This window comes from Muscardinus avellanarius (genome assembly GCF_963383645.1).
Source record: "Muscardinus avellanarius genome assembly, chromosome: 8".
NCBI classification, from domain to species: Eukaryota; Metazoa; Chordata; class Mammalia; order Rodentia; family Gliridae; genus Muscardinus; species Muscardinus avellanarius.
Window position 1 is genome coordinate 857,802 of NC_137794.1, and position 69,717 is coordinate 927,518.

The following is a 69,717-nucleotide window of genomic DNA, read 5'->3' on the forward strand; positions in this document are numbered from 1 at the left end:
TGGCATGGATGAGCGGACAGGTGACACTGTATGAACAAGACTGGTGGGAGGGGAGGGCCGCCTTGAATGGCACCCGCACCGACATCTCCCCTCTGGGAGGCAGCTCAGCTCCCTCCCCCCCTCCGCTCCCCGAGCGGCACCCCAGGACACTGGATGTGCCTGTGGTCTAGGACTTATGTCCAGCTGGGTTCTGGTGCACATGGGAGCCAGGATGCAGAGAGAGACAAGCCAGAGTTAGAGAGGGCATCTCGCGGAGATAACTGGGCCCAGGGATCTGGAGAGGACCCGTGTGCAGAGGCCTAGCTGGGCCCCAGGGTGGGCTTGCCCTGACAGGACCTCTGAGGTCCTTCCCTCATCAGTGACAGGATGCCTTTTGTCCTGGGAGCCCTGGATAGAGGAGCAGGAGGAGTGGCCAGCCCTGGGCTGCAGGACATAAAGGGACAGAGCTCAGGGGAAGCTGTAGGCCGTGTCCCCCGGACCACGTCAGTAAAGACGACCCCTCTGCATGAGCTGGAGGAGGACTTGGCTTCCTGGAAACGGACAGCCTGAAGCAGTGGCTTGTGAGGTGAGGGTGGTTTCCCTCTGGCCCGGAGCCCCGGCCTCTGGCTGGAATGGGTGGAGAAGTCTTGGGTGTTGGAATTCCTTCTTCGCTTTTCCTCCCCAGCTGTTGCCCAAAGAGTTGCCACCACTCCCATCATTCAGACAAGGCCAAGTCCTGGTTTGATGTGTCCCTACACATCTCGCCAAGGCCCCTCATCCCTCGCGCACGCGTGTGCACACAATGGCATCTGGCTCCTCACACCCCTCCGAGACATCTCTGGCATCCATCCCTCCCCTCCGTTCTGGACAGCTCTGGGCCTCGCTCACTTCCCTCGGATGCACAGAGCTGCTGTGTAACTCCTCCTCTGTTCTGCTCCACTCTCCTCTAAGCCACCCCACATACTGCCACCAGAGGTGTCCAGCCAGATCTCAGGTCAGACTGCCAGCCTCCTCTTCTGTGAGTCGGAGAATGATCTGTTCTCAAAACAAAGGCCCACCTTCTTGGCTTCCTCTCCTTAGCCCAGCAGCCAAGGCCTCCTTCATCTGGCCTCTGTCTTGCGTCCAACTGCCCATCTTTGAGCCTGGCCTGGGAGGAAGGACTTCCCTTAGGCCCTGCTTCACCGTGGGCTTCTATTGATGACGGGAATTTGTTCTGGCACACCCTATAAAAATACCTTCTTGGACCCCACTGGCCCGTGCCAATGTCTCCTCTTCCTCTGAGCCCCGCTTCCTCCAGTGAATGGTCCAGATCACCCCAGGGAGAAGTCACTCCTCCATCCCTGCATCCAGGGCTGTTGGTGGATTGCTTCCTTAAAGACTAGGTGAAGGTTGGGTCCCATGTTTGCTTCATCGAAACCACCCAGTGCACCGCTCTGGGCAGGCCTGCCAGTGGCCGGCTGGGTGACGGACGGACAGTGGATGGATGTTTGCCCACGGCCTTGAAAGCCAGCATCTCCTCCTTCCCACCCTGGTGAGACAACCAATTGGAAAATCCACAACTCCTACTCCACCCCAGAGTCAGGGCGGCCCTGGGGGAGACTTGCAGCACCACCCAGCCCTGCAGAGTGCCCGCTGCCTCCCTCTTCTCAGCCTCAGGGGCCCTGCTCTGCACCCCTCACCCCACCCTGGCCAGCACCGAGGGGACTCCGGGGCCGACAGCCTTTACTTTGGCTTCCCTTGCCTTTCCCAGAGCACAGGGGCAAACCATAATTTAAGCAGCTACTAAAAATAGCTCCCCCAGTCCTGGAAAGAGAGCTTGCTTATTTCTGAGTGTCCCCGCCCCCTCTCAGCCCCTCCGAGGCCTCAGAGAGCTGAGCCTTGGGCTGGGCTTCCCTGAGCACGTGGCCCAGGGCTCCCTGGAGCTGGACACAGAGGCGGGGTGGGCCGGCAGGTCTTCACTCTGTCCAGAGCGGAGACCCACACCCTCCGAGCAGCTCCTTTGACAGAGAATGTAGAGCATGGATGGCGCAGCTGGTGTGGTTGTGAGCTCCGGGTTGAGTCCTGAGCTCACGCCGAGCCTCTTTCTGAGCCTCGGAATCCCTCGGTGTCCAAAGAAAGGGCGGCTGGAAGTTCTAGCGGAGCCTTGGGTGTGGCAGGCGCGCAGTCAGTGACAGCTAACTTTCCTCTGGTCGGAGTCACTAACCAGGCTTAGACGGCAGCGGGCCCAGCTCGGCAGTCACACAGCCGAGTGGGGAGCCAGGGTGGCGGATCAGGTTGGCGGAGGTGAAAGAGAATCAGATCCGTGAGTCACATGCAGTCAAGCTAATGACACAGAGACCAGCAGAGGGTTTCTGGGATGGGCTAGGTAGGAAGTAGTTGGGGCTTTGGGAACCATGTGTTCTCTGTTGCATGAAAACAACCACGATCAGTACTTAAATCAAGGGGCATGGTGGGCTCTGCTGAAACTGTGTTTGCAGGCCGGGCGTGGTGGCGCACGCTTGTCATCCCCGCACTTAGGAGGCGGAGAAAGGAGGATCACGCAGGTTCGAAGCCAGCCGCGCTGGCGTAAGAGACCCTGTTTCAAAAATATAAAATAGGTCTGGGAGTGTAGCCTGGAGGTAGAAGGGCTTCCAGGAACCCCAGTACCACCAAAAAAAAAACCCTGTATTTGCAAAGAGGGGGTACAGGGTCAGCTCTGGGCCCTATAATATTTGCCAAGTTCTGTAATGCTACATAACACTAATTCCTGTAAAACTTTCTGAAATACACGTCGGCATTTCAGAACCTTCATAATTCTACCAGTGCTTATTTTTGTACGTGTTATTGTAGGGACTTTGCAAATATTAACCAATTCAATCTTCATGAAAACCCAGTGCAGTAAAGACTAGTATTATTTCTCCCATTTTACAAATAGGGGAGCTGAGGCTCAGAGAGGCTAAGCAACTTGCCTGGAGTCACACAGCGTAGGTTGATGGTAATGGAACAGGACCTACGCGAGCTTGTGGGGGCCAGGGGAATGTGGGTAATCAGTAGGCTGCTTTGGGAAAAGGCAGTGTAGACAGGGTTATAGGTCCAGTTTCTGCTCCCAGAGCACATGGAGATGGTCTTTGGATTGGAGCAGGCAAGAAGCAGGTGAGCAGAGGGTCCAGCAGGGTACCCTGGAATGGAAAATCACAGACTCTTGCTTGGGGAGCCAGGCCCTGGGTAGGCCAGGTCTGGGCATTTCCCGGGTGGCCCCCACGGGCCCCATGGGCGGCCTGCAGGGAGCGTCTGTGCTGCGGAGCAGGAAATTGTTTACATTCCTGATGTCCCCTGTAGCAGCTCAGAGAAGCTGTGGCCACATTCCCAGGCCCGCCCGGGGGACCCAGGCGAGCCAATGCCCAGCTCCGCCTTAAACCTGGCTACTCTAAGCCCTGGACTTCATTTGCCTACTGACTTAGACACACAAGGACAAAGCTGCCAGCCAGGATCCTGGCCCAGCTGGTCCTCCCCCACGCCTCTGCCAGTCCCCCTCCCTCGATACCTCCTCTCATCCCTACACCCTTCCTAGCCCTCCCCTCTGTCCTCAGAAAGGCTCAGCATCACCTCCTGGAAGCCTGCCCTGACTTCCCTTCACCGCCCCCAGGCTGACAGGGTCCCCTCTAACCTCACTGCTGTTGCTGCCTCTGCTCCCCTGACTCCCCCTCTGGAAGGGGGCTCCCGGAGGACAGGAGCCATGCCTGTTTGCTCCTGTGGCCTCTCTCCCAGGTCAGCGCACGGGCTAGGAGCTGGTTAAAAGCACCAGTGCTAGCCAGACGTGGTGGTGCATGCTTATAATCCAGTATTCAGGAGGCTGAGACCGGAAGATCACGTTCACGGACAGCCTCAGCTACTTATTGAGGCCCTCTACAACTTAGTGAGACCCTGTTTCAAAATAAAGAATAAAAAATATGGCTGGGGGTGTAGCTTGGAGGTTGAATGCTCCTGGGTTCCGTCCCCAGACCCGCAAAAAAAAAAAAAAAAAAAGCACCGGTGCTTGCAGGCGATACTGCTGTTTTATACCCAACCCCTCTGCCTGGAGGACTTGGTCCTCCTCGGGTTGGTTGCTGGGCTTTGGGGGTCTTGATGTAATCATTAAGAACTGTGGTATTGTCGAAGAACTGGGGGCGCTTACTAAGATGATGCAGAAAATGATCTTCACTGTGCCCGGCTGACTAGAGGAAGCACCGTGGATGGCAGAGGGAGGGCAGTGTCCTTTCCCTGGGACCCCATGTGTGGGAGTGGGCAAGTGGCTAGTAGAAGGCATTGGAATGCCCCAAAGTCACAGCAAAACCCAAAGAACTGAGGCAGAGCCATCATGGCTTAGTCTGGAACGTCCTCAAAGGCTCATGTGCTAACAGCACGGCCCCAGCGCAGCGAGGCGAAGCTGGGCCTTTAGGAATGGTGGCTTCACAAGGGTTCTGACCTCAGCATGAATCGTTCCATCTGGTGGATGAATTTACTAATAGCTGGCTTTGACCATTGGGAGGTGGGGTGCAGCTTGAGGAAGCAGGTCACCGGGGCGCACCCTGGGAGGTTTATCTTCTCCCCGGCCCTTTCTCTCCACTCTCTCTGCTTCCTGGCTGCTGTCCGCCAAGCAACTGTCTTCTGTCCATCTTCTGCTGTGACGCTTCTCCCTTGGAGCAGCCAACCAAGCACCGAGACCTCTGCAACCGAGAGCCAAAATACACCTTTCCTCTAAGCTGTTCTCGTAAGGAATTTGGGTCACAGCAATGGAAAGTTGACTAATGTAGGGCTGATGAGCCAGCTTTGCTCTGTGACAGGATACTGAACTTGGAATGAGCAGTTACTTCTGAGTCCTATTCTGTCTCCGAGTAGCTGAGTGTTGTTGACTGACAGCCATATGATTGCTCCCAAGGACTCAGCACCATCAACTGTAAGGGCACTATAAGCATATAATCATATGTTCATATCAGGTGGTTATAATTATAACCACCAAAGTCCATCATGAGCCTAAAGGAGAGAGCAGGGCTGTTGAACACCTGGCCCCTCTCCGGGCAATGCGGAATCAGAGTTGCTGAGAAAACTCTGAGCAGCTCTCAACACAGGTACTGGACACAGCGCTGATGGCTTACAGCTCTGGAGTCAGCCAGTCCTGGGTTTGAGGCCTTGCTAAGCCGTCAACTCTCAGTGACGGCTTATGCCAGTTACTTAACCTTTCTGAATCAGAAATTTAAAAAGTATTTTATTTTTTGTTGTTATTCTTATATTACTTTCCTTTCTTCCCTCCGTCCTTCCTTCCCTCTGTCCTTCCCTCCTTCCTTCTACCTGTTGTTTTTGTACAGAGATGATTCCACCTCTGAGTTATTGCCTCCACTCCATTTTATATATATTTTTGAAACAGGGTCTCTCTCACTAAGCTGCTGAGGCTGGTTTTGAACCTGGGGTCCTTCTGTCTCAGCCTCCTTAGTGCTGAGATTACGGTGATACACCACTATGCCCAGGCACATTTACTATTTTTGAGTTTACTTTGCTAACTAGAGAGAGCTAAGAGCCCAGGGGCATCCTGGATGAGAAGCATGGGCCCCGAGAAGCCAAGGGACCTGCTCAGGGTCACCAGCCATTGAGGGAGAGCCAGGAATCAGTGCCCAGTCTGTCTGCCTTCAAGGCCTCTGCACCAGGAAGCTGGAGCCAAGGGTGTTGGAAGGGCGGTGAGGAAGGAGCTTCAGAAGGCAGGAGCCACTCCTAAAGACTGGGTAGTCGGGGGGCTTTGGGATGGATCTCCATCAGCCTTTCCCTGTCCAGGGAGCCTCTGGGACTAAAGGCGTTATTCAGCTAAGTTATAGAGATCGATCTTTTCTAGCAGACAAAGTTACCGGGGAGCTAGGGACAAGGCAAGAAAGAACATCCATTTACATGAGAAGACAAGCTCTTGGTGGGGCTGGGCAGGGCTGGGCAGGACTGGCCCCAGTGGGACTGGCTCCCGGAGTCCTGGGTTTCACTCCCAACTGTGGCTGGGGTAGGTGTTTCCTCCCTGAGCCCCAGTTCTCTGATCTCTACCTGAAGCTTCGTGCTTTCTCAAGTCCCTTCCGGCTGAGCACCTGTAGTTTCAGCCTTGGGTTTTAGATGGGGCCTTCTCTTAAGGGACACAGGTGAGAAAAGGCTGGAGAAGGGTGGCCAGGTAGGTAAGGGTCATCCTCAGGAACATAAACACACCTGGGGGCTGTCAGATAGGCAGCCCCCAAACGACAAATAGGTGTGCACCCCAAGCGTACCAGGCCTTTCTCTTGTGGAGTGGGGCTTCCTGGCTGGGGCGGGGGCTGTGTCTATCTCTCCCTTCCACTCCCGAAGTCAGGAATATGTTAAAATACTTGATAGCAGGTATGGCCTGGGTCCCCACCAATCAGGAGCCATGGGTATGAGCACCTGGTGGAAGGCTGGACCAGGTCGTCTACCTGGAGCTTGAAGAAAGGCAAGGGGTAGCTGGGGAAAAATAATCGAGGGAGTGGGGCAGGAAGATGGGATTTCAGGTCCTTGCCCTTGAACCCCATGATGCTGCCTCACAGTGGTCCCTGGGAGCATCCTTTCCAAGCTTTCTGCCCTAAACAAAGAAACCATGCTCACCAGCGACAGCTGCATCTCAGAGGCTCGTGAAACAAAAGAGGCCGGGTCTGTGTTCTGCATAATCACCCCAATCTTAGCAATGTGTAGGGAGAGGGCCTGTCTGCCTGCAGACCTGGTGCCTGACAGTGGGGCCAGGGTTCACTCACATGCTCTTGGGAATTGGCTACCAAGAACCATGGAAAACTCCAAAGTCCCATTTCTTGTGTTTCCCTCAACTGCCAGCCTAGTCCAGGCTTAACACCCAGGACTGTGGTGTCAACCTGCAGGCCACTTCCCCCTTTCAGCTTCTGGGGCTGTTTCCTTCTTCCCTTTAAAGGTTTCCTGATTGTGAACCAACCCAAAGTAGGCAGAGATGCCAATCAGTATTCCTGGCTGGTTAGTAAGGATCTCTTGTCTCCGTTTCCACGAGCATGGGCTATTGTTCCTGTTAGCATTCTTGCAGCTATAAGCTAAAGGATTGACCATGTAACTTAGAGAAGATTTACTTTCTTGCAGTTTGGGGGTTCAGTCTTTGTGAGGCCAGGGCCGTGGATCCCAGGCCATGGCAGCGGGAGGTAGACAGAGGGAGAACGGAATGCGTGGGCTGTGCTCCTCACATCTTGGGGGGCAGAAGCAAGGGAGAGCAGGGGGAGGAGGAACCATTTCTACCATCTCCAAGGCCACCTCCAACAGCACCTCGCTAGCCTGCGTCACCACCTAGAGAAACCCATTATAATGGATTTATGGACTGCTAGGATCACAACCCTCACAACGCAATTTCACTAGCTTCAGACAGTAATGACTGAGCTCTCTAGGGGACATTTTATATCAAATTATAACAATTATTTTCCACTTGACCGAGAGCTGTGTATGGAGCCCTCAGAAGCACAAGTATTGAATTAGCTACCGAAGGGGAATGAGAGTCTGAGAAACAGGAGACAGAGCCCTGCCCTCAGGGAGCCTTTGCCAGCTCTGTGAGAGCCAGTATGTGAACAGAGAAATGATAACCAAGAACACGAGGTACCTTAGACATGTTTTTCAAGGGTGTCTGGGTCTACAAACTTAAGGCCTGTCACAATTTTATAAAGGAAGAAAGAACTGGAGCCCATCAAAAGTTCTAAAATGATAATTAAAATGGATCGTGACATGAGAAGCCAGATAAGATTACAGAGTTATTAGCTGGACTGTTAAGGGGTTAGGGAGGAAGGCAATGTTCTCTAGACGTTACCTGGAGTTCACCAGTGGAACAAGTTATCCCACATTTATCTCACTTTCCTTTTTGATAAGATTCTAGAGCTTGGTTCAAAGAATGCCTTAAATTAGTTTAGCTGAGCCGGGTAGGGTGGTCCATGCCTGTACTTGGGAGGCTGAGACAGGAGGGTTGCGGGCTCAAGGCCAGCCTCAGCATCTTTGTGAGACCTTGTTTCTGAACAAAAAATAAGAAGGGCTAGGGGTAAAATGTCCCTGGATTCAATCCCCGGTATGCAAATAAATAAATAGTTTTAGTATAGCTTGATTCCATTGGAGCTTTAGGAAAAATCTTTTATGTTGTCTTTATAGAAACAAAAGTCTAGATTAAACATAATCGCATGGATTTAGAACTGCTTGAAGGTTGGTTGGTTTCCTAACAGCAGTGTGTGTGTGTGTGTGTGTGTGTGTGTGTGTGCCTGTGTGTGTGTGTTTAAACAATACTGGTTGAACCCAGGAGAATTCTACCTACCCCTGAGATACACCTCTAGCCCTTTTTATATATTTATTTTTATTTTGTAAAAAGAATCTTGCTAAGTTGCTGAGGCCGGATGAGAATCTGTGATCCTCCTGTCTCAGCCTCCCAAGTGCTGGGATTACAGGTGTGCACCACCGTGCCCAGCTTCCTGAAGGTCTGAATAGTTTTCTGGCCTCTGAGACAAGGTTGTTGGGTTCTGGGGTCACCTCTTTCAGGTGTGATGTGGGTGATGGCCACAGAGGTATTCTAAGCTTTTGGGGATCTGAATTTAGAACTAAGATTTGAGACTCAAAAATATCTTGACTCTCCAAACCAACAGTATTTGACAAGATAAAAACAGAATCCTACATTTAGACTAAAAAATTTAAGTTCTGTAAGTATGGAATGGGGGGAGTCTGGCCGGGCAGAAATTGGGGCGTAGCCCTCTGGTCCCACTGCTGAGCCCATCCAGGTGGTCTGAACCAGTGGTCAAAGATGGTTCTGCTGCCCAGGACACCTGTCTCAAGGCACATGGCACCCACGATGGGGGCAGAGTCCTCTGCTGGTCATCACCGAGCTAGGCCAAGAGCCAGCCACCACCCACATGCTGGATATCCCTCAGTTCCAGCCTCTGGCCAGAGCAATGTCCTCTGTTCTTGGTTGGTAGGAAAAGCAGATCCGACCAGATTCCCTCTCATGTGTAGACCACGTCAGCCCAGGGCCCTCCCAGGGTTCATGCTCATGCCTCCCCCTGGTGGCCTCTGAGGGCACCTGCCTCCTCTAGACCACTGCCTGGTAGGTCACATCTGTCCAAACATGCCTGTCTAGGTCGACATTTCCACGCCATAACCTAAGACTGACCGTGTAGCTTAGAGGAAGGCTTATTTGCTCACGGTTTTCCTTCGAGATTTTAGGGTCCAGCCCACGTGAGGCCCAAGGCTGTGGAGCTCATCACATGGCGGTAGGAACTGGAAGGAGAGGATGTGTTCCTCACATTTTGGAGACCAGGCAAGAGACAGGGAGAGGAGGAGGAGCCATAAATAATCCCCAAGGCCGCAGCCCCAGGGGCCCACCCTCCAGCCTCACCCGACCAGCCCAGACCACCACCCAGATAAGACCAATACAATGGATCTATCCACTCCTGGGATTATAGCTCTGAAGACTTAAGTCCATCAACCCTGAATATTAAGAAATGAGCTGTTTAGGGGACACTCTACATCTAACAACGCCCGAGTCTAATGCACTAGACAAACCCCTGAGCATCCGTGCTCCCCTGGACAGCCCACTCCAGGAGCAGAGCTGCGCAGTTGGCCCGGTCTACTCCCCACACCCTGGACCAAGCCTTTAGAGCAGTCCTCCCCACACCCTGGGATGCATCCACTGAGTGAGCCCTGCGGGACACTGCTCTGCAGAGGACAGGGCTCGGGTCCCGTCCGTACAGTCACAGAGAGAGGTAGAGGAGGGCCAGTCTGACTGTCTAGAGTCTCGTCCTGTGGCCGCAGCCCTCCTCTCTCCTCCAGGGACAGGAGACTAGTATCAAAGTGAGTGTGGACAGCAGGACACATGACTGTCTCCCAGGGCGGGAGGTGGAGGAAGCAGAGACACCAGGGAGAAGGGCAGGGCTCCCAACAACCCGGGGAGGTGGAGGGGCCTCTGTGCGCCCTGCTGGCGGGCATGCCTGACCATGCTCTGGGCTTCCTCCTAGATCGCGATGAGGACTTAGGGTGTCTGCCTGCCGAGCGCCCCACCTGCCGTGACCATGGCCCCCCGCAAGAGGAGCCGCCACGGCCTGGCCTTCCTGTGCTGCTTTGGGGGCAGTGACCTCCCCGAGATCAACCTCCGGGACAACCACCCTCTGCAGTACATGGAGTTCTCCTGCCCCATCCCCAACGCGGAGGAGCTCAACGTGCGCTTTGCGGAGCTGGTGGTCAGTGCGTGTATGGGGGTGGGGGGCAACGGAAGGAGGGCGGAGGGACAGGCAGGGGGCCAAGGGCAGGAACCTGGGTGCCGGCTGCTCTCCAGACTTCTCTGGGGGCTGAGGCATGTCCACAAAACACCTCAAATGTTTGAAGGAAACAGTCTTTCTCCGGTGCAGACACCGTCCAGACCCACCTCCTATTCTCACTGGATTCTGGACCACGTGGGGCAGCTATTTGGCTTCTCCAGTAGGGAACAGAGCCAGGCTTTGGTGGAAGAAGGCAGTGAGGTGTCTCGACACCAGAACTCTTGCTAGTTTTCTCCTGCTTTGGGGAGTTTCCTGGGTCCTTTAATCTCAGGCAGGAAGAAGGGGCTCAGTGAGATTCTATAGGCAGACGGCATCTCAGCTCAGAGGTGGTCCACGCCTGGGACCCGGGTCCGGTCTGGGACAGCTGCATCCCATGTCTAGCCAGCCCTTCCCAGCTCTTTTCAAAGCCTATTCAGACCGTCACCTCTATCTGCCTTTGTGAGCAGCCCCTGTGTAGGTGTGAAGCTTCATACTCGGATGATAAAGAGACAGAACAGGGAGGACGCACGGCTCCTCTTTGGCGGGCTGACGGGGAGACTAGGCCTGCACACCAAGAGGGTCCCAGCCCTGAATGCTGGCGTGGAGCCATGCCACGTCACTCTACCCCGAGCCCTGGGTTGTACTTTCTCACGGTGGGCCAGGTTTCGGGCCAGCAGAAAAGCAGAGTGCGAGGTTTGGAATGCGGTTTTGCACTGTGTCTGCTAATAGAGGCATCTGGGTAAGGCAGTCCAGCCTTTCAAACAGCAGGTGAGTGAGACCACGCAGATTCTGTGGGAGAGCTGTCCGGCGTCCTCTCACAGGAAGTTCAGGAGGGTCTATTGTTTCCTGGCTTATTCGTGCCACTAGATTGGGGCCAGGGGACAGAGTGTACTAGTGTAGAATAGCATCGGAGCCCACTGGCGTTAGGCAGGGATGCTCTCTTGAACAGAGTATACGCGTGAGTTTTGAAAGAAGGATGTAATGGGAGGTGTTCCCTCCATTTTTATGGCTCCCTCGTTCAAAAGATATTACGGAGCATCTTTGGTAGGTAGAACCCTCGCAGGACACTTTAGCAAAAGCAAGGGTGAGTCAGACAAATCCTGTCTGCAAGACAGAAACTTGTTTGGTACTAAATCTGCTGGAGTCTTTAGTTCCAAAGGCAGGTGAACTGATGGGCATTATTTCAAATAATTGTTATATATACTGTCCGAATGATAGCTGCTGGCCATATGTGGCTGCTGGCTAGTCTGAGCTGAGATGAGCCACGTGTGAAGTATACACCAGAGTTTGAAGATGAGTTTGAAAAACAGTAAAATGTCTTACTGATTTTTAATATTGATTACACATAGAAATGATCATGTTGAAGATGTACTGGTTGAAACAAAATGTATTAAAATTAACTTCCTGCACTTCTCCTTACTTTTTTTTAATGAGACTAGAACATCTTTCAAATACATGCTGCTCACACCTGACAGTTCTAATCTGGGCAAAAGTCTTAAATGTTCTCCCTTGAATTAAAGTATTGCGAAAGGAATATAGATGTTAAGATTCAAGACCCTTAAACATCATTAGATACTATCATACTCGAAAATATAAAGCCTAGTCATAGTCTAGCTCATTTTCTTAATGTGAGTTTTGCTATCGATTTTTTTCAACTTTGTGTGCGTTGTAGTCACACATCTTAGCGGAGCACACGATGGTAGAGGCGCGCACGCACACATCACTCATTTAGCCCTCAAAAAGCCCGCAGCGAGTTGAGAAGCGCACTGTGTTCCCCATGGCCCGTTAACTATTTCTTTGACAAGCCCTGGAATTGCTCATGGGCTACAGGATTAGAAGCTTCAAAAAAAAAGTACAATAAACAAATAAATAAATAAATAAATAAATAAATAAAGGAGAGATTTAGGGCCCGTCCAGCACAGCCAAACTGAAAAGGTCACCCCAAACTGCTTATAGAGTGACCTCGAAATAGAATGACCTCAGAAGGTGCCCAGTTCTGCCCCTTAGAAGCATGCTGCAGCCGAGGGAGCCTGAGACTTGGGCGTGTACAGCCTCATCTCTGGGGTCCTGTGGGCGGACGGGCAGCTCTGCCTCCCTGGGAAGCACCTCAATGCCTCCCTTGGCCGGGATGCTTTCCTCCTCCGCTCAGCCCCGGGTCCTCGCCAGCTCTTCCCAGCCCATGCTGGAGGCCGCGCTGAGGTCGGGGGAGCCAGAGGATTTCTAGGCAAGAGACTCCAAGGGTAGGTAGGCTTGAAGGACGGAGCAAGGATCCTAGAGAGAGGCGGGACCTGTTCTGTGGATCACTCCTTTCTTTCTAAGCTGGGAAGCTTAGGAAGGACAACTGCAGGAAGACAAGAAATCTTAGGCAAGAAGACCAGGGAGCAGCAAAGCCATGCAGAACCAGGGTGACCTGGAAGAGAGACTTGCCGAGACAGGGGGGACAAGAAGCGAGGCTTGCTGGGGGAGAGGGGATGAGCTGCGTTTCCAGTGGATGAAGATGCCCCGCACGTCTCTGGTGCGCTCCGGGAGAAGGACAGCGGGCCGAGGGAGAGGTCTGGGATGCTGCGCTTTCCTGCAGGCTGGACGTTCTAGTCTCAGCCTCCCTGGCCTCAGCTCTCTTGCTTCTTGTCTTTGCAGGATGAACTGGATCTCACCGACAAAAACCGGGAGGCCGTGTTCGCACTGCCCCCGGAGAAAAAATGGCAGATCTACTGCAGCAAGAAGAAGGTGTGGCGCGCCTCAATGGCCCTCCTTCCCCACGTCCCGCCTCCACAGAAGCCAGCTGTAATATCCTCACCTCTTACTCGCCCAACAGATTGGTCAAGCCTCCGTTAGGCTTGAAACATCAGGAAAGGCGGAAACAGGAAAAAAATATCTCTGTCCCCGTGGGCTTACATGCGGGGCAAGGGTTCTGTTTCCATGCCCGGGTTCTCTTTCAAAAACCCTGTAAGCAGACAAGTAAGCCTGGGCTTCTTCTGGTGCCTGCTGCCAGGCAGGGAGGGTGTGCAGCCCAGCATCCAGGGAGAGCTGTGCTGGGTGTTGGAAGTCAGTTTGCAGGGGTGGAGGCGGGTGCCCTCTTTGTGTCTGTGGCCTCTGGCCTGGCCCAGCCAGGGGCCTCACATCTGCCCTCACCCTTCTGGCTCCCTCCCTCTTTCCTTGTTCATTTAAAGATGCTGTGGTCTCCTGCCCGTGGCCCTTCCTACGCAGGGCAGGCGGCCTCCAGGCTGGCTTAACCGGACTGGCCGTCTCTGCTCCCGCCAGCCCTGCATCCTCTTGCTCGTCTCCTTCTCCTGTCTCTCTCCTGCTCCCCTTTAGTTCAGTCTTTCTGTTTGTTCACTCCCATTCCTCTTGCCCCCCTCACAGCACAGGTGTTTGGGGATTGGTCTGCTCCTTCCCGCACCTTCCTGGAGGACTGGCAGGCCTGGCAGGAGCCGAGCTGTCCCTCCTGCTTGGTCCCTGGGCCCCTTCAGAGCTCTGCCCACTCTGCCTGGTCAGGACATTGTCCAGTCTGCACAGAGCCAGGCCAACCTTACAAAATGCAAGGATTAGAATCACACAGCCATCTGGAGTAGAAGAAACCCAGGAGCAGACTCCTTGAGTCCTCACTCTGCACACAAGCCTGCAAAGGCCCAGAGAGGCAGTGGGCCAACCCAGCCACCAGCCAGGGGTGCAGGCTTGTAATCCCAGCATTCAGGAGGCTGAGACCGGAGGATTGTGGTTCGTGGACAGCCTCAGCTACTCAGCGAGGCCCTTTGCAACTGGCCTCAGCTGGGCATGGTGGCACAAGCTTGTAATCCCCGCGCTTGGGAGGTGGAGACAGGAGGATCACGCAGGTTCGAAGCCAGCTGCACTGGCTTAAGAGACCCTATTTCCAAATTTAAAAAGTATAAAATAGGTCTGGGAGTATAGCCCAGAAGTAGAAGGGTGTCCAGGAACCCCAGTGCCATGAAAGAAAGAGAGAGAGGAGAGAGGAGAGAGGAGAGAGGAGAGAATATAAAAAATAAATGGGGCCGGGGGTATAGCTCGGAGGTCAAATACCCCTGGGTTCTATTCCTAGACCCACAAAAAGATAGGGCTGGGGGTGTAGTTCAGAGGTAGAAGGCCCCTGGATTTCATCCCTAGTACCACAGAAATAGTCTGCAGAATAAGAGGTTCTGTGCCCATGAATTTCATTGTAAGAAAAACTGACCTAAAAAAGCTCCAGTCCTGGGGAAAAGGAAAAGGGGAAGGAGAAAGCAAATTTTAGGAGTAATTAATCATATCTCATGATATTTTACTTTCCAAGTTGATTACCATGGAACTCTCTTAAGTTGGTCTCTTCTACAGTTAAAAGATTTATTAAAACATAATATCGTCTCTCACTATTTTCCAAACCAAACTGTGCATGACTCCCCTGTGCACGCTCGGACCTCTGCCTCCCCACATGGGCGCTCCTGTGTCTGGAATACCCTCCTCCCCTGTCTCAGCCTTAAGAGTCTACGGAGTCAGCCCAGTGCCCTCAGCCACCCACGGCCTTCCGAGCGAGATGCCTCCCCCAGGCTCAGCCGGACAGCTACACAGAGCAGCCTCGCCCTTCCTCTGAGGCAGAACGCCTTTTTCCTTAGTACATTCAGGCCTCAGTACTGATTGGCATCCTGCAGGTGTGAATTAAATGCACACAGGATGGATAATGAGGCGCCAGCAAAGGCAGGAAAGGAATGTCTGCCGATGCCATGGTCTTTGCTGCTGTGCGTCCCCTCCCCAGGGCAGAAGACAGACCATCTGCCCTTCAACCATGAAGATTTCATACATAAAGCCACGTGAAGTCACAAGACCTGAGCGAGGCAGCTCCCCACGGGTCTAAAACTTGGGTTTTATGAAAGGAGACAGTGGTACTGGGGTGGACAGGGCGGAGGAGTGCAGGGCTGCCTGCAGAGGGGCTCACGGGAGCATTTGGAGAAGGGAGTCCTTCTCCGACGTGGAGGCAGGAGATTAGCTGAAACAAAGCAGAGGCAGTGACGGCCGGGAGCAAGGGGGACGCGTGTCACGCGGAGCCTTGGCTGGGGAAAGCTGGCTTTCACCGTGCCAGTGGCGTGAGTATGTCCTGGGCTCCACATTCTCGCCCCCAGGAGGGCGGACTTGAGCCTTTCTCTTGGGGCCTGAGGGCCAGGCCCAGCTGCACACTCCCTCATATGGGAAACTTTGACAGGGAGTCAATAAATCAAGGCCTAGGAGGGGCTCCTGAGCCCTGTAGAACCCAGGGCCTTGGGCCTCTGTCTCTCTTCCCGTCTCTTTAATGTAGCCACCTGGCACTGAACCAAATGCTGTATACTCATGTTCTCAAACTGTCTGAGATAAAGGCCGAGTTTTTAAATCCCCAAAACCCTTGCGAACCAGTACTTCTGTATAATGTAAGAGCAAAGAAGAACAGTGAACGATGTCCAGATGATGAGCACACTTTCTTATGAGACACCATCGTCATATATATATATATATATATATATATATATATATATATTGTGTGTGTGTGTGTGTGTGTGTGTGTGTGTGTGTGTGTGTGGTACTGGGGGTGGAACCCAAGAACCCAAGGGCTTTTCTATCTCTCGGCTATACTCCCAGACCTATTTTTTAAATACTTTATTTGGAAACAGGGTCTCACTAATGTCCTGAGGCTGGTTTGAACCTGTGTGATCTTCCTGTCTCAGCCTCCCAAGTGCTGGGATTACAAGCATGCGGCACCATGCCCAGCCCTCGTCATAAAATTAGACTTTATCAAATCTAGGATGAACAGTTAGGACAGAGAAAAAATATTGTAAAAATCTTGCTTGTTGTCGGTGGGAAGTACACACCTACGATGTCCATTGGAAGTATACACCTGCAGAGTTTCTGCCCCATCACTCTCTGGTCCAGAGAGTCAATATCTGCCATCTTCATTTTACCAGGGGAAAAGATGGAGGTCTAGTCAGATTTTGCATCTTCCTCTGAGTTCCACCCTGTGGGAACTGAATCACTCCAAAAACTTCTAACAGAGCTCAGGATCTCAGACCTGGGCTGACTTGCAGGCTGGGCCACAACATCCTTCTTCTCGTTCCAGGAACAGGAGGACCCCAACAAACTGGCGACCAGCTGGCCTGACTACTACATTGACCGCATCAACTCCATGGCCGCGGTGCGTGGCTCTGTTCCCACCTGGACCGGCTGCAGGGAGAGGAACCCCGCACCCAAGCCCCGCTTCCCATCCGCACAGCACCCACCCACTGAGCCTCTAGATCTTTTCCTAACCCCTCCCTCCTCTGGGGGACGTCAGAGTCCCCAACCATTTCAACACTTATTAACCCATCTAGACGTCACGCAGGCTTGGGAGTAGCCTGGGCCAATAGCTCTCCCCATTTGGCAAATAAGGGAAGTAGAGTCCTGGATGAGGACCTGGCTCCTCTGTCTGAGGACACCCTTCCCTGAAGTGAGGCTGGCCTGGGCTGCCTACTGGGCTGGGAAGACAGATGGCCTGGTGTGACCTCTGCCCCCTGGACCTGTCGACCCCTCAGATGCAGAGCCTGTATGCATTTGATGAGGAGGAGATGGAGACAAGGAACCAAGTCGTGGAAGACCTGAAGACGGCTCTGCGGACCCAGCCCATGAGGTGACCCGGCCTGCTTCCCTTCCTCGCGCCACCCTGCCCTCGCCCAGTGGGTCCCTGACTCTGAAGCCCTGGGCAGCATCCTGCTACCTCACCCGACCCTGGCTGTCTCCAGGCATCCATCTCACCACTTCTAATCCTCCCCTCCTGGGCTGGTGGGAGCCTGCCGGGGTGGCAGGAGGGAGATGAACACAGGACACTAAATAAGCTTAGGTCTTGAGGCGCTCTCTAGACAGGGATCGGGAGCAGGCAGTGGGTGTTTGGGAGGAGAGTAGAACAAACAGAAAAGTGGCCAGATGTCAAGGTGTGTAGAATGGGCTTTCTGAGAGCCAGGCGCAGGGGAGGCCCAGCCTGGAAGGAGATGAGCTGGGGGAAACTCCAAGCGCCAGGGGGATGGGTTGAGTCAACGGGTGAGGTTCAGCCACCTCTGAGCAGGAGCCACGCAGGCAAAGAGCAGCAGATAGGTGTCCAAGGGCCACAGGAGGACTCCCACCTCCCCAGATCAAGGGTGCAGGGCCCAGCGAGGACCAAGGGCCACGAAGCACCCTTTGCCTCCACCCTGCACACCGGTGTGCTGGAACTAGCTGGACTAGCTGGCAAGAGGCGGCCATTACATCCACAGCAGTTTTGCAAACCAGCTGTTAAACATAGCTTCGAGGAAAATTTCAACCATATAGCCCTAGGATTGCATGAACTAGATCGAAAGCAATACTTGAAGCACATCACTTTCTAATTACCTACTTCTTTTTCTCGCATTTTACTCTCACGTAGGTCCCTTACAGTCGGGTATGCTCTTGAGTTTACTCCCATTGTGTGTGCGTGGTGGAAATACCGTGTCACGGGGTACCTCTTCCCAACACCGTGTCCAATGATAACATGTTGGTAGCCTGAAATCAGCTATGCCAGGAGTATTTATATCATCAAACAGAAATGGTACAATCGGCCTCTCCAGTTTTGTTCTTCCCCTAGAGGGCCAGTACTTAACATTTATCAGCCATCCTCCAGGGGTACGTGTGTACTGTCTTCCCTGAGGTCACTACCTCAGGAGCCTAGAATCAGAGCCGCCCAAAGGATAGACACATCCCAATTCCCGGTGTCCCCCTGACAGGATGGGGTAGTTTGGGAAGGAGATTCAGGACAAGGTGATCATGACTCAGAGGTTGAGGGGAGGTTGCCAGGTTCATCCCACCGCAATTCGCTTTAATTTTTACACACACATTCATCATGGAAGTTTGTGGAATACAAAAAAAGCCTATAACAAGTAACAAATGACCTACTGCTAATTTAATGAGAGTATGTGTTTCTATTATTCTAAGCATTTTGCTTAATATAAGATATATAAGTACATGCACATGTTAATTATATGTAGTGTTCCCTGAGCTCAATTTATGACATCACAGATTGTTAATTACTATACCACTAAGTCGAGAATTCTAAACCTTCCAAACCTTCTTTTTATGCATTGCTATGGAGTCTAGCACCCAGATGAAACCTGTCGACTGCTTCTCAGAAATGATGTTTTAAAAAATAAATAGAGGCCGGGCGTGGTGGCGCGCGCTTGTAATCCCCACGCTTGGGAGGCAGAGACAGGAGGATCATGCAGGTTCAAAGTCAGCTGCACGCGCTGGCTTAGGAGACCCTGTTTCCAAATTAAAAAAAAAAAAAGTAAAAATAGGTCTGGGAGTGTAGCCCGGAGGTAGAAGGGCTTCCAGGAACCCCAGTACCACCAAAAAAAAAAAAAAAATAGATAAATCGAAGGGGTTAAAATAAGCCAATTCAATTAAAATACAGCTGCCAAATACCGAAAATGCATGTGGTAGCAGTAAGTGTGCTTCTTCATGCCTTCAACAGCGAGAATAGCCGCAAGTCTTGTAACCGCCATGCTGCTGAAGGACCGACAAGTACAAATGGTATTTTGCCATCCCTGCGACGACTATAATTGGATGTAAAAAAAGCGGTGATTTCTTTGGGTGACAAAGCCACAGATTCTGCTAATCACACTGTCAGTTAGAGGCTGCATTCATTGTTGGAGGAAATGCGAAATCTCAGCTAGAGGTTATTAAAAATAAAAATGTAATTTTCTCTTCCGAGTCCGTAGACCCTTTAAGGGAACACGCAGTCCAGGTTAGGAAGCCCTGAACTAAGAGGGATTTAATGTTCTCTGCTGACAGCCAAGATAACTCGGCTGTTTCCTGAAGGACCTGCTGAGATGTAGCTTCCCAGCCTCGTCCCTTGATTCAGCCAGTCTGCTGGCCTTGTCATCTGACAATAAATTCTCTTCGTTTCCCATTCTCATTGGAGATGAGCCTTCAGGTTTACTGGCCATAATAATTATGATCATCTCCTCTCTTACATCCCATCTCAGTTATACGACCCGCAGTGAGTGGTATTCAAATGCACAGTACTTAAAATGCAAATAAAAGGTGAGTTTTCTGCGAGGATGGTAGGGTTTCAGTGCTGTGAGTAAACTTTATAGATGGAACGCTCTAGGTGAGACAGTGCACACTGGTAACATGGTCGCCGCGCGGCTATTTGCGAAATGCAGACGGAATGATATCCATACGCCCAATGCCTATTTTGCTTACGGCTCTGCCGGGTAGGTTTGTGACCCGCTTCATCGAGCTGGAGGGCTTGACCTGTCTGCTGAACTTCCTCCGGAGCATGGACCATGCCACCTGTGAGAGCCGCATCCACACCTCCCTCATCGGGTGCATCAAGGCGCTGATGAACAACTCCCAGGGCCGGGCGCACGTGCTGGCCCAGCCCGAGGCCATCAGCACCATCGCACAGAGCCTGCGCACAGAGAACAGCAAGACCAAGGTGGCGGTGCTGGAGATCCTGGGCGCCGTGTGCCTCGTGCCCGGGGGGCACAAGAAGGTGCTGCAGGCCATGCTCCACTACCAGGTTTACGCGGCCGAGCGGACGCGCTTCCAGGTGAGGAGTGTGGCTAGCTGGGGGAGAGGGACGGGACAGAAAATGGACGAGGTGCTCCTACTCAGGAAGGAGGGAGGACTGGGGACCAGAGGGCTCATTTAAAAGATGGGAGGGCTCTTGAGTCGTGGGTGTGGCTGGGAAGATGAGCTCTGGGAGGCTGGGATATGGGTGTGCATTGTTTTTGTGGCTCTGCGTCTAAGCCCAGCACCTAGCTAGTGATAAGGACTCAGTCAAGAACTGAATGGAGTGCAGCTACTGGGGTCAAGACTTCAGCTCAGTGCATGCTATCCTCTTTTTTTTTTTTTTCTTTTCCTGATCTACCCAGAATAGTTCAAATGAAATAGGTGATGGGTAGAAAGCCCTCCCTTGGGAGTTTCCTACAGCGGTAGCATGGTCCTTTATCTGTGTCACGGATGCATCCCCAGCTGGGCTGGCTGGTGATGGCTCAGACCATGGGGCACAGTACTCGACACGAGTAGATCTCAATAGATTTGAACTGATGACCCAAACTCTAGAGTTCATGGGCCGAAGAGGCCACTTGCTCCTTCTGGCACCACACATTTTCGAGCACCTGCTCTGTGCAGGCAGCAGCCCTGGACCCTGCATACAAGGCATCAAAGGGATAGCTCAAGACTGAGTCGGGCGGTGCTGGGTCCGGGGTGCAGAGGCAGAGGAGGCCTCTTGGTCAAGGTGAGGTCGAGAGTGGCCTGAGACAAGCTGGACACACACGACTGGCCGGGAGGATGGAAGGACCCCGAGGAACTTCAGGAGCACAGGGCAGAGGTCGTCCGTGTAGGGTCCCAAGCCCCCGCCTCCTGCCCTCCGCCTTGCCGTCCCATGCAGACCCTGCTGAACGAGCTGGACCGAAGCCTGGGCCGCTACCGGGATGAAGTGAACCTGAAGACAGCCATCATGTCCTTCATCAATGCTGTCCTCAACGCTGGAGCCGGAGAGGTGAGCCCCACTCCTCCCCGGCCACTCCTCACCTCTTGGACCTGGGGCCGAGGGCCGAGCAGGTCGCGGGGAGGCGGCAGAGAGGAGGGCCCGGCCATTTGGCAGGTTGGCTGCCCCCATTGTCATCTTCACGTCATCTGCATAGCTTCTCATTTCTTCTCTGTGTCCGAGAGAGAGCGGCCTCTCAAACCTCGCTGTCACTAGGGCCACACCGTGTGGGGCCTGGACACGGCCTGGCCTCTCTGTCGCTCTCTCTAAGCAAGGTTTGGCTTCCCGACGATGTTCTTTTTTATTGTATTTATTTTTTGGTGGTACTGGGTGTGAACCCAGGAGCTCCGTTCCCCGATCCTTTTTATTTTGAGGCAGGGTTTCATTAAGTTGCCCAGGCTGGCCTGCACTTCCTCAGCCTCCGGAGTAGCTGGGATTACAGGTGTGCACCGCTGTGTGCAGCTCTTTTTAGCTGAACCTGGGAGTTTCCTGTAGAGGTAGCCTCGTTAAGTGTGCCATGGTTACATCCCTAGCAAGTAAGGGGCTAGAAAGAATCACGGAAGGAAAGCCAGCAGGTCAAAGGCTGCCCCTCCCGGCCTTCCCAGATCTCTAGGGTCGGGAGCAGCTCCAGGCGAGTTTGCTTCAGGTGAGGCAGGACCATGGCTGGGTGGTGCTGAGGGCTCACGGGGACTCTTGTGGCCCTGAGACCAGCTAATGAGTCTGGTCTCCCCTCCTCCCGGTGACCCCCAGGACAATCTGGAGTTCCGCCTCCATCTGCGGTATGAGTTCCTGATGCTGGGAATACAGCCCGTGATTGACAAACTCCGGCGACACGAGAACGCCATCCTGGACAAGTGAGGCCCAGCCGCCGCCCCCGCCGACGTGTGGGGATGGGACTCAGCGCGGGCGGTCAGGACCTTTGGAAGGCTGTTCTGCCCACTGGGGGCCGCCTGCCATGCCCCGCACAGACACTGCTGTGCTGTCCTGTCTGCTGACCTAGGTCACCGCCAGGTGAACCCAGTATTCTCAACTCTGCCAGCACCGCCCCCCGGTGGGCATTTGGGAACATGTCGGGTGCTCTTTGGTTTTCAAACTGGTTGTTGGGGGCCAAGAATGCTCAACACCCCAGTACAACCCTGCTAGACAGAGAGAGGCCCCAACTCGACCCCCACACAGCCACAGAGCCCCTGTTGATCGAAGGATGGCTTCAGTCTAATGTTGGTTCTGTCCCCTTAGTCCGGGATCTTTTGTGCATGTGGTTTTAAGGACGAGACAATGGATTTTTTCGAGATGGAGCTAGTTGGTGTTGATGGGGATAGAAATTAAGAGAGAAATGCTTTGAGAGCTGAGTCAGGGACCGTATGGGGACATGGAGGGCAGTAGCCCTTGGCTGAGGGCAATGTGTCCCCCAGGAGACACGCAGCAATGCGTCTTATTGGCTGAGCTGCTATTGGGCGCTGCTGAGCATTCTGCAGCACACAGGTCCCACAGCCAAGCCCAACAAGTCCACGAGGTCAGCAAATGAAGAAACGCTGATCACAGGTGGCAGGACCCTGAGCTGACTTCCCCAAAGGAGGTCACAAGCTCTTATAAAGGATGGGGAGTGGCCTGCGCCAGATGGGTTCTCTCTGGGTTTTTCTTAGCCTCGCCTACGTGAAGCTTTTGAATTTAGTGGGTAGAGACGGGGTGGGAAGGGCTGCGACCCTCAGCCGGGGGCTATCTCACTGTACCATCTGCTGTCTTCGCACCCCCTTCTATCTAGGCATTTAGACTTCTTCGAGATGGTCCGGAATGAGGATGACCTGGAGCTAGCCCGGAGGTTTGACATGGTGAGATGCCTGCTGGGGTGGGCGACTGCAGTGGGTCCCAGGCAGGCCCCCGCGCACTGCTCCAGGTCCTGAGCTGGGGGCTCCAGTGTGGGCCGGGCCCATGGAGGTCCTGCTCCTGGATCCCTGGTGCTGTGCTGGCCTTGGTGCTCGCCCGATGAGCCACAGCTGGACACCTGCCCCCGAGGCCAAGTCCTCTAAAGCAAGGAGAGCCGGCTCCCGCCCACGACCGCCTTTCCTGGGCCGACTTTCCCTTTGACTTCTAGAATCTCCTGAGTCACCGTTCTCCAGCCCTAACCAGATCAAGCTTAGCAAACCAAATCACAGGTTCACTTTAGCAACCCTGAAATAGCCCTCCGCTGCTTCCGTGTCGTATTATAAAAGCTCTCCCTAAATGGAGACTACCTTCTGGTTCGGAGCTTCCCAGGCACGGAGCCCCGTCCCATGCGGCTCTCACAGAGCCTGGGTTTACAGACAAGGAGATGCGTGTTAGGAGGAGCCGCCTGCTTCTGCCACACACCTGGAGTAGACGGCCCTTAGCCCCGGCGGTCGACCTAGTCCACAGCCCATCTATGGCCCACTTCTTTCTCTTAGTTTGGGTCAGCACCTCTCAACCAGGGTGGCTTTGCTCTCCTACCAGGGCACCTAGCCAAAGCTGGAGATGTTTCTGGTTGTCAGAAGTCAGGGAGGTCAAGGGAGGTGCCACCGGCATCCAGCAGCTAAAGGCCAAGGGTGCTGTTGAACACCCTGACTGCAGAGGAGACCCTGCATGCACACGCACGCACACACACACACCAGACACTGTGTGGCCCAGAATGCCAACTGTGCTGAGACGAATTATGTAATTAACCTCTCTCCCTGCTCCCTGTCTCTCTCTGTAAGCCTCTGCTAAAGGCACAGGAAGACGAGCCCTCCTGAGAGATGGTGCGGGGTGGACGGGAACAGGGTCTCCCCCTGCCCCTCCCCACTCACTGTGCCCTCGGCCCCGCAGGTCCACATCGACACCAAGAGTGCCTCGCAGATGTTCGAGCTGATCCACAAGAGGCTGAAGCACACGGAGGCCTACCCCTGCCTGCTCTCCTTCCTGCACCACTGTCTGCAGATGCCCTGTGAGTACCCCACGCTCTGCGCTCCCGCTCGGGGAGGCGAGATGAGGCTCTGGGGCATCATGGGCTGGTGGGTCTGCGCCGGAGCCAGCCGGCAAGAGCATGGGTTCTGAAGTGAGGCGTGAGGATGGAGAGTTTTTAATTCTAATGTGGGGGAGCCGCCAGCCTACTATCTCTACTGGTCGACCCTGTTCGTGGGTCAGTATTTCCTACGGGTCGACGACTATGCCTGGGTCAGTATTCTCTATTGCGCCGACGCTCCTGGCCAACGCAGCTTCTGGGTCAATCTCATCTTTATTGCGCCGACGCCGGGTTTGTTTTTCCCAAAGGTATTTATACACAGCTACAGGTCAATCAACATTCTCGTGCTACCACCACCAGAATACAATACAGACCAATACAACACACACATTACAGATAGGCCTATCAGCACCCTTGTGTCATCACCACCTGATCCTCTCTCAGACCTCTTTGAACTTGCCATAACCCCAAACCTTGTTGACTCTGGGCGAAGGACAGTCAGCTGAGTCAGAGACACCAATCTAGGGGAAGGCCTTAATGGCTCCCCACAGGTCTGACCCTGCGTCCCTCTGCACTTGCCCTGGGGAGGCCAGGCCCAGTCTCAGCCCCCCATGGACACCTGCTTTCACCCCTAAAAGGTGAGAACATGTCTCTGAGTAACTCCAGCATCCAAGTTCAACAAGCATGTGCTGGTCTTTGCAGAATAAGCAGTTCTCTGTTAGCTCAGAAACGAGGGCCTCTTGCCTTCAAAGAAAGCTTCGTGCTTAGAGGAGAAGGGGCCCAGATGTGCGATTCGCATTCTTGTTTTTAAAGATTTTTATCAACTCTGCCATCCACCCTGACACGCTTGCCCTGCCTCTATTTACACCTGCCAAATAGCATCTCAGAAGCACGTGGCTAAGCTCCTAAGGCCCAGGTCTGCGCAGAGATTGAACCAATGATACCTAACTACTGATAGCAACTCCTGAATGTGACTCGAATCGAGTTTCGACGGCAACACTTGGGACTTCAACTTTTCATAACAGAGAATATTGTGAAATCGGTGTGGTCCACCATCATGGTCAACCCAGCCAGGCTCTCCAAAGGGGTCATTTTGGGGGTGTTGGTGATTGCGTTGATAGTGAATGTACTCCCAATTTACTACGTGCCAAAATCTGGGTCAGGCATTATTTTTTAGCTCATTGCCTTTTGATCTCAGAACGACCTGAGGGGTACTGCACATCACCCTCTCCCTTTTCCAATGGGTGGATCTGAGGCAGAATGATTTCTTCACATGCAGATAGAATTCTCCTTTCTTTGGGGCCAGGGCTTTAGATGAAGTAAGGTTCTATCTCTGTGAGCCAGTAGCTTGGCTTGAATCTGTTTAGCTGGGTGAAGAGTGAGTGGACAACACTGCCCCTTAGCAAGGTGGTTTGGTGGACGGTGGAAAGGAAGACAGAGATGACAGTCTAGACCAGGAAGCTATTAGTCCTCCATAACCCAGCCCAGAAGGTCGTCATGGAAGTTGTAGGAAGCCCCAAGAAGCCCAATTGACTTTGTTCCCGGAGGTTCCTGTTTGGTGTTTCGTGAGCAGTGTGAATAGGTCCCTTTGTTCTTCCCTGCTGGGGCTTTGGAAACATGATTTTCCAATTCGCGTGTGGAACTTGACTTTAGGATGACACTGGCTGACTTCTGTTAGCGGCCTTGAGAGATGTAGTGCTTGGCATCAAGGACCAAGGAAGGAGGACTAGCGGCTGCCCTGTGAAAAGGAGTCCCATATGCAGCCAGGCCCAATCAGAAGGGACGAGAGCGGGGCCCTGGGGGAGCGGGCTGGGAGCACCACGCCTTTGCCTCCAGAGTGCAAGGTTACCCCGCCAAGAAGTCTTCCTGGGGCCCAGCAAACCTCACCTTACTTGGACATTCTTTTACCGCACGCTGGTAACCAGCTCCCATTCATCATTCTCTGTAGAGCAATAACGTAGACGATCCGAAATCTTTTAAAAGAAACACCATCCCCGGAGACTTCATTACTGAGCGTATCCCAGTTTAGAACAGGTGCTTTTTATAGATAATGGGAAATGCGATTTTCTTCCTCAGAGCTTAGTGTGCCAGGGTCCCAACAGGAAGAGAGGCAGCCATAGGCGCATTCCGGGGAGCAGAGAAGCATGCTCTGAGGGCCGACAGTCACAGGCCGGCTGCGGGCAGTCAGACATGACTGCTCCCTGAGTCTCCGGCCTCAGCGGCAGCATTTCCTCTCCCGTGAGGCTGGACGCTTACCATGGACGGGGAAGGGCATCCCTTACCTGTCGCTCTGCGGTGGCGGTGGGGGGCACCTGAGCTCCAGGGCTCAGCACAGCCAAGCTGCCTGTTGTCTCCCAGACAAGCGGAACGGTGGCTACTTCCAGCAGTGGCAGCTCCTGGATCGCATCCTCCAGCAAATCGTCCTCCAAGACGAGCGGGGCGTGGACCCCGACCTGGCTCCGCTGGAGAACTTCAACGTCAAGAACATCGTCAACATGTGAGTAGCGGCCAGCCTGACCTGTCTCTGACCGCCTCCCTCCCTCAGCACAGACATCCCCTAGTGGTCTTGAGTGGCCTCATCAGAACTCTCCAAGCTGTGCTTTCCCATGCGGTCGCCAAATGTAGCGCTGAGCACTTGATAAGTAGCCAGTGTGACCGAGAGCTGGATTTCACATTTTATTTCATTTAAGTTCAAATGCAACCTGATAGGCGGTGAGAGCTTACCATGTTGGGCTGTGCAGGCATATGGCTTGTGCTCTCAGCCTCAGTGACCCTTTGCGCCAGTTCGACAGAGGAGGGATTTATTTATTCTATTTTATTTCTTTTGCAGTACTGAAGATTGAACCCCAGGGTATTCAACCTGTGAGCTACACCCCAGCCCTATTTTAGTATTTACTTTTAAAACAGGGTCTCACTAAGTTGCAGAGGGCCTTACAAGTCGCTGAGGCTGGCTGCGAACCTGCAATCCTCCTGTCTCAGCCTCCCAATTACTGGGATTACAAGCGTGCGCCACCATGCCTGGCTCAGAGGAAGGATTTAAACATATTTATACACAACATGGGTCATGGCACCTGGGCTAACTCTGGTCCTCCAGATTGTCTTTGTATGGTCCATGAGCTCAGGATAGTTTTCATATTTTAAACAAGGAAACAAGAATATGGGACAAAGATTGGACGTGGTACCTAAGACCCCAATATCTACTCCAGCCCTTTCCAGAAAGTTTGCCCACACTGACACAGAGCGTGGCTCTCTGATCAAGAGCCCGTGGGATGAGGGTGTCAGGGACTTTCTGGGTTGTCATCTTTCACTGATCCAGAATATAGAGGAACACTGAGAAATTTAATTCACATCGGTTAATTAATAAGACCTTACATTGACACACTGACTTTTAATTTAAAAATTTTGCTTAACTTCTGATATGAGTCTGAGCCAGTTGTCCTTAGGGAGAAAAATTAGTTCTCACTGATTCCTTATACTGCATTCCAAAGTCAAGAAGAAAATGAATTTGGAGCTTTTAGTGTTTTCCTGTGTGCAAAGAGTCAGAGATTGATTGGTTTAGTTAGAATCCTAACTGGTATGATTGGTTTAGTTAGAATCCTAACTGGTTTGTTGAGCAAATGCAAACTAGTAAGGTCAACTCCAAAGTTGACTTTTGAGAGATGGCTGGCTTCTTTTCTCTGGTCCATTTCTCCCCCAATCCCCCTCTCTCTCACCTCATTTTCCACTAGCTAACCAGTGTCGGAGCCCTTCCAGGGAGGCCCAGGGGGGAAAGAAGGGGAAGGGGAAAGGAACATGGCCAGCAGCCCACCTGCTCTCTGGGCTCGGCACATCCTTCCTTGAAACGCTCAGAAGTCCTCTGCTGGTGTGTCTCCCGTGACCCCAGCCAACGTGGGCACAGGCAGACGGCAGGTCTTCTGGGAGCTGGGAGACGGGCGCCAGCCATCACCTCTCCCCTTCCTCTGCTCCCCACCCCAACCCAGGCTCATCAATGAGAATGAGGTGGAGCAATGGCGGAACCAGGCAGAGAAGTTCCGGAAAGGTGAGAGGTTCCGCCCTCCCCGGCCTGCCCAGAGCCCGGATCCTCCAGTAAAGGGGCAGGGATTCAGGCTCTCCCCTCCTGTCTCACCCCGCGCCAGAACACGCGGAGCTGGCGAGCCGGCTAGAGAGGAAGGAGCGGGAGTGCGAGACGAAGACCCTGGAGAAGGAGGAGATGATGTGCACGCTGAACAGGATGAGGGACAAGCTGGCCCGGGAGTCCCAGGAGCTGCGCCAGGCCCGGGGACACGCGGCCGAGCTGGCGGCCCAGCTCAGTGACACCGCAGTATGCCGGGCTCTCCTTCCTTCAAGTGGGGACCCCGGGTCAGGACGGGCGGGCGGAGGAGAAAGGAGGACCCCAGGCTGGCCCCCAGGCGCCCCCAGGCTGAAGGGTGGCATCTTCCCTTAATTAGAAAACGTAGCCGGGCGTGGTGGACACGCTTGTCATTCCAAGATCCAGGAGGCTGAGACAGGAGGATCGCGGTTCACGGACAGCCTCAGCTACTTAGTGAGGCCCCTTGCGGCTCAGGGAGACCCTGTCTCAAAATAAAAGAATAAAAAATAGGGTTGAGGTGTAGCTTGGAGGTCGAATGGGCCTGGGTTCCATCCCCAGACTCACACACACACACACACACACACACACACACACACACACACACACACGAAAAGTAAAGAGAAAAGAAAACGTAATTCCACTTCCCCTAGATAGAACTGTCCTGGGAAGCACCAGATGGACCCCAGTGCAGGTGGCTGGATGCCTTTGCCCAGTCGGTAGCCCGTGCGTCTGTAGGTATCAAACCCGCTGTTTGGTTATGATTTTTACTCATTTTCCAATGTCTGTTGGAGTGTGTGTGTGCGTGTGTCGGGTGTTTGGGATGCAGAGAAGGACACTGGGGGCTCCATGTGCACAGGAGGTGAGGGCAGGATTTGGGGTCTAGAACAGATGAAGAGAAACCAAGGAGAGGGACGCTGACCAAGACTGATGGCTTCTCCTCTGACTTTGTCTCCTCAGACAGGCCCTGCATCTCCCCCACCTCCCCCGGGAGGCCCGCTTACCCTGTCTCCCTCAAGGACAACCAGTGACCTGCCTCCGCCCCCACCCCCCCTCGCCTTCGCCTGCTGCCCCCCGCCCCCTCCCCCGCCCCTGCCCCCCGGGGGACCCCCCACTCCCCCGGGCGCCCCACCATGCTTCGGCTTGGGCCTGCCCCTCCCTCAGGACCCCTTTCCCAGCGGCGACATCTCCCTCAGGAAAAAGCGTGTCCCCCAGCCTTCCCACCCGCTGAAGTCCTTCAACTGGGTCAAGCTGAACGAGGTGAGCGGCCAGCGGGTCGGTTAGTGGCAGGCGGTCAGCTCACTGCCTGCCGTCTGTTGTTTGACGGCTCCTTTGGGGTTCTTTGTTTGGGGCTGGGTGAGAGAAGTCAAGCGATATAGATGAGGGGTCTGCGGGAGCCAGGTGCCCCGGAGCACGTCGGCTCTGCCGGGGCCGCTGGGTGGGTGCTCACAGGCACAGGGCCGGAGCCGGAGCCAAGCAGAAGCTGGCAGACAAGGTGGGGCTGGGCCGCACTGCATGAAGGGTGGATTCGAGGAAAACGGACACAGGCTAAGCGCTTGGGCTGAGGCCAGCTCAGACAGCGTCTGCAAAGGGCTGAGGAGCTTGACGTAAGAGGTAGCCAGTTGGGCTTCCTCCTGTTAAAGAAAGAAGACGTTTTGTGCCTTGTATCGAAAACTTGTTAACATTTAAAAAAATTTAAAAGTTAGGTTATAATGTTCACCAATGACCTTCCTCAGACAAAAAACTGATTTTGTGACACCTCTCTTTCTTTCTTTCTTTCTTTCTTTCTTTCTTTCTTTCTTTCTTTCTTTCTTTCTTTCTTATTGGTGCTGAGGGTTGAACTCAGGGGCATTCTACCTCTGAGCTACAACCCTGGCACTAATTTTTTTTCTAATTTGGTATCTCACTAAGTTGCTAAGATCTCCCTAAGTAGCTGAGGCTGGCCTCAAACCTGCAGTCCTCCTGTCTCAGCCTCCCAAGTGCTGGGGTTGCAGATGTGTGGCACCACGCCCGGCCTTGAAACTTTACATTTAGCATTTTCTCTAGGGACCAGTGGTAGTAAGGTTGACATGAATTTTCTGGGCACCTACAGTAGGCCAGAGTATTGTTGCTGTACTAGAACATGTCCTTGGGTGGAGGGGATGAGGGGGACATTCTCGGGCTTTCTTGGTGGGAGTGCAGTGGAGGAACATTGAGAATATTTGAGAACTTGCTACCCTGCCCCAAGCTTTGCCTTGTGTGAAGAGGGCAGGTTATTTAATTATGTGGGCCTCAGCTTTTTAATTTGTGGAGTGGGGAAGAGATGAGAGAGGCTGAGACATCTTCCTGAGGTCCACTCAACAGCCGGCTTCCTTGCTGCAGCCCTTTCTCCTCACCCTGGCCCCATCAAGAACAGGGAAGATGGGAAGTCCTGCCTCCATGGGCCTCTCTCCCCACCTCCACCTGGCCTGGGTTTCCACGGTCCCTGCACGGGAGACTCTGGGCCACTCAGCACACATCACTGCTGCTGCCTCCCTCCCTGCTGCCCCATCCAGGCCCTCCCCATCCTCCCCTGCCTGCTGTGCTCCCCTTTCCAGGCACCTAGCTCCTCTCCCCTCTACCTCTCACATGTCACACACACACACACACACACACACACACACACACACACACACACACACACATTGCTTCTGCCCTGAAAAGAATGTGTCTGTGTTGGGCTTGGCCAGCTGCCTGTAGTCCTGGCCGCTCTGAGCTTCCCAGCCCAGCATTCCTCACGAGGGTCCCTGGCCTTCAGAAGGCCACAGGAATGTCCCCGCCCCCCAGCCTAGCCGAGCCTCCTTCTTTTAGAGTTTAAGAAAATAAAAGTGAGTGAAAGGTATGCTTCTCCCTGGGAGCCTGGCGAGGGGGAGGCGGGGAGGAGCGGTCACTGGGAAGGCTCCCTGGCGGCTCTCTAGCCCAGGGAGGTGTGAGGGTCCCTCCCCAGGACAGCACAGCTCTGGATGGGTGAGGACTCCTGGGAACGTGTTCTGTGCCCAGTGCTCTTAGCCTAACCCTGTCCTCTGTGCCATCAGCAGGGGCTTACAAAAGTGCTGGACCTGTGGGTGTTTTTGTTTTGGTTTGGTTTGGCTAACAAAGCAAGCTCCTTTCCAGGCCATGGAGCAAGGGCCCCCGTGGAGGGAGGACGTTGTCTTTATTGAGAGGCACTGGATATAAAGTCCTGGGCGTATCCCAGTCTAAAGGATGGGGATGCCATCCCTGGGTCTCACCAATAGGAGGCCGTGGTGGCATCTTGCTGTTCTGAGCGGTCACTGGTCACCATAGAGACAAGAAAATCCCAGCTTCGGCATTTGTCTACTTTCTGGGGGTCTGGGAAGGCAGGAGGGAGAGCACAGGAAAGAAAATGACATCTCGGGTACAGGGAATGTCCCTACGCAGAGACGCTGAGAAACCCAAATATGGCTGAACCGTATCCTCCTCAGGATTCCAGCAAGATAGGAGCAACTTCCGGCCAACCTGCCCTCCGGGGGCAGGCCTGTGCAGGGCACCTGGAGCACTCTGCTTTGGGTTTGGTTTTGCAGATAGCACAGCATACCCCTTTCGTAACTGCCCACCCATCACTTGCAGTGGTTTCTGGGATGTGATCACACATGGCCCCGTGTGAGCGGGAGGGAGAGAAAGTTGTCTTGGGCCTCCAAGACAGCTTGGAAAGCTGGGGGCAGAGTGTTAAAGAATAGGCCAAGTTTTGGGGCAGGATTGCGCTTTTTCTGAAGGTCTGAAAGCCTGGGCACTATGGTCTGCACCCCTGGGAGACGGGTGGGGCTAGGGAGGCGTCGGGCGTCTTTGTAATGAAGGAGTCGGGTCAACCTTGCGTCTTCTCCCTACCCCACCTCTTAGGAGCGTGTCCCTGGCACTGTGTGGAATGAGATTGATGACATGCAGGTATTTCGGATTCTGGACCTAGAGGATTTTGAAAAAATGTTTTCAGCCTATCAGAGGCACCAGGTAAGACCTGCCCCTCAGGCCTCTTGGGTTTTGGCTTTCGGTCTTGCTTCCTGCCCGCAACACAACTTGCACCTCCCTCTCTCTCTCCTCCTTCCCTCCCTCCCTCTCTCCCTTCATTACTTTTCCCTTTTCCTTCCTGTCTCCCTCCCCATCTTCTTTCCTTCCTCACACACGCTAGAGTGCGGACATGCAGGCCAGGGGGACACCGGAGTGCACCCAGCTCAGGTGCACAGGTCACCTGAGGACGTAGGATTCGCTCCACTTCCCACCGTCATCCTGGAGCGCGGGAGGTGGAGCGCCGGGGCCACCACTAACCCATTGGCCTAGAATTTAGAGACTGCACCTAGAAGCCATTGGATCTCTTAAACCACTTTCCAGCACAGCTTCTGGGCCTGTTTCTGGGCCAGGGTGTTAATGCTGCAAGAAAGGAGAGGTGCCCTCCAGGACACGTCAGGGGTTGAGGCTGGGCTCCCTCTGTGGGCTTCCCAGTCCACAGGTAGGGGCGTAGGCTGGTGGTGGGGCGCAGGCATTCCCGAGCCCCGGGTCTTAAACCATGCCCGGTGCCTGCAGGGATTGCCAAAGACGCTGATGCTCAGACCTCATCCTCAGGGACTGAATAGAATCCGGGAGAAAGATGGTGGTCCAGGAATCTGTGCGGAATTAGCACACCCAGATTCCAGTTTGGGAATGAACAACAGAGCGGCCACAGCCCCTTGTCTGTCTGGCCTGCTTGGCGCCCCAGGCAGTGGCTGGATGCTGCGGCCCACCTCCCTAGGTCTCCTTGCTTTGCCCTGTGAGGAAACCTTCCCGAGGGCAGCCAGGGCCAATGACGAATGTTGACTACTCCTTGGTTTCTAGCCCAAGGACTAGAGGGCCGGGCTCTGGCCCTGTCTTAGTTTCTAGAAAAAATAGGTAATTGTTTAAGTGCTGCACTCAAAGCACCTGATGGTTTGCTTGGAATTCCAGCCAACATCCTCGCCCTTGCCCACTGGGGCTAGCACGGCCATAGGAAGGCTGCAAAAACTGGAGTCCTGCTCAGCATGGGCGCTCTGAGGACCTGGAGCTCCCCAGTGGGCTCTGGGGACCAGGGGGCTGTGGGGGGCAGGGAAAGGGGAGGCGGGCACCCTGGTAATCACACGCTTCCCCCTGGTTTAGAGTCGGCCTCCAGGCTGGGGTTTCAGCCTGGCCACTTTGGCCTCCGGGACTGAGAGGGGCTGGGCTGGGGGCCAGTCAGGAAGGAGAGGGTATGGGGTTACGAGCAAGCTGGGTTGGGGGTCTCCATGCTTGTGGAGTTAAGAATAGTTGAGGCTGTTCTATTTTCCTCAGCCCTCTGAAGCTACTTATCTACCCTGCTGAGGCCGGGCTCACAGTCGGGGCACCTTGTCTCCTGGCCTGAGGTCACAGAGGCAGAATCTGTGCAGCCCTTGTCTCCTCCTTCCCCCACCCTGGGGCCCCAGGTGGAGCGGAGTGGGGCGGGGAGGGCCTGGGAGCTCTGGGCTGGCAGCTTCGGCTCCAGCGTGCTGGTGGGCAGATGCAAGTGGGCACTGAGGGGGGAGGAGCCAGTGGAAGGACCTTAGCATCCCTGCCCCAGAGAACGTTCCACAGCTTTTCTGAGCTTCCGGTTCAGGCTCCTTCCTGTTCCGCGCGTGTTGAGAAAGAACAACACACCGTGGTGCGCTGGTCCTGGCTGGGGGCACCAGCCTCTTAGCAGAGGAGAGGGAAGAGGGAGCCACCATGGCCCGGGGTGTGGGCTCAGGCCTGCTCTGTCTGGACTGGGCAGCAGTGTCCCCCGGGCCCACAGCAGGCAGGAGGAGCCGCCTGGTCCCTGCTTGTCTGGCTTCTCTGGGAATGCATGCTTGCTAAATCCACGCCTGCTGGAGGCCGCTCAGGTCCAGGGCAACTTCCAGGTCCCTGTCTCCGGCCACGGGGGCCTCAGGGGGCCAAGGTGGACAGTGTAGATGCTGAGAAGCCCCTGTCTGTCCTGCTGTTCCTGGGCCCCAGACCTCTGGACTAACGTTGTGCATGTTTAATTCTGTTGGCTGCTTCCTGCCTAGGAGCTGATAGCTAACCCTTGTCAGCAGGTGAGTCATTCCAGGGGCTCTGAACACGCCAAATCTCAACCACTGTCCTGGACTGCCCCCCTCCACAGGGCCCAAAGACAGGACTTCTCTACTCTGCCTCCTACCCACGACTCAGCACATAGGGTGGCAAGCCAGAGGCCCCAGAGGGAAAGAATGTGCAGGAGAGGGAGGGACATTGCGGGCCTCTGCCGCCAAGAGAGGCGACCGTCTGCTGCAGGGAGGGGCGCTTCTAGGGCTATGGCCTCCCCACCCGGCCCAAGGCAAGGCTCCCCTTCCTGGAAGGCTGCACAGGTCAGGCACTGCACAATTCTGGGGCGACATGTACAGAGATAATGATGTGTAGTGCAGCTGCTGCTGTCGCTTCCCAAGTAAGAACAGGGCGGACAGCCTCCCAACCTCCTTGCCAGGAGGGGAGAGGGAAAAGGAAGGGGTAGAAGGAAGCTTTGGCTTCCTGGGAATCTGCTCACTAGAATGCCAGAGAGAATCCTGTGTGGAATTCCGCCTCGGTTCCCACGCCTTTCACCTTGTGGAGGCCCTTAACCCTAGACACATCGCACTGGGCCTTTAATGAAGTCAGGAACCACGTGGGCTTGGACCACCTTCTCACCAGGGGAGGCTTTGGTTGATCCTGGGGGGGGCACACCTCCCCATGGAAACAGCCCCTTCCCAAGGTCGCCCAGAGGGGATAATCTCTAAAAGGGGTCTCTTCACGGCCTCCCCTCTCCTTCTCGCCCGTTGTAAAGTCCCAGATCCCTCCTGTGAGAGTAGGTGTGTAGGCACCCTCCTCTCTCTGTCTTTCTCTTTCCCTTCCTCTCCTCCCCTCACATCAGGAGCAGTCCCGGCCGGGAGGAGGGTGGATCCTGGGGAACCGGGCGGGTAGGTAAGCTGTTGGGACGCACGTCTCAATGCTCGCCCTTGGCTCCTCGTTTGCAGAAAGAGCTGGGCTCCACTGAGGACATCCACCTGGCCTCCCGCAAGGTCAAAGAGCTGTCGGTCATCGACGGCCGGAGGGCCCAGAACTGCATCATCCTTCTCTCCAAGTACGTGCAGGCCCCCAGGCCCAGCTCCTGCTGGGGAGAGTGATTGAGCTGAATGCCTAGGGGAAGAGCTGGTGGGGTGATGGTGGGCTCTGCCCCCCACTGTCCCTTGGGAAGAGAACGGGCCCTAGGGCCCTCTCCTGGGCAGCCCTGTTGAGCAGCAGCCTGGGCTCTGCAGACAGGAAGCTGCCCGGTAATGAGGCCCTGAGCGGCCCAGTCACTGTCGGCGGCTAGGCTGCTCTAAGCCTGCGCAGGGTCCTTCGTGGCTTAGGCCACAGAGCAGCATGATCTCAGCCCCAGGCACTTCCACAGCTGCAGATCACACAGGGCAGATTCTGTGCCCACAGCACGGCCTCTGTGCGGGGCCTCCCTGGCCAGGGCCTATGGCCTCCCACATTGTTCTCAGCACCGCTTCCTGTTGCCTTCAGGACGTGGACACTCCGTCCTCCCCAGAAGCCCCAGGCCTCGCTTTACTTGGTGGTGGGGGCATGCTGAATCCTCGGGGTCCCCAGGGGCTGTGCTTGGGGAGGGGATTGCAGGCAGATCTGTGGAGGTGGGTGCTTGGAGGGGGCTGGCTTCCCCTGTGTGGGAGCCAGGCCCTGTCCCAGACTGAGGGCAGTTCTGTCTCCTCATAATGACAGAGGCAGGAATTGCCCCCTCTGGGCCTCCTGAAGGCCTGTCCACCCATGGAGGTGCTGTTGAGTTTCTAGGCATACAGCGGAGAGGGGATGGGGCCCTGTGCCCTGTCCCTTCCGTCTGCGCTGACAATGTCTCTCCTACTTCGATACCCCCGTCAGTGCTGACAGAGCCTCGAGCAGACACCAGAGGCTCCGTCTCGATGTCGACACTCAAGTGCTCACTTAGAGTGGACGGGGTAGCTGGGCCCAGTCTAGAAGGCGTGGACGCACTCCCACGTCCACTTAGGGAGAGAGGTGGCTGAGCTTCCCTCCTCTGGAGGAGAGGGCTGGGGGGCTCAGGACGGGCTTTCCCTCAGGTTGAAGCTTTCTAACGAGGAGATCCGTCAGGCTGTCTTGAAGATGGATGAACAGGAAGACCTGGCCAAGGACATGTTGGAGCAGGTGAGGCTGCTCGTGGGAGGGAGGAGAGGAACCTGGGGACGACCACAGCCTTTCCCAACAGCCCCTGGGAGGCTGAGACTCTCGGGTAGAGGAGAAAGCAGGCTGCGGGGTTTGGGGAGGCCCCTCTAGAAGCTCCTTTGGACCAGCTTTTCTAGGGAGAGGTTGGTGAACGCTGCCAGTGATCTTGGAGGCCCCTGGAAGGATTTATGTGAGTGATCCACTGTGTCTCAAGGTAAAGTCAGGGTGAACGACAGCCACTTCTTCTCCACGTCTCTTCCACGTCAATCTCTTGTGCCCTTTAAGAGAAACCTAAAAAATACTGAACAAAAGCAACATCCGTTGGGCTTAAGATTACGGACGACCGTCCATCTAAAAGCATGACTATTAGACTGAAAAGACAGGCCAAACCCTGAAGACGCCTGCCGTGCATCCATCTAACAGAGATGCTCACGATAAAGCACTCCGCACACCAGAGAAACAAACAAATCAACTTGCAAATGAGCAAACGATATGAACAGGCCCTTCTTGGAAAAAGGTTCCCAAAGGTGCTCGGTGCTACTGGTCACCAGGGGCACAGGAACCTTATGTGGTGTACCGTGTGCCCACCAGAACAGCTAAAAATAAAAAGACTGGCCATGCCACGTGAGGGCGAGGGTGTGAAGCAGCTGGAATCCGCACTCTGTACATTTTGGAAAACTATTGGGCAGTGCGGCTTAAGACAAAGCAAACACCTACCCTATTGCTCACGAACCCCAAGAAACCAGTACAAGTACTGACTAAAAGACACACACAGAATATTCATAGTGACCTTCTAAAACTTTCAAAGCCTGCACAACCCACCCATCCATCAACAGGAAAGCGGATACGTGGGCTATGGCATCTTCATACAGCAGGATGCTACGCAGGCCTAAATATAAACAAAACCACCAATCCGCAAGGCTGATGACTCTTCAACATTATGCTGAAAAAAAAGAAACCAGATGCAAAAGAGAACACACCGCATCTTAGCTCACATTCTGTTCTAGAACAAGACACCCGAGGCTGGCTAAACTGTAAATGATAGAAGCGTATTTGGGTCACAGTCAGAAGGCTGGCAAGCCTAGGGGCCAGCACAGCGTCTCGTGCAGGCGCGGGGCTGCAGCCCATAGGGAGCCCATGCTTTCTCCTCATAGGCCACTAATACCACCACCAGGGGCTCACCCTCCCCATCTCGACAGTCCTAATTGCCCTGAAGGCCCCGCCTCCAGATACCAATGTGGGGACCACAGTGCCAACACACGCATTTGGGGGACATTAAAACCATACTATCCAGCATGAGTTTGTTCACAGGAAGTTCAAGAACAGTCAAAGCTGAGAGGTTAGAATCTGGTCAAGCTCATACTAGAGATGTGGGGCTTCTTAAGGAGAGAGGACTGGTCGTGTCTTAATCTGGGGGGTTAGTGGGTGGAGGACGTTGACAAAACTCAACTTAAAATGGTTGGACTTCATGTAGCTTATGCCTCAACAAAGTTTGCCTAAATGGGCGTGGTGGTGCACACTTGTCATCCCAGCCTAAATGGGCGTGGTGGTGCACACTTGTAATCCCAGCCTAAATGGGCGTGGTGGTGCACACTTGTAATCCCAGCCTTTGGGAGGCTAAGAGGAGGGTCACAGATTCGTGGCCAGCCTCCGCTACTTAGTGAGGGCCTCTGCAACTCAGTGAGACCTGTTTCAAAATAAAGAACACAAAATAAGGCTGGGCATATAGCTCAGAGGTAGAATGCCCCTGGGTTCCATCCCTAGTACAGCTCCCCAAAAATAATAATAAAAAAATTAAAATGGTTGTGTTTCATGTAGCTTATACCTCAATAAAGTTTACCTGAAGAAATCATTGAGCCACACTTAACAGCAGAGCGCCTTACTGATTGTAAGCCAGAGATCAGCTCGTAAAATGAAACCAAAACAAGCCGTGAGCCTGGGCGCCCCCGCCAGTCCACACCGCGTGGCTCCCCACGAGGCCTGCCCCAGCCGGCACCCCAGCAGGTGGCTGCGGTTGGTTTCTCTGACTTGCACCTGCCCCTGCAGCTCCTCAAGTTCATCCCCGAGAAGAGCGACGTGGACGTGCTGGAGGAACACAAGCATGAGATTGAGCGCATGGCCCGTGCTGACCGCTTCCTCTACGAGATGAGCAGGTTGGCGTTGGGGAGGCTGGAGGGCGGGTCGGCCAGGGTCGCCGGGTGGGGAGAGGAGCTCACCACGCAGCGCGCCCTGTCCGCAGGATCGACCACTACCAACAGCGACTGCAGGCGCTCTTCTTCAAGAAGAAGTTCCAGGAGCGTCTGGCTGAGGCCAAGCCCAAGGTGGAAGGTAGGGTGGGGCTGCAGGAGGCCAGGTGGGAGGCATCGGGGGACCAACTCGTGGGGCACAGGGAAACTCCCTCCGGATTCTTGACTCCAAAGGAAAACAGGGTCAAATGTTACAGTATGCTAATGTAGGAGAATTCCCTCGCTTATGTGAGCACACGGCCAACCACAATGCATTCTTGGGCCTCAGCACTCAAGCTCTCCTGGGTGGGACATCTGTTGACACCTGCCCCAGCAAGGGACAGAAACATCACGGAGGCGGCATCCAGGACTGTGCCTGGCATGCACCCAGCTCATCTGTCCTCACGGATGAGCTGGTCCCAAAGCAGGAAATCGCATCAGGTGACCTCCAGAGGCATCTGATGTCCTGTGGCAACCCACCCTTCCAACACAGCCATTTCCTGATGAGAAATTTGTCATTTTTGGTGGGCACAGTTGTGCATGCCCAGGATGCCAACTCCTCAGGAGACTGAGGCAGAAAGATGAGAAGTTCAAGGCCAGCCTGGGCAACTTAGCAAGATCATGTCTCAAAGTAAAAAAAAGAGCGGGAGTGTAGGTCAGGGGTATAGCATACCTGGTTCAATCTCCAATACTTTCCCCTTGCCACAAAAAAAAAAGAAGAAGAAACAGGCAATTTCTGAGAGGCCCGTGTCATGCACACAGAGACAGTCGATGTACATGGCCTCACTTGGTCCTCACAACACCGTGGGTGGTGCTATAATTACCTACTGTGCGCCCCTTCCTCTCAGCTCTAAAATGAGACCGTGCTGTTTTCTGAGACCAAAGGAGCAGGAATGTAGATGGCATTCTTCCAAACCCACCCCTCCACTCTTGTCCAGCGGTACTGCCCAGCGGGCATCGCCCTGGTGGAGCAGGAGGGAGGGGCAGGGAGAGGTGGAGAGCAGAACCGGAGAGCGTGTCCCTGGCTCTGGGCGTGCGGGCTGGACCAGAGCACGCCCCCTGTTGGCCACAGGGGCCAGCCATCAATCCCTAGATGCTCCAAGCAGGAGGCCAGCCCTTCCTAGGGTCCCGTGGGCTGCCTTGGTGAGCCGCACAGCTTCTGAATCCACACCCTTCTGTTTCCTCCCCTTGCACCCACACATGTGTGTATGGTCACCCAGCAAGGGCCCTGCAGGCTGCGATCCTAGTCAGCCGCCGGAGAGTGAAGGGGAGCCACCCGGCTGGCTCCTCCCCAGCCCCGCGCTGGTGCTGGACGAATCGAATCTTCATGACTTTCTTCCTGCTATAGGACTGCCCGTGGGGCACGAGGCACAGATGAGGTGCTCAGCCCCACACATAGACGCTCAGCTGTTTGTGTCTTTGGGTCAGTGGAGCAAATGTTTGTAACTGCCAGATTGGAGCTACTGAACCAGAGTAGTGTAGCCATTGGGAAGGTTTAGTCTGTTTTCGGGAGTCCACTTCTGAATTCTCCCTGAGAGTGGATGTGCAGGAAAGTCTCCCTTTAATAGCAAGGTATACAGAGGAAGCGTGTTTGGGAGAACGGCTGGGTAAAGATGCTCTGGAAGGGAGAGGTGACTGCTGCCTTTGAGTGGCCTGGGAGCCGGTAGGAAGGAGACGCCTGAGGCTGGACATGATGCTGTTGAGCCGTGCGCTTCGCTGTGGGGAGACTGAGGGCTGTGCAGGAGCCGGGAGTCACATTCCTCCTGCCAGTTCTCCAAAGAATACCACGGGGTGTAGATTGAGCCTGTCCCAGCAGGGAGCTGAGCCACTGACAGCCATTCTCCTGCCCCCCCCACCAGGTCTCCCAGAACACGCTCTGGGTCAAAATCACCATAAGCCAACTCACCAAATTTGACATATTTTGACAGTTCTTCCTACATATATTTATGACCATATCTTTTTTCCTTTTCCCTTTTTCTTTTATATTTTTTCTTTTTTCGGAACTGAGGATTGAAAACAGGGGCCTTCTACCACTGAGCTCCATACACCCTCAGCCCTTTATTTTTTAAATTTGAAACAGGATCTCCCTAAGTTGCTGAAGTTGGCCTCAAACTTGCAATCCTCCAGTCTTAGCCTCCCAAGTACTGGGATTACAGGTGTGCGCCACCACGCTGGGCTATGACCCTATTCTGTGTGTGTGTGTGTGTGGGGGGGGGTGTCTGGGGATGGAACCCAGGGGCATTCGACCTCCAAGCCACATGCTCTGCCCTTTTGATTCTTTATTTTGAAACCGGGTCTCACTGAGTTGCAGAGGGCCTCACTAAGTAGCTGAGGCTGTCTGTGAACCGCGATCCTCTGGTCTCAGCCCCCCGAATGCTGGGATTACAAGTGTGCGCCACCACGCCGGCCCTATTCTTGAATATATTCTTTACACATGTTCATTGCTGAGTATAGCAAACATGCTAATTCTTATTACGAACATATGCACTGAATACAGTCGAGGTAAATGTGGCTGTGGGCGTAATAACCTTATGAACACACTCGTGAATACGTTGTTCTTTGGCTGTATCTGACATGTCAGGGCTCCATATGATCTTTTCCCACATATAATGATTTCCTCATTTTATGCTTTGCCAACATTTTAGCATTTTTAGAAGAATTCCTTGGGGATTGTGTGTGTGTGTGTGTGTGTGTGTGGTACTGTGGATGGAACCCAGAGGCATTCTACCTCCGAGCTGTATCCCCAGCCCTTTTTTTTTTATCTTTTTATTTTGAAACAGGGTCTCACTGAGTTGCAAAGGGCCTCGCTAAGTAGCCGAGGCTGGCCACGAACCACGATCCTCCTGTCTCAGCCTCCTGAATGCTGGGGATACAAGCGTGCCCACCACGCCCAGCTAGGAGATTTTTTGAATAGCATAATCTCTAAAAAGCCATCCCAAGTCACAGAAATTTCTGTACAACTTTATAACTAAGTTTATGTAAACTTTCTATTGAAATATGAGATGCACAAATCATAAGAGCTCTACCCGGATCATTATCCATCCGTGTGTAATCAATAGGTTAGAAAATCAAAGTTTCCAGAACATGTTCTTTCTATGCTTCTCTCAAACGTTACACTTTCCAAACTATTAACTCCATTCTTCTCTAGAATCTTGAATTCTCGATTAGTTTTGCCTGAACTTCTATCAACAGAACATGACACGAGAAGTCTTATGCTGGCTTCTTTGCTCGGCCTTATGGCTGTGAGTTGTCCCCAGCGATACACGAAGCAGCGGGTTATTTATGTTCAGTGTTGTATATTACTCCACTATAGGGATATGTCATAATTTACCAATTCTACTTGCAATTTAAAAAACTGGAAACAACACAAATGTCCATCCGGAGTAATGCTGATGTTACCCATAGAGTATGTGTGTGTTCAGCTTAGAAACAATGATGAACCTCACATCTTATTTGTACAGTATCATAGATAATTATTTTAAACTGCATCTAAAGTTTTCTGAGAACTTTCAGTTAGCTGGCTTTCATTTTATCTTCATAAGCAGCACGTTAAGGAAGTACCCGTTTGGCATAAGCCAAATATCGTAAGATGGGTTTATCTTTTACCACTTTCAATATTCAAAAAGCATATTCTATAACTAGCAGCTAAAATCTCAGTGAGGAATTTGTATCCCACTTCTGCATGTTTGCAATAAATACGTAACAGCTAAGGAAGGCCCAGAACATCCGCAGAATGAAATACTGAAGTTTTCGATACAATCTGGCCCTCGTTTGTATTCCTAGCAAGTTATCACTTAAGGCACTGGAGGAAAGGATCAAAATGTCTTAAGGTTTAAACATTTTAAAAGCGATATTCGGTGAATGTAAAGCAACTTATTTTAATCAAATCAAAGACACCATCAACTGTAAAGCACGCTGTATTTTACCAACCAAAATGGGAATGTTTTAATTGATAACATGTTGAAATATTATCTTAGGTTCTTCTTTTCCAAAAAAAAGGACTCATTTATCTAAGATCCCTTATGTTTCCGACTTTTTCTCTTTCTCTTGAGCTTTGGCAACAAACTTAGCATTTCAAAACATATAGACACTGGAGAGTAGTCTAAAGGTGGAAGGGGAGGGGACTCAAGGGCAGCCAAGCAGGAAGGAGGGTGCTGGGCAGGATGAAGCGGGTCTGAACATGGTAGGAGAGGGAACTTAAGGGAGGACGCGGAGAGGGGATGGACCACGTTCCTGTCTGAGGTCTTTGATTACTTAGCAACTTCTTTCCGTGCTCGACGTGCAGCAGCACTGACTGGTCTGAGCATAAAAGCTAGACTAAATTCCAATTGCTGAGCCGTCTCCCTAAACTGCCCTTCTCCTGCTAACATATCAAAATTTATGAGTAGTCCCTGAGCTACGTTCAAATCTGCTGTGGATTGGCATTGTTCTGCAAATTCAGACTTCCATAATAAAAAATCACCTCCTGATAAACAGGCTCGGGCTATCTGTTTCCAATCAGAAGGACACAGAGCCTCCATAGAGAGAGATTCTAACATGGCTTGAGTAAAAGGTGCCGTTGGCCCATATTGAGCACAAGCCGTTTTTAATTCTTTTAATTGTTTGAAAGGAAAGGGTCCGTGTCCTCTAAGAACACCTCCTTGACCATCAGGGTCTTCAGTAACCGGGAAAACTCTGAATCCTCTAGTATCTTCTCCGTTTTTTGCAGCCCAATTTATAGCTGCTTGAAGCAGCGATATTAAAGATAAAGGTCTGTGTTTTTCAGTGCTTTGTTTAGCTACAGTGGGAGAATTTTGCAGGCTCGTATTGCTGATAATAGGAGAATATTGTTGAGGTCCTTTTTCACTATTTGAAGGAGCTATCTGATCTAATCGCTTAATTAAAGTCTCTACGGCTACTTGTAATCATTTTATACAAAATCGGGCCTCGGTGATTCTGTTTTTGGAATGTCTGGATAAGCCCCTAACTCATCTCTATGGTACCGAGCAGCAGTTCCTCAAGCTGCTCCTCTTCTTCAGTATCTAAAGTATCCTCATCTTCCTTAGGAAGTGAAGGCAAAGCACCTTCATGTTCTTAGTTTCTCTAACAAAAAGCATATCTTTTAACCTATGTACCAAAAACAAAAAACTAATCTTCTGACCTATTGTATATTACCACTCCCACGTTTCACCACCACGAGTCTTCGAGCGTGTTCCTTTTTTATTCAGCAGTGTCCTTCACTAGATCCTCAGTTTCAGAATTTCCCCGTACGGGCCACTGCCGGAGCCTGCCGGCAAAAATTCAGGTTCCAAAGAGAGGCACGGGGGTGAAGAACTCAACTCTTAAGAATTTGATTCTGAGAATTTTTCATTCTAACGTGGGGGAGGCACCAGCCTACTATCTCTACTGGCCGACCCCTGCTCCTAGTCAATATCTCTACTGGTCGACAACGGGTTCATTTCTCTTGAGGTATTATAGAGTTTCAGGTCAATTAACATCCCCGTGCTATCACCACCGGAATACAATAGAGACCAATCCAAAGCACATACATTACAGGTAGGTTAATGAGGACCTGCGTGCCACCACCACCTGATCTTCTCCCAGGCCTTTTACTTTGAACTTTCCATGACCCCAAACCTTGTTGACTCTGGGCGAAGGACAGTCGGCTGAATCAGAAATATTCTTTTAGGGGAAAACCTGAATGGCTCCCCACAGGGTGTAAACCTTAGGAAACCAGAGCAGGAACTGCCGAGCACGGGTTCCTTTAACGTATGGGGATATGTCAAGACGTCCTTCACTTTGCGGGATTTGGAGAGGCGAGGAGCATACTGGACTGGCGGCAAACTTGCTGGGGCATGGAGGAGGAAGTTCTAGGAAGAAGCAGCTTCCTTAATTCATAAAGAATGAAAGATAGCCTACTTGCTGAAGGAGCTGGGAAATTATTTTTTAACTCTTTCCTTCCCCTCTCCGTAGGCAAAACATTGTCATTGAATGTCTCTTGAGACAGAGCTGGCAAACAGGACTCAGAACGGGGCAATAAGATGTTTCTTGAATAAATGAATTAACGAGTCACTGAAAACCATACAGCCCCAGTCCTTGTAGCCACAAGTGGGGAGACATAAAGGGATAATTACATCCAGTGCTACGTGGATGGTAGCCGATGAGTTAATAATGACCTATAGAGTAAAGTCTAAGAGAGTGGCTTATCTTCCTTTTGAAATGAAGGAAGGACGATTATACATGGAATATGGCCAGGGAATTTTTAAGAAGTGTCAGGATTTTGAATGCAGCTTGAGAAAATATGCTCCTTCCTGGTAGGGAATAGTTAAGAACAAAATTACAATTAGCAGAACAAAATTCTTAGGATGAATTAGAATTTTGTGATCAATTAAAAAAATCTATTATTTTTACCTCTTCTGTTTCTGTGTGCTAGTAAAATGGACTGTTTACTGGTAAAATAGACTTATGGGATTCTATAGTGCCAAGAAACACAGACACGACTAAAAGGCCTTGCAAACATTAAAAACAAATGTCATTTGTGTGTACAAAGTGGAGAAGTTCATAAAACCATAAGCTTAAGAAACTATGCTTAATGCCCACCAAAAAGAATTGTTTTGTAGGAAGTTTGGAGCTGTTTCAAAAAGGAGACTAATTATGCCTAATACATAAGCCCAATTATTCTGATACATGATATTTAAAGAAATTAAATGATGTAAAAATATAAAAAGGAATATAAAGAATCACATACAAACGTATATGCACAGAAGGAATATAATAGTCTTTCTGTGTAAAGAAGGGTATTTCCAAATGTGTTTTGGGGGAGAGCTGGTGCATTCTAAGAAAGGGCTGCCTGGTGACTTGGCCTCTGGCGAGCTTGTGTGTCCCTGGAGGTGTGGGATGCCGAGAGGGGAGGCTCTACCCAAGAGGTAAAAATGCTCTGCAAGGCCTCCCTGGCTGGGGCTGCAGCATGTGCGGACTCCGACCTGGCCCCCTTCCCCAGCCCTCCTGCTCGCCTCCCGGGAGCTGGTACGCAGCCAGCGGCTGAGGCAGATGTTAGAGGTGGTCCTGGCCATCGGCAACTTCATGAACAAAGGGCAGCGTGGGGGCGCCTACGGCTTCCGGGTGGCCAGCCTCAACAAGATTGCAGACACCAAGTCCAGCATTGACAGGTGGGGGCCGGCTGCTTCCTTGCTTCAGTCCCACCCCCCCACCTCACGCTTCCCTCCCCTCCCCGCCTCGGCCTCCCTCCCCAGGACTCGGCGCCTGATTCCCTCAACATCCCACCCTGACTTCCTCCTTCCCTCATTCCCAGTTTCCTCGGTCGGTTCCTTACCCCGGACCTGTCATCCACAGAAACATCTCCCTGCTCCATTACCTGATCATGATCCTGGAGAAGCATTTCCCCGACATCCTTGACATGCCTTCGGAGCTGCGGCATCTTCCCGACGCCGCCAAAGTCAAGTGAGGCCCCTGACTCCCTTGTCCCGGCAATCACAGGCTCCCTGGTCTTTCCTGTGGGGATGGCAGCATCCCAGGGCCGCTTCCAGAACCAAAGGCAGTCTGCTCCTAAAGCCTACTTCAGTGATACTTCCAGCAAGCACCAACAGGAGAGTGGGGAAGTGAGCCACAGAAAAAAGAAAAAAGAAAAAAAAAGAATGCCAATAAGAGGGACCCCAGCTGCCACTGCAGACATTGGAACCTGGCCCCTAGGGGGCTCTGCAGGACAGCGTGGACCACTCAGTCTGGTTATTCCACCCACAGGAGAGAGCGCTGGGGTGATCACACAGAATCGCAGCCGGTCATTGGCTGAGGGAGTCCCAGGAGGACATAACTCTCTGGCCATGGGTACGAGCAGAGGATGCTGGCCCAGAAAGAGTGTTCACTCAGTAAAAACTCAGTGCTATACATGAATATGAGCAGGGTGCCACAGGCATCTGCCATGGAGGTCAGATCTTAACACGTGGGCCAGCACATGCCATCTTCCACAGACCCAGAAACGTGACGGATGGCTTACATACGATCTGGCTAAGCATCCCCTTTCACCACACACAAGACATCCGTCACCTCAGTCCACTTTCTATTGCTATAACAGAATATCTGAGGCTGGGCACTTTTTTTTTTAAGGAGTTTATTTGGTCTCCATTTCTGGAGGACGATAACACTAAGAGCACCCAGGAGCGTGGCTGTAGGACCCGCACAGACTATAGTGCAGCGCAGAGTCATCCTTCAAGACTGAGCAAGCGTGCTCCCTCAGCTCCCCCGTCCTCACCCAATAAAGCCACGATGCCTCGAGAGGTCCTGGCCTCACCCAGCCCGAGTATCTCCCAAAGACCCCACTTCCAAGAGTCATTCACTTATAAATTTGGAGATTGTATTTTTAATGCCTAATCTCTGAGGGAACACATTAAAACCCCAGCACACTGTTAAAAGCTGATAAGTATCACCTCTTAGTAATAAAAAAAAAAAAAAAAGTCTAAGGCGGGTGCCAGAAACCTGCTCACGTGCAGTAGGCCACTTCTGATCTGGAAGGATCTATGGACTAGAACTTCCATCCCTAGTATCTTGGAGAAGCATCGGCAGGCAGGGAGGAAGGTGACTTGCCAGGGCCACGTGTCAGTGTCGGGTCCTCTGACCCCCAGGCCACTGGGCTCCTCACATCCAGACCTCATGACGCTCCTGCCTCTCCTGTCTCCCCACAGCCTGGCAGAGCTGGAGAAGGAGGTGGGCAACCTCAGGAAGGGCCTGAGAGCTGTAGAGGTGGTAAGTACGTCCTTCAGCCTGGACGCTGCTGCCCATTGCTGACCCAAGGGTAGACCTGGATATCTCTGTAGCCCCAGCTCCTGGATGGGGTGGTTGAACAACTGGCACCTGGACAGAGCCCTCGGGGAAAGGTGACTGGATTATCTGGGGGCTTAAATTCCAATGCCCAGAGAGGAGAAGTCTGAGATTGTTTCTCTGTCCCTGTCCAAAATGATGTTCGCACGGCAGGCAGTGGAACAGCCCTGAATCTGGTGCCTGCTTATGTTTTTTTTTTTTTTTTTTTTTGTGTGTGTGTGTGTGTGTGTGTGTGTGTGTGTGGTACTGGGGGTGGAACCCAGAGGCTTTCTACCTCTGAGCTGTACTCCCAGACCTTTTTAATATTTTTTTTGGAAACAGAGTCTCACTAAGTTGCTGAAAGCCTCACTAAGTAGCTGAGGCTGGCTTCGAACCCGTGCAATCCTCCTGTCTCAGCCTCCCAAGCGCGGGGATTGCAAGCGTGCGCCACCACGCCCGGCTTTTTTGAAGATTTAAAGAAGTTTATTAGAAAGATAGAAATACAGAAAATAGAAATACAAGTCACCCCCCCCATTTTGGCATGGGGGGGTGACTTGAAATGAATACACCCTGGCGCCTGCTTATGTTTGATTTGAAAGGATGGGAAGCTGGCAGAGGGGCAGCTGGCTCCAGAGGTCTCTCCTCTCCCTCTTCACCTCATCCCTGGCTGTTTGCTGGAGACTCGGGTGCCTTAGTCCTCAGAATGCTATGTCCTCCGCCCAAACGGCGTGGCCGATAAATAGGAGACACTTACTTCTCCAGGCTCTGGAGTCTGGGCAGTCCAAGATCCAGTGGCCAGCCGACTCGGTATTGGTTATCTAACACCCCTGTGCTGCGCCCTCATGGTGGAAGGGGAGACAAGCCTCCTTGGGCCTCTTTTGTAAGAGCGTTCGTCGTCCCACCCACGAGGGCTCTGCCCTGATGACCTAACGGCCTGCCGCCTAGCGCCATTGCCTTGGATTTCAACATACGGACGCGGAGGCATATACCGGTTGGACCACGGCACCAGGCCTCTGGTCCACGCCATTCCTGCACGATGGCTGCTCTGGTCCTGGGCAAGGCCGGCCCAGCTTGGAATGCCCTCAAGCCTTCGTCTCTCACACCTGTGACCTAGAGACCCTTCCCATCCTCACTTGGGGAAGAGGAAGAGGGGAAGGGGAAGAGCCCTCAAGAGAGTCTTTACAGGAAGCAAGGGGAAACTTTCCCTCGCACGAGGCGGGGGAGGGTGGTTTCCACAGACCCAGTTTGGGGGCCTGGTGGCATGCTACTGAAGGTGTGGTCCAGGCACAACAGCATCCGCAGCAGCCGGGAGCCTCATAAATGCAAACCTCTCATCCATGCATGAATCCCTTGGGGGTCTCATTAAAATGCAGGTTCTAGTCCAGTGGGTGTGTGTTGGGCCGGGCCAGAGAATCTGCACTTATGAAGACTTTCCAGTTGATGCCACTGGCTTCAGACAACACTGGGGGCAGCAAGGCCCTAGAGAGAGAGACATAGCCGTAGCGGTGAGGGGAGGTCTGGCAGGTGGAGAGGCTGGCGACTTGGAGTCAGGGCCACCCCAGACGGTGACTCATGCGCCCTCTCTTCCAAAGGCCGACTTATGTCCTGTGAAGGACCCCTGGATTCCCGCCTGGTACTGGCTGGGTCTGAGTCACACCCGCTCTCCCTCCCCAGGAGCTGGAATATCAGAGGCGCCAAGTGCGGGAGCCCGGTGACAAGTTTGTCCCGGTCATGAGCGACTTCATCACGGTGTCCAGCTTCAGCTTCTCAGAGCTGGAGGACCAGCTTACCGAGGCCAGGGAGAAGGTGAGGAGCCCCAGGTGCCCCGTCCTCAGCCTACCCATGAGCCCCCCACTCCTCAGCTCAGACCCACATTGACACAACCCATCCCTGTCACAGAGGGCCCCTGGCTGACCACCCCAGAGCTGCAGAGTGCTGAGGAAAACCCTTGTGATCCCAGTGCTTGGGTCGAAGCCAGCCTCAGCAGCTTAGTGAGGCTCTCAACCACTTAGTGAGACCCTGTTTCCAAGTAAAGTATAAAATAGGTCTGGTGGTGTAGCCCGGAGGTAGAAGGCCCCTGGGTTTCATCCCCAGTACCACACACACAAAGTAAATAAATAAATTAAAAATTAAGGTGTGGATTCTTATTTAGGAAGCCTGCGTGAGACCTGAGATACAGCACTCCTAACGAGCTCCGAGGAGGTGCACAGGCTGGAGCCAGGGAGCAGCCTTTGGGCAGAGTCTCTCTGAGAGGCTAGCATGTGTCCTGAGCTAGAGACAGAGCTCTCAGTAATGTCTCAGGACAGTGCCTGGCGTGTGTAAATAGCCAGTCCTCTGCACCTGCTAACTCACTGAGTCCCACAGTAATGTCATGAGATAGATTCTATTTCCCCATTTTACAGTTTGGGAAACCCAGGAATGGATGAGGTAAATAAGTAACTTAGCCTCTGTGACCTCTGAGGTCCTGCTGGGCCTGACCCACGAGTTCCTGACCTTAGCAAGGGCTTCCCAACTCCAGATCGAGGACGTGGCTGACCTGGAAGTGGTCCAAACCCACCGCCCAGGTGCCAGTTTCGAGCTTCCCCCTAGCCTGCCCTTGCCTGTGTGACAATGGGGCTCTGGGTGCTCCTTCCCCGCCCCAGTGTGGACCGGGCTCTGCTCTGGCTGGATCCCCGCTACACAGGGCAGAGCCGGGCTGCGGGGGGCTCTCCGCCGACCTGCCCCTCCCTGCAGTTTGCCCAGGCGCTGACGCACTTCGGGGAGGGGCAGAGTAAGATGCAGCCGGAGGAGTTCTTCGGCATCTTCGACACCTTCCTGCAGGCCTTCTCGGAGGCCCGGCAGGACCTGGAGGCCATGCGGAGGAGGAAGGAGGAGGAGGAGCGGCGGGCCCGCATGGAAGCCGTGGTGAGGGCCGAGGGGCGCCGCTGGGGGAGTGTGCTAGGGACGGGGATGGACGGAGCAGGCCATGCTGCGGTGGCCGGCATTCGTCCCAGAAGAGAGAAACCACTTCCGGGCCTGGGGGAAGAGAACAGCACGAGGGGGTGTCCTGGGACTCAGGGGGGTCCCTGGTAAGTGAAGTGCGTCTGGGCCATGGCGGAGGACTCCAGCTGCCCCTCCTGTCCCCAGCTGAAGGAGCAGCGGGAGCGGGAGCGGTGGCAGCGGCAGCGGAAGGCACTGGCCGGCGGCGCACTGGAGGAGGGAGGAGAGTTCGACGACCTGGTGTCCGCCTTGCGCTCCGGGGAGGTCTTCGACAAGGACTTGTGCAAACTCAAGCGCAGCCGCAAGCGATCAGGGGGCCAGGCCCTGGAGGCCACCCGCGAGCGGGCAGCGAACGTGCCCCGCTACTGACTGAGAGCTGGCTGCGCAAGAGGCCAGGAGGCGGCCACAGCCCGGGGCTGAGCGGCCGTGCAGCCAGGCTTCAGACACTGGGTGCTGGGGTGGAGCCCTGGGCTGGGTCCCGGGGCCGCGCTGTGTGTGGACGGGCCAGGTGTCCGTCCCCACACTCAGCCTTAAGGACGCCTCGCACACTCTTGTGGTGCTTTCTGTTTCCTGGCCCCCAGATGCGTTCTCCGAGGCTGGCTTGGACATCCCTGGCAGGCCCGGGCCTCTGGCCAGGTAACCCCAGACCGAGGGGCCCTGACCTCCCTCCCCACTTGTCGGCACAGGACAGCTCCAGATCTAGACGGGAGAGGGCCATGGCCTTGTCCCTCTTGTGCAGTGGAGGTAATGGTGGGTGGGCCCCTGAGAGCCAGCTGGGAAGAGGTGGCTGGCTCCGTGGAGCACTGATCAGGGGCGAAGGTTCCTCTCCTATGGAAACAGAACTGACCCGATGCACTCCAGCTAGCTCAGCTCTGGAATGTTCCAGAAAACGACTGCGGAGACCGGGTCAGCAGGCCAGGCCAGCAATGCCTGTTCCTACAGTGCAGTCCTATGGCCTCTCTCCCTTCCCTACCCCCACACCTCCATGTTCTCTGATTCACAATCCAGAAAATGCACCCTAGGGCTCCCAGGAGCGTGGGACTGCCAGGTACTCAATGAGTCTGCTAAGGGAGAAGGTTCCGGAAGACCTCATGCCCCGGGCGCAGTGACCCTGCAGCTCCCCTCCCCCAGAGCCACAGCGGCCGCCGGCTGTCCACTCGCTGGCGAGCCCTCGGGACCTCCAGGCCTGGCTGAGGCTGGGCCTGCGGAGCCGGCTCCCGAGGGCAGCGCTAGGCCTGTGTTTATGTGCGCCCTTGCGGAGTGGTGCCTCCTGGAAGCATCAGGCGGGGCCAGGAGAGCAGGCAGGGAGCAGGGAGACGGGATGGAGGTGGCGCTGACCTTGAAGAAAGCACTGCAGCACAAGTGTGGACACGGTTGAGAAGCCCCTCCCTGCCCCTGCCCTGGTGCTCAACTGGGTTCTTCCTCTTCACTTACGAGGGGCCCGTTGGGTCTTCCTGGCATTGTGTTCACCTCGAGTGGTCTTGGTGGGCGTGCAGGATGCTGCCTCTGGACAGATCTTTCCATCCAAGGGGGCGAGGTCCACTCTTCCAAGGCTCCCATTTCCAGTAGAGCCCGCTTCACCTGAGCTTCCGTCCACGCGCTCCTGGTCCTCCCGCCTGCCCTTCCCGGCTCTGTCTTCCCCGTCTCTTGTCCTCCAACTCGATCCCCTGGCTCAGGTCGACGCAGTGGGTGGGCTGTTGGGCTGGGCTCACCCTGCAGCTGCCTTTTCCCTTCATATTCTTGGGGAGGGGCTGCAGTAGCCCCCGGGGAAGGAGGATAGGGTCTGTGAGCCCAGCACGTGCACTGGCTGGAGGGAGGGCAGGTGTGTTCTGGGTGAGGGATCTGAGCAAGTGTGAGGTTGTCCTGGGATGCAGTGAGGCAAGGGGAAGGCTTCTAGGAAGAGCTGCCGCAGAGACCTTGGTCACAGCCCCTGCTCACCAGGAGCCTCTGCGACGTGGGCAGGGCGTGGTCTCTTGAGTCTCCCATGCTGGCTGGGCTGAGTCAGGGAACAGCACGGGAGGGCCCGACTGTCCGACATACACATCCAAATCTTGGCATCCCACCTCCCCTGGGAGTTAGGATATGCACCCGGAAAGAAAAGGATACTGAAGCTATTCAAAGACACCTTCAACCTTCAGTTTGATTTCACTGTTTGCAGCGGACACAGATGTTGCTCCCGAGCCCAGCCTTCTCATGCCCAGACTTTTTTCTATTTATTATTTTCTAGGTCAGGCCAGTGGTGTTAGCACTAGATGCCACTGTAACCAGACTCCCAACGGTGCCTCGGACCATGGACTGTTGTGGTCACTCAGCAGAGGGCTGGAGCCCAGTGGGGGTGGCCGAGTCGGCCCTTGATGTGAAATGATCAGGCCCATAAAAGGCTCCTTGGTCTTGCTTCCCCAGAGCCTGCCCAGCCCTCCAACGCCTTTGGGTCGATTTCTGTAGCCGATTTTGTCTCTGACACAAAGTTCCTAGCCAACCTGATGCACTCCGTGGCCGCCGCACTTGCTCCCCTCCCACGGTGGACGTGTGTTTGGGGGGACGTGGGAGGAGAAAGCAGGGTCGGGTCTGGGGTCTCCCCACATCCATCCTCCCGCCCCTCCTCCAACCTTCATGCAAGGCTGCTCCAACTATCCCAGACGACAGACGGGGCTCATGTACAAAATGTGCAGCGATCTTTGTACCTGCACCTTTTTATAAGAATATATTGTAATACTAAAAGATATTAAATCCATACCGTCCCTACCCAGCCTGCATAGAGATGTGCGCTTCTTCCCATGAGGGATCAGGGTGTGCTGGAGCAGCCCCACCAGGGCCAACGGTTCCCTTTCCAGAACTTTGTGAGCTGTTTGACATGACATGGCTACCTTGAACTGGGAGTACTTGGGAAAACGGTGCTCTGTGTTACTAAGAGCTGGTTTGGCAAACCCTTGCCAGCGGGAAGAGGCCAGGGACACTGGTCAGGAAAGGACCAAGGAAGCCCATTAGCACCGGAGAACCCAGCAGGCCAGCGTCTGGGGCTGGGGAAGCCAGGGGCCTCTCAACTCTGACTCCACACAGCTGGTGATACCAGCAAGGGGCCTGGGGCACCCCCAACCTGACAAGATTCACCCCAAACATTTAAATCCCTCCCACTCCCCACAGGGGGAGAAGGCATATGGAGAACACACCCCATGGCTTTTCTGGGGTCTCTCCCTCTCCGCTCTGCCCAGGGAGCAAGTCCTGGGATGGGGCCGAGGGCGAGGCCCCAGCAGTGCGATGAGCCCCCAGACAGTCCTCGTGCTTGCCTCTCCAGCACTGATCAGAGCTTTATTTGGGTGCCATGAGGGTGAAGGTGACCAGACCTCCACCCCCTTTCCCTGATGTGTTCCAGAACAGAGGTGTGTGCGGGCAGGCCGGCAGTGAGCAGGGCCAGGTGTGGGTGGGTATGCGCCCCGAGTCCCTGCTCCCCTCCAGGCACCTTTGAAGAGGAGGGGCGGAGGGAAGGAAGCCAGCAATGAGTGGGGCCACGGAGCAGGAGGCCTGCAGTGTGCCGGGGCCCAGGCTCCAGCACATGGCCGGCCACGGATGGGCGGGGTGGGGCAGGGTGGGGAGGCTTCCTGGCGCATTCTTTACGCAAGCTGCTGCTTCTTCTCAAGTGGGTTCCTCTGCTTTGTGAGCCCTTATCCTCTTCCCAAGGAAGTAGGAGATGAGAGGACCCCAAGTGAGAAGTGGGAATTATGGGCTGGGCTTCCTGGAACTGGCCGTCTTCAACAGCGCACCAGTAACATGGCCTGGCTCTGCGTCCCCAGAGGCTTCAAGACCTGGGCTGTCCTCTCTGTAGAAAGGGGGCCTCACCAGTTATTACAAACCCCCAGCAGCAAAGGGACAGGTGGACCTGGGTCCGCACTCCGAAGGCACACAGGGACAGGGAGGGTGCCGACATCTTGCGCACCCCCTCGGGCTGGCTGGGCCCAGGGCGCGAGGTGCAGGCTCTAGGCTCGGTGAAAGTCCCCCCGCTGGCCCCCCGTCTTGCTGAGGAGCTTGACCTCTTCCACCACAATGTCCCTGCTGACGGCCTTGCACATGTCATAGAGGGCAAGGGCGGCCACAGCTGCGGCAGTCAGCGCCTCCATCTCCACCCCGGTGGGGCCGCGCGCCCGGCACGATGCCTGGACCTGCACGGCCTGCCGCGCACTGTCCAGCTCCAGCCGCACCTGCACGTGGCTGAGGGCCACGTGGTGACACAGAGGGATGAGCTGGCTGGTCAGCTTGGCCGCCTGGATGCCGGCCAGCTGGGCCACCGCCAGGGCGTCTCCCTTTTTGAGCTGGTTTTGCTGCAGGAGCTTGAAGGCCACCGGCCCCAGGAGGACCACTGCGGAGGCCACGGCCATGCGGTCTGTGTCCGGCTTCCTGCCCACGTCCACCATGGATGCTTGTCCTTCTGAGTCCACATGAGTCAACTGGTCTGAGGTGGCCCAGGGTCCCGAGACGGCGGCAGGAGCTGCGGGCCCTGGGCTGAGGCACTTGGAATTGGCATCTGAGTCTATGTAGGAGCTGTAGTGTCTCTGAGGAGAGCCAGGCCCCAGCCACTGGAGAGCCAGCCCAGGGGCCTGGGGGACGCCACCTCTTGTCCACAAAGTGGCCTTCTGGTAGGAGAAACTCACTGGGGGTCTCAGGCCCTGACTATGGAGGGGGTCCCAGGAGGAAACGCTTAGACGGGCTGGTGGGGAATCCTGGAGCATCCAAAGTAACTCTGAAGGGCAATGAGAGAAGAGACTAAGTCCAAAAGGCTACCCTCCCCCCACACCATCTCAAGTTTTCTTCTTCACTGGGGAAAAGGGAGAGAGAAACCACCAGCAGAGTGAGGACCCAGGCGGGACCAGCCGCAGGCAGGCCGTGTTTCAGCCAGCGGTGGCCGCCCACTCCCGCCCCACGCTCCTTCCAGGATCCTAAGCAGCACCCAGGTCCAAAGCCAGATGAGCCGACTTCCCGTGGCCCTTCATTCGCTTAAAAAATGCAAGCTAGGCTGCACCCTAAATTCCCAAGCTGGTTACTTTCATTTTCATTTTCTCTATAACAAGTTAGTAGAAGTTGTCCAGCTGGTAGAAAAAGCAAGTGAAATATCTACTCGAGTAATTCCTTTCAAGTCCCTGGAGCACATCCAGGTGCACCAGCGGCCAGGCCGGCTTCAGGGCCGGAGGCCTGGGCAACTGTGCAGGTCCTCCTTCCCCCGCTGGCGGGGCTGGGACCCATGGCCCCCGCTCACGAGACAGGCGGAGGGCCCGCCCTCCTCCCGGATGAGAACCAGAAGCACCAAGGCCCCAAGTGGTTCACACGGCCTCTCTAGAAACCACACCAGCCTGGTGGCACTGCATCTCGGAGTGAAGTGATTCCTGACAGACCAATGCTCTCCCGATGTCCAGGTCTCCAGGACTCCTCCCTCCCTCCCAGGGCAGCCGGGCACCCCACTCCTTGACATGAGGTTGCCTGCAGGACAAGAGGACCCGGTGCTGGCGGCTGCAGAGGGAGGCTGGGAGGAGGACAGGAGTGTCCATGGGGGCCTCCCCTGAGGCTGCCTTTCCCTTCTGGGTAGCTGGTGTTAGGACGGCTCTTCCGCCCCAGCCCCGCTGCTTTCCTCTGGGCACTGGGCCCACTCTGTCTAACCCTGGATGAGCTAACCTGTGCCCTGCCTAGGCTCACCGCCCTCTCACTGGTGTTCCAGTTCAGTGGCCCAGATCCAGGGCGGCCCGGGGCGGGGGCACCTGCTCTCATCTAAGCCCTGACCCCCAGAGGTCTCTCAGGGGGTGAAGGAGCCGAGACGCTGAGGTCCTGGCCATCTCCTGCCTGAAACAGCGTCACCGTTAGCTAGCTGCTGCTCAGCTGATCCTGGTGTGTACTGAACACCACCACACCAAGCCCTGCTGCGGAGGGTGCCTGCGACTGCGTCCACGCTGGGAGATTCCAGGCCTCCACTTTCCCAGGGAACAACTAAGGATCATTAAATTGGAGCCCCCCACCCACCCTGATTTCTGGTGGGACAAAAGAGTCATTTCTGAGCAGGCGTGGTGCGGGAGCCGGGGGCAGGGAAGAGATTGCACAGTGCGGGGAAGGAGGAAGAGAAGACAAAGAAGGGTTAGAAACCAGGATGCCAGCGGCACAGGTGCCACCTGGGGCCTCACGGCAGGGTCCCCACCATGGAGCCCGCCTGCACGGGTGAGGGGTTACGTACTGATGATGGTCACCCACCGATGAGGATCATGGGCCGGTTCTTCATCTGGGAAATACTGAACATGCCTGGGGGAAGGGAAAGATGGGGCAGGAGAGGAGGCCGGGAAGAGGGGAGAAAGGGCGGGAAGGACAGCACACTGAAACAAAGGAGCCGCAGGCCGCAGCCCTGCACATGCGCCGCCCGGGCGCTAACCAAAGGCCCAGGACAGAGCCTGGAGGCCAGTGTGGGCACCGGGCCCGCCCACCCCAGCAGGCGGCTACGGGAACCTCGGCTCCATAGCACAGCCAGGAATCCCCGATCCTCCGCCATGCTTCCCGCAGGCGGCCACCACCCTCGCTCCCCTTACCCGCGTGCTGCCTCTTCTTCCTGCCCACCGCGGCCCTGATGATGCCCAGCAGCTCGGCCTCCGAGGCCCCCGCCCGCAGGTGGTCCCGCAGCGACACCTCCGCGTTCCCAAAGAGGCAGACCTGTGCAGGCGGGTGAGGAGACAGGCGTCCCTCATCACCATGCCTGCCCGCCCAGCCTTCCAGAGCCCGAGTGCCGTGCCCAGCCAGGACCCCTGGCCACGAGGGACAGAAGGTTCTGGATGCAGACGTTGGGCTAGAAGCACAAGCAGCAAATCAGACTTTGAGGTCTGTGCCAAATTTCCTTCAGGGTGTGCAGGAATGAAGCTGGGTGTGGTGGTGCCGGCATCTCTGCTACTCGGGGGGCTGAAGCTGGAGGATCACAGGTATGAGAGCTTCCCAGCAACAGTGAGATGGCGTCCCGAAATAAAAACGGGCCAGGACGTCGCTAGGGGTAGAGGCCCTGAGCTTAACCCCTAGTTCTCCTAGATGCCAGAGATGGCGCCACACACCCAGCTCTGTGCTTGTTCTGACACACTCAACAGAATGCCCTCCGTGTCCGTCACAAGCGGGGCCCCTCAGTTGAAGCCGAGCCCGCAGACATGGCGGTATGCATCCCGTTGCCCTCGCCCTCGGCCCGCCCCGCCCCGCTTGGAGTTTGTGAGGAGCTCCTCTCCCTCAGCGGCTGAGGCTGGCGGAGGGGGCAGCCATTCCAGGTCGCTCACCTTGAGGTTCCCGTCAGCCGTGATCCGCAGCCGGTTGCAGGTGCTACAGAAGTGCTCGGACATGGAGGTGATGAAGCCGACCCGGCCGAGGAAGCCGGGGACTTTAAAGGCCTGGGGACCAGGGCACAGGGCTGAGGTGCCCAGGCCCATGCTTCCCCGGCCTCAGGGCCCATTCCAGAGCAGCCCGTGGGAAGGTGGCAGCCTAGGAGACGCAGCAGGACAGCCGACTCTGTTCCAGCACGGCTACCTCCTGGAGGGAATGTGCTAAGGATCCGGGGACTCATGGACAGCATGTCCAGAGAAGGTCACATGGAAGGATGAGACCACACGCACCTGCTGGAGCGGGTCCTCAGAGGTGACCCACACCCGGTCAGGCCCAGCCCACGTGTCCCCTATGAAGCAGAGGTCACAGGAGTCCTGCTTAAGCTGGCTCCACCCACTGTCCTCACCTTGCCTGCACCCCTCCAGCCTCTGGGTGGGACCCACCATCCTCGGCAGCCACCTCCCACTGCCTAACCTTGGCTGTGCTTGACGCCTCCTCCGGCAGCTTCTCTAGCTCCGGCCAGCGCTGCTGGACAGTGTCCAGCATCTCTTTGTAGCTGACCATCTTCTTGACGTTCCACCTGTTGCCTGGATTTGGGTGGGGCGTGCTTGGCTCTCAGAGCTTAAGGCCCGGTTCTCAAGTCCACCTCACACTCGGCACAAGCACCTGCTCCCAGCACCACGCTCGACTCCGGGATGCTCCGGCATGACCCTCCGCCCGCCCACTGCCCCACCCCTCACTGACCATCGAAGGGCATGTACTCTATGAAGCGCACGTCCAGGGGCAGCCCCTCGGTCAGAGCCACGAAGTCCAGGAGCTCGTCCTCGTTCAGGCCGCGCATCACCACGCAGTTCACCTGGCGGGACCCAGGGTCTTGAGGGCCAGCTCCTTGAGCTTGCAGGGGGAAGCTGGCTCTGCCCCTCTCCCCACCCGACCCTCCCACGTTGCGGGACCCAGGGGTCACCCTGCCCTCCTTGGTCTCTTAGATGCAGAGGGAGGCCGAGTTCACCGCCCTGGTGGAGGCCTGGTGTCAGTCCCACTGTCCGCGGCCAGGTGTGGGAGGAAGAGGGGCAGAGGCCACAAGTGCTCACCTTCACAGGGTGGTAGCCCAGCTCGATGGCCTTGTGGATCCCCTCCATGACCTTGTGGAAGCCTGCGCGGGGCGTGGGGGAGAGTCAAGGACCCAGGACCTGTCTGTCTCCTCCCTGCCTGCCCCCACGCCCAGGACCACCAGGGCCTCAGAGGCCACCCACACGCCTCCCTGATGGGCCAAGCGGCAAGCCTGAGCACCAGGTGCAGCTGAGTGCCAGGCAGTGCTGACGAGACTCAGCGCTAACACAATGCCGTTTCCTGCACAGGACCACAAGCAGGATGGAGGCGCAGAGTTCTGTCTGCCGGGACTCTCTGGTTTAACTGGGGTCCCCGGGTAACATCCCCAATCACCGACTGATGGCAAACGCAACCTGTGATGCTCATGCTTGGCTCTAAGGCTGCATGAACAGGCAGGAAGCCGATCTGGCCTGTGGGACTCAGGCTCAGAGGAGGCAGTGTCCTGCTGGAGGACTCCGCCTCCCCAGCACTCCCTCCCCGCAGGAGTCCATCACCGATTCATTGGACACAAGTACTCATACTCCCAGCACAGCTACAGGCAGGTGCTGCTCCAGAGAAATGTGCGCTCTCCCTGGCTCTCCACATTTGCCCCAGGCTGGCCCACCCCGTGACTCCATCCCCTGAGCCCTGGCCTCAGCCTGCGTGGCGCCTGGGGAGGGCAGATGGGCCCTTTACGGCCCGCAGGCCACCCTGGAGGGAGCAGAGGTGGCCCTGGTGGGTGCTGGGGAGGCAGAGAGCCACAAGCTCTCCACAGTGAGGCACCAGCCCCGGGAGGAGCAGGGACAGGGATCCAATGCCACACACCACAGGCAGGAGGCAGTCGCAGGACCTGGGGATGAGCCCACAGTTGTCCCTCCCTTTTCCCCCACTCACTGGTCTCCCCAGAGGAAGCTCCCTGGTCCCCATCCTCCCGCCACTCAAGGCCAGCACAAACACATCCTCCTGGAAGCCCTCTGGCTCTCCTTGGGGTCCTCCCCTGCCCCCCATGGCACTCCCTTAGTAAGGCCAGATAGCAAGGCCGCCTAAAGGATTTACCCTCAGCAGTCCGGGGCAGTATCTCGTGTGCCTCTGACCCTCCACAGCTACAGAGCAGGAGACTCAGTGCTCCCTCCACGCTTGGACGGGCACAGACAGGGAGCCGCACAGCAGGAAGGGATGGCAGGCTGGCCTTGCTGCTCTCCCCAGAGACCAAAGTGGGGAGCTGGCTTCCTGGCATCCCTCTGGCCTTCCAGCCCCGCACCCCAAATCCAGGGTCTCCATTCTTGAAGAGGCTCCCACTCTAACTCAGGGCGAGGCTCAGAGCCTGAGAAGAGCCAGGCTGGGAGACCACAGCGCTGCCCGAGGCTGCTCACCTGCCGCCCACGTCCACGGTGGCCAGTGGGAGGAGTGAGGACAGAGGCTGGTCTGCGGGTGGGCACGGGGACAACCAGGGGGCAGCTGGGGACCCACTGAGCAGGCTCACGCTGGCCCAGGCATCTCTGGGCAGTCATGGCCACCACGGCCCGTATTTCTGAAGAGCTCATTGCAGGGGGACCACCTCAGCCCAGTTTGCTCACAGGTGGGTGGCAAAACTGAAAGTCCTTCATTCTGAAACCTGCCCCTCCTGGCTTTAGCCGTGGGCAAACTGCGAGTCGGGAGAGGAGGGCACCCTAGTTCGTCAGCATGAAGCCCTTGAAGTTTCTGCACGGCACGTGGCCAAGGCCGGGGAGGGCTGGGCAGGGAATCAGTGCCTTTGCTTATCTAGAGCCCAGACATCAGAGGAAGCACAGGCCCTTGTACAGCCCCCGCCACACCAAGCGTCCTGATTTGATCACCTTTCCTGCGGACGATGAACTCAAACTTAGCGGGCACCAGCGTGTCCAGGCTGATGTTAATGGCACTGAGACCTGCTTTCTGAAGCCGGGGCAGCAGCCGGGCGAGGTTGACGCCGTTGGTGGTGACACTGACGGTCCTCAGTCCTTCCAGCTGGCGCAGCTGGGCTGGGGACAGAGCAAAGGAGTCAGCATGTGCATTCTTTGTCATTCTTGAAGTCTAAAGAAGAGCTGGAAGGCGAAACTTAGTCCAAACAGAGGCCAGGAAAGGAGCTCCCTGTGACCTGTTAGCCAGGTGTGACTCAATTCGAAATATAAGAATAAAAACCGTGGTAAAACCAACCAAAAGATGAAGGGCACCCCGAGCCCAGGGCTGCCGGCTGAACCTCAAGGGCTACGAAGATTGGGATCTGGCCTTCAAGCTTTCCACTAAGCACGCCTAGCACCCTTTTGCCACCTCTGTCAAAATCACCTGGCCGACAGGTGTGAGGATCCCTTTCTCCCTTTCTGCATCTTCTACTCCGCGGGTCTGTGTGTCCGTTTTTGTGCCGATACCTGGCCGGCTTGGGTACCACAGCTCTGTAGGACAATTTGACAGGAATGTGATACTTCCCCGTGGTTCTTTCTGCTCAGAGTTGCTGTGGCCCTGAGGGCTGGCACAGTGGAGTCGTGGAAGGGGGTTGGGAGAGGGGCACAGGAGAAGAGAAGCGAGACTTGAGGAAGGAAACACTTTAAACAACGGCCGGCCCGTCTGTATGTGGAGGTATTACTCCAATCTCACTAACACGTACGGGGACGGAATTAGCCAAGTGACGGTGCATGCCTGCGTGCGTCACCTCAAATCTCACCGGGCTTAATTACGAAGCACCAGTGAAAGTATAAAAACACACCAACAGAAGAAAAACTATCAAAACGGACCAAGAATGTAAGATACGCAGGGTAAATGCAGCCAAATAAAAATATTAACAGTAGAAAATAAAATGCTAAAATTGTAAAAAGGAACAGGGGAAATAGTAAAGATGTTAATTGTGACGTGAGGAACATGGCAGAAAGACACGGGAGAAGCAATGGTGAGCTGCCGGATCAGGCTAGGAAGCTTCCCAGGGAAAGACCGAGGCCGAGGAGTGCGCAATCCAGGAGAAGGAGCGACGTTCAGATGATAGACGTGTCAGGAGAAGAAAATTAACAGAGAGGGAAACACTTAAAGAAATAATGAGGAAAAATTTCCCTAAACTTAGATGTTTTAAAAGTGAAGTTTCACTGAATATCAATGATAAAAGGTCTACTGAATATATACTATTACAAAAAAAAAACACTATAACAAAATTAAAGAAAATCAGATACAAAGAAAACAATGAGAATTTTAGAGTAAAAGATCTTATTATCTTAAAGCAAAAATCATACTACATCATTAGACTTAACAGCAATGTAGGCTGTAAAAGACACCTGGAGGACTCCCTGGCCCACTCACCCTACCTCCCTTTTCTCCTTCCCTTTCCCTCCCTCCCTCCCTTCCTTCCTGTTGGGTATTGAACCCAAGCCCCGCTTGCTAGGAAAGCATGCTATCATTGACCTATAGCCCCATCCCGAGAGACATTCTTAAAATACTGAGGGAAAGACCCCTTGAAGGCACAGAATGTATATGCATCCAAGTAATATTGTAAAACTACCATTCTACTGCTGAAACTCATGAACACTACCTGGAACGCCAGGGTTACTTGGATTTGCCATACAAAAACCTGCACCGAGACACTTTCAGAGCCGAGACAGTAATGAGGAGAGAAACACATTCAGGCGGTGCTGTGAATCTTGGGGACCCCAGAGTGCTTAGACACCTTGCTCAAGTTCACTGTGGTCCTAAAAGACAGTGAGGACGTGCTAAGGAGAGACGGGGCAGGTGACGCCCAGCAGCCCCAAGCAAAGTCCTACAGCATACCCACAGCAGCACAGGGAGGGCTGCAGAATCAGGAGAGAAGGCTGTGCAAATGTGTTTTTTCTGTTGATGTTATTGATTGTTGTTATTGGGAAGAAGGAAAGGGGGATCAGTTTAAAACCAAAATGGAGAAAAAAAGAGAAGTATAAAAGTATAATAAGCTGCAACAGAAGGTAACAGAAACAAGCCCAACTACTCCAGTGATCATGATAAAGGTAAGAGGACCAAGCTCAAGAGTTAGGAGAGATTTTCACACCTGATAGAGGAAACAAACGTTGCCTGCATGCTGTTATGAGAGCTTCACTTCCTGTGTGTGTGTGTGTGGTCCTGGGATTGAACCCAGGGCTTTGCCCGTCACACAAGTGCTCTGCCACTGAACTAATCCCCAGCCCAAGCTATACTTAGAGAACACCACTAAAAGGTTTAAAGTAAAAAGAGAAAAACAGACACAGCAGGCATATTAAAACCAAAAGCCAACATAATTTTGGTCACATAAAAAATACATATCTTAAGACCAAAGTATCATTAAAGAGGGATATTTAATTAGTACATAATATTAAAAGATTCAATTTACCAAAAGATATAATATTTCTAAACATGTTTGAATCTAACAAACCCACTTCAAATATATAAAACAAATATTTTCTTTTCTTTCTTTCTTTTTTTTTTTTTTGTGGTACCAGGGTTCCTGTAAGCCCTTCTACCTCCGGGCTACACTCCCAGGCCTATTTTTTATATTTTTTTTAATTTGGAAACAGGGTCTCTTAAGCCAGCACAGCTGGCTTCGAACCTGCGCGATCCTCCTGTCTCCACCTCCCAAGCGCGGGGGATTACAAGCGTGCGCCACCACGCCTGGCCCTGAAACAAATATTTTCTAATATTTTCAAAATTTGCTTTACATATTCTATTGAAGAAGCGATACAGAAGATATAAAGCAAAAAGCAATTTATTTATCCCAAGGGAGAAATGAACAAGTCGACAGGCTCATTTGCCACAGGGAGGTCAGACAAATTCAAAGGCTAGTTGAAGACCAGCAAAACAGACAAACCTCTGGCAAACTGCATCAAGAAGAGGAGGCAAAACCCAAATCAGAGGAATCGTAAAAGGACAACATTACAAGGAAAATATTAATAGTAAAAGATTAAAAATAACTTCAACATATTTAAAATCAGAAAAACAGACAAATTTCTTTAAAAAAGGAAAAGATTTGCCAATAGAAAAAAACCTGTCTGCTCATGATATAGTTTTTAGCACAGAAAACGTAAACGGATCTAAACAGGCATACTATAGCACTGATGGGAAAGTTGGTGGGGTAGAAGAGAGAGATGCTAGCAACAACATTCAGAAAAAGACACGTTGTCAGGTTCCTACATAAAACGGAGTCACCCACAGAGGAAGGCGTGAGGAGGATGACACCGGACCAGCAACACCTGGATCTGTGACCATGGGGCCACAGAGGTACGGGGATGCAGTCAGGAGCCAGTCCTGTCACGGTGGGGGAGGGCGCCACAGCTGGAGGAAATCCAGATGTCAAAAGCCAGACACGGAATCAGGAAGGGGCAACTGACATGGGCCCTGGAGCACAGAGCAGTACAAAGGAAGAAGGTGTCCTGGAAGGTGTGAGTTGTGGGAAAAAATGATGTTAATATTTCCCAATTTGGTTCAATTAAATTCCAAGAGGATTGTCCATGTTAACATTTACATGAACAAGGCTTAGAAAAGCTTAAACATCGCTGGGAAAGAATTGAAAGGACTTGTCCTACTGGATAATCGTTTTATTCTGAAGGTACCCTGATTAAAACAGTGAGATAACAGCCCAAAGGCAGAAAAGCTGACCACTAAACAGAGCAGAGCAGAAGCTGAGACAGGTCGATGTCTAGGAGATGTGGGGACTGTCCAGGACAAAGAGCTAGAAAAAATACGGCCATCTGTGTGGGAAAATACTACTCTGGACTCAACATCATCCACAGGTGAACTAAGGTCTTCAATGCAGATCTTAAACTCAGTGCAAAACATGGGTTGTTGATCTGACCTTGGGTTAGGTGTCTTGTTAACAAGACTTGAACCTTAAAACAATACACTGAGTGTTCAATCAAAGCGGAGCTCGCCTTTTCAGACTGGAAGAAAATATTTGCAACATATATAAAGAGTATATGTAACCAAATCAATATGAGCAGACAAGTAAACAAGCAGAAAACTGTAAAAGACGTGACCTGGGGTCACACAGAAAAGGAAATGCGTAGGGTTAGCTAACATGCCAGATGGGAGCGCCTGACCTCATTCTTAGAGGTGGAAAATAAATCAAGACACAACAAAATGGGATTTCACACTTTTCAACTGGAAAAATAAAAAATGGTAGGCATTGTGAGTTCCGAGGAAGCTACTCAAAGATCTCACGTACTGCTGGTGAGCGCAGAGGTCCACCACTTAATACAGGAATACAAAGTGGTTTCCAAAGGGAAACATTCCCGTGTTCTACGCAATTCTGCTCCTGGAGAAAGTGCACACTAGAGAATGTGGACAACTGTGTTCCGAGCAGCACTGCTTGCCCTGAAAAACTGGAACCCATGTGACTGCTCACTAGAAGGCTGGCGCAGCCCACGGTGGGACTGCAGCTCAGAGGGAGGGAGGGAGGGAAGAGGGAAAGCGCTGCTCATGGCCCACGGACTTCACCGGAGTCAGACCAGTAGGCCTCCAAGGACTGCAAACGGCAGTAATCAGAGTTCAGAACACCGTCTGATTCTTTAAAAGCAAGAGAAGGCGAAACAGAGCCGAGGGTGTTTGCCCCGTGGTGGTGGCAGGTCCAGGGGTCAGGATCAGGAAGGCCACAAAAGTTGTTCAGAGTTGTCACCAGTGTTCTTATTCCTTAAAAAAATGGGGAGCGGGTTTCCTTAGGAATTAACAACATTAAAACAAACGCAAGTAAAGTGAATGACGTCTCACTGACCAATGATGATCCCAAGAACCAAGTATTATATTTAATCTAATTCTAGGTGACTGGAGTCCTTCTGAAAGAACAGAAAAAGTCACGCCTTTGAAAATCTGCCAGTGGTTCCCCCAGCATTAGGCCTCTCTCCTGGGGAGGCTGGGAATGAACCCTGCCCCAGCACAAACACCAATGCTGGAATGAAATCAGCACTATGAAGGAGAACAAGCTGGGGTCAGGGGCCAGGGGCCAGGGGTCAGGGGACGGGAGAGCCTGTGTACTTCTGTGGAACGTCTGGGCTGTGAACATTTCCAGCGTTGCTGGCCAGCTTTGCCATGTGGTCTTTGCTGCAACTACTCAGCTCTGCAGAAGCTGCCAGGACAGTATGTAAACGAGTGGGCGTGGGTATGTTCCCATAAAACTTCATTGATGGATATCAAATTCAGGACATGAGTTTCATGTGGTAGAAAAGGTTATTCTTTTTTTTTTTTTTGCCCCACCATTTAAAAATATAAAAAACCTTCTCAGCTTGCAAGTCATATCCAAATAGCTGGTGACCTGAACCTGGCCCAGGGCTGCGGCTTACTAACTCCGGGAGAGAGTAGCGGGGGCCCATCCTGGGATGGCCGAGGAGAGCTGCGCTGACGCTGGGCTCCAGCAGGGACCGGGAAGGGCCACCCAGAGCCCCAAGCCCCTGGTGGAGCGCACAGCAAGCGCCAAGGCCCGGCTGTGCCAGGGAGAGGGAAGGCAGCGTGCAGAAGACAGGTCAGAGCTCCGCAGGAGCCGGGCCTCGTGGGGCTCCTGGTGAGGACTGGGTCTCGGTGTGACGGCGGGCCCTGGGATCTGGCACTAGTAGCCCTGACCTTTAACAATTCTGAACCTCCTTCGCTCTCCTCTCTTCATCCAAATGGGAGCAAACAGCACCTGTGTGGGGTGCTCAGGGGTGCGCGGGCGCCCTGTCCGATGAATGACAGCCGCCAACAGCAGCCTCGGCAACAGAGTCCGGCCAGATGAGGCAGGGGAGGGGACGGGGAGCGGGCATTTGCCCCACTCACCCACGATGTCCACCACGTCGGGCCGGATGAGCGGCTCTCCGCCCGTGAGCCGGATCTTGTCGACGCCTTCCTTCACAAAGAGCCGAGCGAGGGTCAGGATCTCCTCGGTGGTCAGCAGGGCAGCCTTGGGGGTCAGGGGGACACCCTCCTCGGGCATGCAGTACTGGCCTGAGGGAAGGAAGGGGATGAGGATGTGGGAAGTGGGCGTGGCGGGCTGGCCCGGGCCCCTGTCTCCCTGCAGCCTTCCTGCTTCCTTCTCACTGGTGAAATGCTAGCCACCCCTCCCTGTTTGGACCTGCCGTCCCTCAGCAGGGAAGCTGAGAGTATTAAGGACACTATGCGTCTCCAGCCATGGTGGCCCACGCCTGTAATCCCAATACGTGGGAGGCTGAGACAGAAGGATCGCAGGCTTGAGGCTGGCTGCAGCAACTTACCGAGACCCTGTTTCAGTGTAAAATAGAAAAAGGGCTGAAGTATGAATGGCTCAGAGGAGAAATGCTCCTGGGTTCAATCTCTGGTACCCAAAGAAAAAGAGGGAGAGTGAGTCACAGAGCAGCGTGGCGGGGGGGCCTTTGCTGCTGGCTCCCCTAGCCCGGGTGCTGGGTGGACCCCGCCCTCTCTGCAGGCTCTGCTGGCATTCCTCCCTGCATCTGCTCGAGGAGCCTGCTGCTTTCTGCTGCAGCCTGTGGCCCCAAGTCCGTCCCACCTATTGCCCCTTACGGCCCCACCTTACAGAAGAGCAGGCTGAGGTGGCTGCACGAGAAAACAGGTGGGCTGAGGACGGGGAGCCTCCCCACTGCTGCCTGAGCTGGGCTCTAACAAGGGCTGGCGGAGCCTTGTGAGCCAGAGTCAGGTGTAGTGTGTGGGTTCAGTACCAGACTCGCCAGACCCAAGAGGACCGTTGTGAGTACTGGGACATAACACACGTAGTGTGTTTTATTTTGGTTAAACATTTACCAAACACATGTGTCTGTTTACTGACCCGTGGGTAAATGTTTGTGCTTGTGAGGTGCAGGGGGAGGAGGGAAGGGGAGGAGGGAAGGGGGGGACAGCCCCAGGGAGCTCCCCCTGTGGGGTCATCAATCAACACCGAGTGCTGTGCATCAGCTGGGCTCTCGCTGGGGTTGGGACGTTTCATGGTTGGCGGTGCTGCTCTCAGCCTCTGCCCTAAGTCTCAGCTGCTTGGGATGTCCACCGCCCCTGCCCTGCCCATGTCCTGGGCCTCAGGAACAGAAGAGCAACAGGAGGAGGAGTCCTGAAGATGCAGAGGTCCAGCACTGCCACTTAATCCTAACTCGTCACAGCTCTGTCCTCAAGCAACGCTCAAGCAGGACCTAGCTTTCAGTACCCCGAGACTGAGCCCCAAGCCAGCAAGGCGGGAGGGTGGGCAGGCTGTGAACAGATCGGGGGCTGAGGAGGATTTGTAGGTGTGGGGAAGCTTGCAGAAGCCACTTCAGCAGGGCCGGAAACTCACATCGGAGGTTACACTTCTCCGTGAGGGCAATCCGCAGGTAGCTGTGCTGACGGCCAAAGCTGTCTGTGAGGAAGGCGGAGAAGGGGGCCGCGTGCTCGCGCAGGAACTGCCTCCTCTGGGACTGCTCCTGCAAGGACAGGGCGCGTGGGGCAGGCGCCAGGGCCCCACCTGCGGAGAGCCACGAGACCCAGACACCAGCTGCCCTTCGTGGCCGACGTCTGGGCAGCGCGTCTAACCTGCCCAGTGGCCTAGGCCCTGCAGTCCCTGAGATTGATGGACTGGGAGACAGCCAGGGAAGGAGCCACATCCCAACACAGCCAGCGAGGTGGGGACTCCAGCCCGGTAGAGGGAAGGGCCGGCAGGAACTCTTGATTCTTTATTCAGTTCTTATTCTTCGCCTTACCCAGTGCCAGAAGGGAGAATTAGCACCCACTGTGTGGGGCCCAGGGAAGGAGACAGCTGCAGGGGCCCAACCTGGTTCTGGGGAGAAAGGGAGCTAAGCCTTTCTGGTCCCCTGGCCTACCCCTCCCCACAGAGGCTGATGAGATCACCGCTCCAAGGCGAGGCGGTAACATTTACCGAGAGCTTTCGGAGAACGCTCTTTGCTCAATTCCCATACCCACTTCTGATGACAAGTCAGACGTCGCCGTTATTCTAACTACAAAGGGACCGTCCAATAGGTAGGTAGGTAGGACGGTGAGCGCGGCGGGCGAGGTGCTTCTTTCTCAAGAACCTTTAAAGATGAAGAATCGTGACCCCAGCACCTAACTGAGGACCACAGACAGGACTCTGGTCTGGGTCAAGAATCCTGGGTTCTGGGCCAGGAGCTTCCCCAGCCTCAAAAGTTGCTTAACTTCTCCTGGTCTGCTTTTCCAGACGCCAAGTAAGAACATAGCTGTCTTGCTCGAGATCTGGTAGATGAAGCCCCTAGAACTATCATGATCTTGTAACCTAAGAGGGCAGAGGGCCTCTGGGGCTGAGGGAGCTGCGTACCCGCACCCAGGAGGAAGGACCATTTGCTTTGCTACGTTCCCCAGCCGTCCTGGCACGTAAGAACCATCTGGATGAGTAAGAGATTTAAACCCCACTGGAGACCAACCAAACCCGCATCTCTGGGGCTCCTGTGTTTCAATCTTCCCAGGCAATGCCAAAGCAAAGCTGGTTTAGGAGCCACTGACTGAATCAAAGAAGAGACTGTGAGTGTTGTGGGGGCTTTCCTCACTCTACCTACCCCAAGACCAGTTTCTCAAAGAAACTCTGCTGGGGGGCCAGTCCACGGGGAGTAGGAATCTGCCACGCTTCCGTAATTGTAATGGCCACTTCCTTCCTCCCTGGGTGTGATGGGCAAACTCAAGGGGTGCTGGCTCCCTAGTCCAGAATCCCACTGACCGTCCGGATCCCAGGGAGACGGTGCCCAGGAAGCGGGGCTAGTGATGGATCTGCGCCCTCTTCCACCCACAGCAGCTCCTTGGAGCGTAGACACCGTGTCAGAGCAGTCTCTGGGCTTCACCTGCCAAGCTGTCCCCAACCTAACACGCGGGCAGGAGCCAAACTAAACCCAGGCTGTGCGCTAGGAGGATGGAGTGATTCAGCAGATCCCTCCCCAGGAGCAAGCAGGATGGCTCCGGGGAGGGCGGCCAGGGCTGACCAGCTCTGCACCACCGACACCAGCCAACGCCCCCAAGGTTTCCACTGTGTGCCAGGCAAGGAGGGAGGGCATTTGGACCCAGGGTGGCTGGGAGCCATCGGCCTGCATTCTCCCCATCTAGAAGCAGCAGGGGAGAATCCTAGCTGCTGACACCTGCCAGGTATGAGATCTGTCATTTTCTTAAGGACTCTCTACTCCCGGGGACATATTCATTCATTAAACAAATACAAAGGAGCCCAGTCTTCCCACTCTGGTAACTTCGGAGCGCCCTGCATCTAACCCTATTAGCGGCGATGGCTGTGGCTGGGGGCTTCAGACCTGCCTCCACACCATCTAATGCTGGACAAGTGGAGCTCAGCTCCCCAGACCACGGGTGGTAGTGTTGCTACGAGGCCGGGGCCGCCGGTCCCATGCTCTGGCTTCTGTCTGTCTACCCAGTCCCGAGAGGGCAGAGGGTGT

The 69,717-nt window shown here is 54.3% G+C and overlaps 2 protein-coding genes across 3 annotated transcripts in view; one reads left to right on the top strand and one right to left on the bottom strand.

The window, feature by feature from the left end:
- Positions 1-9,982: 9,982 nt before the first annotated feature.
- DAAM2 (dishevelled associated activator of morphogenesis 2) lies at positions 9,983-50,347 on the top strand (the record flags this gene model as incomplete). The annotated part of the gene is made up of 25 exons (XM_080700570.1): positions 9,983-10,193; positions 12,888-12,977; positions 16,324-16,398; positions 16,775-16,869; positions 19,467-19,800; positions 20,644-20,754; positions 21,493-21,596; positions 22,505-22,571; positions 23,560-23,677; positions 26,054-26,192; positions 27,676-27,734; positions 27,832-28,016; positions 28,743-29,042; positions 31,659-31,766; positions 33,821-33,847; positions 34,781-34,887; positions 35,879-35,963; positions 38,028-38,134; positions 38,221-38,309; positions 45,186-45,354; positions 45,539-45,646; positions 46,885-46,945; positions 48,674-48,805; positions 49,733-49,903; positions 50,126-50,347. The coding sequence occupies exons 1-25, from the start codon at positions 10,026-10,028 to the stop codon at positions 50,345-50,347; spliced, it is 3,231 nt and encodes a 1,076-aa protein (XP_080556696.1). The 5' UTR covers positions 9,983-10,025.
- A 3,605-nt stretch (positions 50,348-53,952) lies between these two features.
- The window catches only part of MOCS1 (molybdenum cofactor synthesis 1), a gene marked incomplete at both ends in the record, with an annotated part of 18,769 nt that continues 3,004 nt past the window's right edge, over positions 53,953-69,717 (bottom strand). Inside the window, 10 exons of one of the 2 annotated variants that reach the window (XM_080700648.1) lie at positions 53,953-54,713; positions 56,207-56,254; positions 56,536-56,656; positions 57,259-57,369; positions 57,776-57,888; positions 58,046-58,157; positions 58,393-58,454; positions 60,226-60,390; positions 66,137-66,304; positions 67,611-67,737. In XM_080700648.1, coding sequence (XP_080556774.1) covers positions 53,953-54,713; positions 56,207-56,254; positions 56,536-56,656; positions 57,259-57,369; positions 57,776-57,888; positions 58,046-58,157; positions 58,393-58,454; positions 60,226-60,390; positions 66,137-66,304; positions 67,611-67,737 — 1,788 coding nt within the window. The remainder of the gene's footprint in view (positions 54,714-56,206; positions 56,255-56,535; positions 56,657-57,258; positions 57,370-57,775; positions 57,889-58,045; positions 58,158-58,392; positions 58,455-60,225; positions 60,391-66,136; positions 66,305-67,610; positions 67,738-69,717) is intronic. The other variant, XM_080700649.1, reaches the window with a different exon arrangement.